The 56,310-nt window shown below is 32.9% G+C and overlaps 8 protein-coding genes across 11 annotated transcripts; 2 read left to right on the forward strand and 6 right to left on the reverse strand.

The window, feature by feature from the left end:
- Nucleotides 1–6,658: 6,658 nt before the first annotated feature.
- Nucleotides 6,659–12,744, forward strand: LOC114737049 (F-box protein At2g26850-like). 4 transcript variants are annotated; one of them, XM_028924947.1, is made up of 6 exons: nucleotides 6,659–8,091; nucleotides 8,254–8,333; nucleotides 8,478–8,656; nucleotides 9,057–9,131; nucleotides 11,862–11,908; nucleotides 12,140–12,227. In XM_028924947.1, exons 1-6 carry the CDS (start codon nucleotides 7,417–7,419, stop codon nucleotides 12,146–12,148), a joined length of 1,065 nt encoding a protein of 354 aa, XP_028780780.1. In that variant the 5' UTR covers nucleotides 6,659–7,416; the 3' UTR covers nucleotides 12,149–12,227. The 4 variants fall into 4 exon arrangements, with proteins under 4 accessions (XP_028780780.1, XP_028780781.1, XP_028780779.1 ...); XM_028924948.1 differs by lacking the exon at nucleotides 11,862–11,908 and having other exon boundaries at nucleotides 6,660–7,243; nucleotides 7,563–8,091; nucleotides 12,140–12,744; XM_028924946.1 differs by lacking the exon at nucleotides 11,862–11,908 and having other exon boundaries at nucleotides 6,660–6,830; nucleotides 7,077–8,091; nucleotides 12,140–12,744.
- A 1,946-nt stretch (nucleotides 12,745–14,690) lies between these two features.
- On the forward strand, nucleotides 14,691–20,825 carry LOC114737050 (Holliday junction resolvase MOC1, chloroplastic-like). The gene is made up of 6 exons (XM_028924950.1): nucleotides 14,691–15,254; nucleotides 16,195–16,300; nucleotides 17,131–17,183; nucleotides 18,913–19,044; nucleotides 19,284–19,356; nucleotides 20,317–20,825. The coding sequence occupies exons 1-6, from the start codon at nucleotides 14,832–14,834 to the stop codon at nucleotides 20,412–20,414; spliced, it is 885 nt and encodes a 294-aa protein (XP_028780783.1). The 5' UTR covers nucleotides 14,691–14,831; the 3' UTR covers nucleotides 20,415–20,825.
- A 2,391-nt stretch (nucleotides 20,826–23,216) lies between these two features.
- LOC114737045 (protein N-lysine methyltransferase METTL21A-like) lies at nucleotides 23,217–27,773 on the reverse strand. Its single transcript, XM_028924941.1, has 8 exons — nucleotides 27,676–27,773; nucleotides 27,522–27,589; nucleotides 26,410–26,529; nucleotides 25,628–25,701; nucleotides 25,479–25,539; nucleotides 25,302–25,403; nucleotides 24,391–24,502; nucleotides 23,217–23,346 (listed from the first exon to the last, which is right to left on the reverse strand). Exons 1-8 carry the CDS (start codon nucleotides 27,771–27,773, stop codon nucleotides 23,226–23,228), a joined length of 756 nt encoding a protein of 251 aa, XP_028780774.1. The 3' UTR covers nucleotides 23,217–23,225.
- Nucleotides 27,774–29,110: 1,337 nt separating this feature from the next.
- Nucleotides 29,111–32,480, reverse strand: LOC114737051 (uncharacterized). Its single transcript, XM_028924951.1, has 5 exons — nucleotides 32,376–32,480; nucleotides 31,830–31,952; nucleotides 30,133–30,203; nucleotides 29,952–30,038; nucleotides 29,111–29,604 (listed from the first exon to the last, which is right to left on the reverse strand). The coding sequence occupies exons 2-5, from the start codon at nucleotides 31,939–31,941 to the stop codon at nucleotides 29,365–29,367; spliced, it is 510 nt and encodes a 169-aa protein (XP_028780784.1). The 5' UTR covers nucleotides 31,942–31,952; nucleotides 32,376–32,480; the 3' UTR covers nucleotides 29,111–29,364.
- Nucleotides 32,481–35,195: 2,715 nt separating this feature from the next.
- On the reverse strand, nucleotides 35,196–36,555 carry LOC114737047 (blue copper protein-like). The gene is made up of 2 exons (XM_028924944.1): nucleotides 36,333–36,555; nucleotides 35,196–35,794 (listed from the first exon to the last, which is right to left on the reverse strand). Exons 1-2 carry the CDS (start codon nucleotides 36,553–36,555, stop codon nucleotides 35,262–35,264), a joined length of 756 nt encoding a protein of 251 aa, XP_028780777.1. The 3' UTR covers nucleotides 35,196–35,261.
- A 5,593-nt stretch (nucleotides 36,556–42,148) lies between these two features.
- LOC114737052 (uncharacterized) lies at nucleotides 42,149–44,784 on the reverse strand. Its single transcript, XM_028924953.1, has 3 exons — nucleotides 44,530–44,784; nucleotides 43,273–44,225; nucleotides 42,149–42,420 (listed from the first exon to the last, which is right to left on the reverse strand). The coding sequence occupies exons 2-3, from the start codon at nucleotides 44,221–44,223 to the stop codon at nucleotides 42,415–42,417; spliced, it is 957 nt and encodes a 318-aa protein (XP_028780786.1). The 5' UTR covers nucleotides 44,224–44,225; nucleotides 44,530–44,784; the 3' UTR covers nucleotides 42,149–42,414.
- A 1,397-nt stretch (nucleotides 44,785–46,181) lies between these two features.
- LOC114737046 (cytochrome b5-like) lies at nucleotides 46,182–48,265 on the reverse strand. Its single transcript, XM_028924942.1, has 3 exons — nucleotides 48,124–48,265; nucleotides 46,778–46,844; nucleotides 46,182–46,670 (listed from the first exon to the last, which is right to left on the reverse strand). The coding sequence occupies exons 1-3, from the start codon at nucleotides 48,208–48,210 to the stop codon at nucleotides 46,411–46,413; spliced, it is 414 nt and encodes a 137-aa protein (XP_028780775.1). The 5' UTR covers nucleotides 48,211–48,265; the 3' UTR covers nucleotides 46,182–46,410.
- Nucleotides 48,266–53,541: 5,276 nt separating this feature from the next.
- LOC114737048 (stomatal closure-related actin-binding protein 1-like) lies at nucleotides 53,542–56,257 on the reverse strand (the record flags this gene model as incomplete). Its single annotated transcript, XM_028924945.1, has 5 exons — nucleotides 53,542–53,910; nucleotides 54,567–54,716; nucleotides 55,493–55,627; nucleotides 55,859–55,917; nucleotides 56,104–56,257. Coding segments are annotated over 5 exons (543 nt in total), but the record flags the coding sequence as incomplete, so codon positions are not given.
- Between the last annotated feature and the right edge of the window lie 53 nt (nucleotides 56,258–56,310).

Consider the following 56,310-nt stretch of genomic DNA (forward strand, 5'->3'; position numbering starts at 1 on the left):
AACTTCAGTATAGCAATTAACAACAGCTTTTCTGGGAAATTCAACAAACTCCGGCGACCGGAACAATTTTTTTGAAAATTTTTACAATATCAATATAACCGTTAACAACTTTGTGTAACGCCATTAACAACTTCAATGTAGCAATTAACAACAGGTTTTCCGAAAAATTCAACAAACTCCGGCGACCGGAAATAATTTTTTTGAAAATTTTTACAACTTCAATATAACGGTTAACAACTTTTGTAATGCTATTAACAACTTCAGTATAGCAATTAACAACAGCTTTTCTGGGAAATTCAACAAACTCCGACGACCGAAAATAATTTTTTTGAAAATTTTTACAACTTCAATATAGCGGTTAACAACTTTTGTAACTCTATTACCAACTTCAGTATAGCAGTTAACAACAGGTTTTTGAGTTTGTTAAAGGCATTACTGAAGTTATAAAAAGCCACTTTTTGAATTTTTGAAAAACTTTTGTTAACTGCTATATCAAAGTTGTTAACCGTTATATTGGAGTTGTAAAAATTTTCAAAAAAGCGTAATTGTTAACGTTATACTGAAGTTGAAAATTTTTAACTTCAATATAACGGTTAATAACTTTATAATGCTATTAACAACTTCAATATAGTAATTAACAACAGTTTTTCTTTCTGGGAAATTCAACAAACTCCGGCGACCGGAAATAATTTTTTTGAAAATTTTTACAACTTCAATATAGCGGTTAACAACTTTTATAACTCTATTAACAACTTCAGTATAGCGGTTAACAATAGGTTTTTGAGTTTGTTAAAGGCATTACTGAAGTTATAAAAATGTCACTTTTTGAATTTTTCGAAAAACTTGTTGTTAACTGCTATATTAAAGTTATTAACCTTTATATTGGAGTTGTAAAAATTTTCAAAAAAAACGTAATTGTTAACGTTATACTGAAGCTGAAAATTTTTACAACTTCAATATAACAGTTAACAACTTTCATAATGCTATTAACAACTTCAATATAGCAATTAACAACAAGTTTTCTGGGAAATTCAACAAACTCCGCGCGAACGGAAATAATTTTTTTGAAAATTTTTACAACTTCAATATAGCGGTTAACAACTTTTGTAACCCTATTAACAACTTCAGTATAGCTGTTAACAACAGATTATTTTGAAAAATTATATAACTCAAAACTTGTTGTTAATCGCTATACTGAAGTTGTTAATAGGGTTACAAAAGTTGTTAACCGGTATACTGAAGTTGTAAAAATTTTCAAAAAATTGTTTCCGGTCGCCGATTCCCAGAAAAGCTATTGTTAATTGCTATACTGAAGTTGTTAATAGCATTACAAAAGTTGTTAACCGTTATATTGAGTTGTAAAAATTTTCAAAAAAATTGTTTCCGATCGCCGGAGTTTGTTGAATTTCTCAGAAAACCTGTTGTTAATTGCTATATTGAAGTTGTTAATAGCGTTACAAAGTTGTTAACGGTTATATTGATGTTGTAAAAATTTTCAAAAAAATTGTTTTCCTTCCGGTCGCCAGAGTTGTTGAATTTCCCAGAAAAGCTGTTGTTAATTGTTATACTGAAGTTGTTAATCGCATTACAAAAGTTGTTAACCGTTATATTGAAGTTGTAAAAATTTTCAAAAAAAAAAAATTCCGACTGACGGAGCTCTGGTGACCAATTGTCGGCTGGTCACCGAGGTTCGGTGACCGCCGCCGTCGGAGGTCGGTGATCGGCCGACCAGTAGGGGCTGTGTTATTTTAAAAATAATATTTAAAATGAAGGGCAATTTGGGTCTTTTCCTTTCACATAATAATCCCAATTTGGTCTCATGGTACCAAAATGGATTTCTTGAATTCAACGGACGTTTTTGGGCTTCTGAAGTTAAATGTGCATTTTTTCCTGTTTTTTTCCCATTAATATAATAAATATTAGTTAACGACTCGATTTTTTATATTTATGATTAAAATATATCATTTTACGTTAATTTTACAGGGTTATTAACTCTTGTTCTGAAATAAAATCATTGGTGGCAATGCCCATATATTTCTTCGGAACAGGGGTCTCTTCACTCTCTCCTTCTCCGCTTTCCACCTCAATTATAAGATACTCCCTCCGTTCCTTATTATAAGAGACAAATAACCGAAGTACGTTGATAAAAAAAACAGTTAAAATTAGTTGAGAACAATTAATGTGTAAAAAGTATAATTTTTTTTCCAAAAATGCCTCATTAATAAGGAGAGAGAGCATGAGAGATAACAATTAATTTATTAAAAGAAAGAGAAGTGGGGGGGAGAGTGTGTGAGTTGGAGATATAAATATGGGTAAAATAGTAAATCAACACAAAAAATTAAAGATAACTTGTAAGTGTCTCTTATATTAGAACATGCCATAAGCATCAAATGTCTCTTATAATAAAGAACAGGGAGTAGTAATTTGAATGGTGCGGATTTTTTATTTTATAAAATTATGAACAAATATTAAATTTATTAAAAATGAATAAAATTGAAATACTAAATTTTAGTGATGATCATTTAAAGCAATAATAAAAATATTTTATAGAAGTATTTTATATAATCTGAAATTTGGATAGTTCAGATTGTAATTTTAATGGTTATAAAAAGAAAGGAAAGTGGAAAGGCTCTTTTCCTATTTTTCTTATGTCGGAGTGGCTTGGCTCAACTAATGCCATATATTTTACTCTTCCGGTCCTTATTATAAGACTCTATTTGACTTTTTATTTGGTCCTAATTATAAGACCCCAATCCATTTTGTCTCTTATATTTATGCATTTTTTTTCCAAGATAATCCTTCTAATAATGATAGTTTTAGCCAATATACTTAATTAGCAAGGATATTTTAGGAATGACAACACTTATTTATTATAAATAACCAACTTAACTTACTTCCTTAATCTCCTCAAATAAGTCAATTGGGTCTTATAATTAGGACCGGAGGAGTATTAAGTTTGAGCTTAAGTAAGAAATACAAATTTGATTCTCCGTGAGTATGATGGGTGAATTAGTTCTTTCGACAAGTGAAGAATAGGGGGGAAAAAAAAGAGAGAAGAAATGGGTTCGTTGCCAATTATTTTATTAGAATTTATAATTTTGTTATAACAATTTATTTTTATATTTCATTACGGCTTTATAACTCAATGATCTCAAACACTTCTTAAGGTGTTTTGAAGGGTGAGGTTATGAATTTGAACCTTCTGTTAAAAAAAAAAAAGGATACGTGAGTCACGTCAAAACAAATACTTTTTAAAAAAATAAATTTGTTAGTAATTTATGTTAGAATAATGATAAGAAGAAAAAAATGTGCTGAATGTGATGATATTTAATTAATAAATTAAACTGTGATGCAAACACATACCAATATAAGAGGTGAAGTCGACTTGGAATTAATTATTTTCATTGATTGATAAATAATACGAAATTGAGTTAATACCAACTTTGAAGCGAGCCTTTAACTTGTTTCTAACACTTTTCGAAACAAGAAAAAAAAATGTAATAGTGAATTTTCTTAAAAAGAAGAGTTATATTTGCTTCATTTTTATTCGTAAGTCCTGATTTAAATTGTTATTTTGTCCTTAAATATAAATGTTGATCCAAAATTTAAGATATAATTTTAGTTACTTTTAATAACACACCTGTTAAAAATAAAATTTAAATTCTGAATGTAGTTAAAGGTTTAAAATAGTGCGGCGTTGATTAGAGGACAAAAATAAAAATAAAAAGTAATTTTTAAACAATTTATATAACTTTTTCCTTTTTTTTCCTTGGATACAATATATAACTTTTTCCTTAATCTTGCATGTTTTTTCTTATAAATAGAAACATCGGGAGTATATTGCTGGGTGGATGAAAACGAAACCATAGTTTTAAACATGATTTTACGATTTATGAGGTAAGTACGTGAAGGAGTTTGTCTTGATTTATAAAAAAATATTTTTTAAAAGCACTTTTATGATTTCTTAAATATGAGTTCTAATATAAATTTTCAGGTATAATCAATGCATGTTTTTCAAAAACACATCATTCAGAAATTTTAAATTACCTATCTAACCTTTATATTAAAAAATAACCGATTTTTTAGTGACATTTAATTGAGGATAAAAAATAATAAAACTAATATGTACATATCATGTAGATTTTTTATACAATAATATATCATATAGATTTTAATATTTCCACGTTCTGTCCGTTTTAAATTGAGACTGATATTAAAGGATGAAGGAAGTACTTCCGATTGAACTTTTCGTACCAGTACATATCTAATTGGAGTCGGAGAAATATGATTTTGAATGTGTTTGATTTTTAAAATTAATTTTGATTATGAGTGAGTTCAATTATCGTATTTTTTGTTTGGTAATATTTAAATATGCGAATGGGCAATTACCCAAAAAAAGTTGTGATATGTTGTGGTAGATTTCAATTATAGTTACAGGGATATGGTTATTATTGAGAGCCAACACGAATAAGTTGGCTAAAAAAAAGGTCAACGTCAGTATTAGAATGAGATAGACATGCTAAATCTTTTTTTTTAATACTACCTCCAATACTTAATATAATAGTTTATTTGATTTTTAATTTGATTTTAAATATAAGATTTCAATCCATTTTATTTTTAATATTTTTTTATTTTTTTTATAAAGTAGTCCTTATAGTAGTTGTACATATTAAATATTTTATCAAATATCATTTAATTAGTAAGGATATTTTAAAAAAGACAACACCTATTTATTAAAACAACTAACTAAACTAATTTTCTGAATTTACTTAAATTAGTTAATTAGTTTTTATATTAAAGATCAATATTACAAATTTTGGATTGAATTAGGTATAATGGTTTAGATTTTGGGTTATTTGCGATGGCTGTCTAAACATGAAGTCACAGGTTCGGCTTTTCATAAGAGCAATGTGTACGAAGATGGTGAAAAATGAAAAAAATTTTATATTATGTGTAAATAATTTTTAAAATTTTTAAATTGTGCAACTTAAAAAAAAAATACTCCTTTGGTTCTTAATATAAGAATTAATTATTAAATTAATTTTAGTCCTAAATATAAGACTCATTTATCATATTTATCAATTTTTTTAAATTACTTCTATGGATACTTCCCCAACCATAATTAAGTAAATAAAGGAGGAAGAATATTAAGAAAGATGATTATGATGTTTTAGAAAAAATATGTCATATTTCTTATAATTAACTAACTTATCTAATTTCTTAATCTAATCAAATTAATTAAAAGAAAATCTTGTATTAAGAAATGGAAGAGTATTTTAGAATGCTGAATTTTATTTAACACTCTAAATATGTATGTACACGTATAAATTTTAATAAACCGCATTGTTTGTTGTCAAAAAAATCCACACTATTAATGAGATATGAGCATTTGTTTCTAATAACTTGATGAAAAAGTTTCCGTTTAAAAATTTTATTTGACAAAAAGACCTAAATTTGTGTTCATGCGTTTAAAATATTGGTATTTTGAAAAATTTTATACCTTTCCTTAGGTTTCAAGTTTTTCAAACCAATCAAATTTCAAAACAAAGAATTTTCACTGGTTTTCCCAATGGGTCAATTGAAAAACTAAACATAAAAAGCTTGAAACCCCACCCCACCAAAAAAAAAAATTGCATGAGAATTAAACAAGCTCCAATTATAATAGTATTACTACCATTTGTATTTTGTCAGAGCCAGTTGCATTTTTGGCATCAACTTGCCCTGTAACAGACGTTAGGGTATGGGAAGAAAATGAAGAACAAAACTGAGCTCATGACTTCAATTATGAATTATGTCAGGTTCTTTAAATCTTTATACCTTATCTTTCTGTTCTCTTCTCTCAGATTCCTTGCCTTTTCTGCTATCCCAGTTAATTCCCTTCCAACTTGTAATTGTAATATTGTTCATAAATATTAAGTCATTTATTAGCTAATTAATATGCTTTTTTTAATTTTATTTTTGTTGACTTAATTTTATTTATTAGCTAATTATTGTTCGTAAACTTATTGTTTTACCATATTCAAATTTAATAACTCATTTGATCAAGTGGGGCTAACTGAAATCCTCTTAATGTAATTAGAAGAATTAATAACTCATCATTTAGATTAAATACTTTAATTCATACCAACAAGCTGTTGGTTGAGGTGATAGCAATTTAACCTCTGTAAAAAAAAAAAAAAGAACACAAGTTTAAATTTCGAGAAACATACTTGTTGAGATACCTATTATTTAACTGTTTTAGGTCCGAAAGGGATTAATTTTAAGTCTAATGTGATTTGGAGATAAATTTATTTCACCTAAAAAACCTTAACTCATTTAATGGAAGTAAATTGCACATTTATTTATTAAATTTAAAAAAATTTAATTTGTAAAAATTTTAATTACTACTCAATGCATAAATTAAATAAATGATTTTTTTGACAACGGAAAAATTAAATAACTGATTTACAGATATTATGAAAATTAATTTCATGATTGGGAATTGAATGTTTGAGTCAAAAGTCAAAACTCACATAGCTTAGTTTTTCTTTTACGGTGTTTGTCTTTTTTAACTTCAATTAAGCACATGGTTCTGTTTTACTTTAACCTTAACCGCCCATTTCTTTTCCATGTACACATATGACGTATATATAACTGGGTACTCCGTTCATGGTTCTTCATCACCTGAAGATCGATCCAAGAAAGGTTCGGAAACGAACGAAAGGCTGGTGAAGAATTTTGTTGGTGCGAAGGGAGGATCCCACACGTTCCTTCCTTCGCATTCATCAGAGTCATCATCCTCATCTTCACAATCACCAATCTTTTCTGTATGCACAATCACTCAACCCAAGGTTCGTCTTCGTTCATCCTTTCCCTCATTTGTTCCCATTTGTTTCTGCAACAAATCTCGGGGTGTTTTTGTTGGGTGTGCCGGAATCTGGAATTGCAATAATTTCAACTTCCCAGATCGTTTGAAGATCCAAATGTTTCTCACTCACTCCCACAGATTTAGATTTTCGAGATTGTGTATGTGTATGGGACTTTCTATCTAGACACTTGCCCGCTTTCATCTTTTGATTCCCTGTTCCATCTTCCAGGTGTCACATATCATCGGAATAAGCTTTATTTGATGCCATAACTGTTGAAGCAGGCTTATTTCATCCCTAGTTCGTTGCTAATCAAGCGTTGGCAAGGAGGCCCACCATTGGGTTATGGTGGGCTTTTGCTGAAGCCAATGAAATTTATTACTCTCCATCCTTAGAAGGTGTTTTGAACTCCATAAATTGCTCAGACCTTTTTTCATTAGTTTGGGTCCCTCTCTCCCTCCTCTATTTGCTGCTATACTGACCATTTCTCTCCATTATAAATTCATAATATACAAAACTCAAGTGTGACCCAACTTAAAGATTTAAGATTTTCGCCCTTTTCCTAATAATAATGCTTCTCTACTTCATTACTTGTCTCTCTTTCTTCCTTTTTTTAAAGTCTCTTCATCCTCTCAAGTCTCTTCCACCATGGGCGAGTGAGATCAGGCTGATTTCCCTTTTGTTTTACAAAGACCTGTCTTTAATCTCATTCTATAGGTTGATCAGCCAAATTCCTTCAAGGATGTGCCTAGTTAACAAGACCCTTGCTACAACGAAAGCAGAGATTAGCGTTTTTGAGGAGGACACACATGACTTGTCAGTGTTGGACTTGCCAGACCTGGTCTTGGAATGCATTCTTGAAAGGCTGTCTCCGCCGGCGCTTTGTAAAATGGCTGGTGTTTGCCGTTCCTTGAGGGAGAGATGTGTGAGTGATTATTTCTGGGAAAGGCACATGAAACAGAAATGGAGTAGAGTTATTGGTCCAGCTGCTTACAGGCAGTGGCAATGTCATATTGCTTCAAAACACGATGATGTTGTGGCTCTTAGAAAAGCCAAAGAAAGGGGGTTATTGAGGTTTCTTCCCTTTAGTCTGTGGCCTTTTTCATGGATTAGATTATTGAAGGTTGCTTCAAACAATAGCAGCAACAAACAGCAGAGTCCTGTGCCAACTCATTCAGTCATGACATGGTATCTTGCTCTTGAATCTGGCAGTTTTTGGTTCCCTGCTCAGGTCTATAACCGGGAGGTATTACTTATGAATCCCTTTTGTTCTTTTCTGTTGAAAGAATCTTTTTAATTTCCTCTAAAATCAGAGAATTTGGTTTGGTTTCGATGGAATTCAGCCTTCAAAGAATTATGTGGTCCCACAAGTTAGATTTATCCTCTTTTTTTGTTTTTTTGGTTGTAGAATGGTCATGTTGGATTCATGTTATCCTGCTATGATGCTGAGCTTAGTTATGATCCACGCACTGACACCTTCCAAGCCAGGTAAATAGGCATGATTCACAGTGATTATACATGGGTATCAATCTTATGTAGTCTGCACCATAGTTTGCTTAACTAAATTTTGAAGGAGGGAAAAAATTAACATAGATCTGGTGGCCTAAGTATCGATTTGTTGTCTATTGACAGGTATCCACCTCATGGAAGTAAGCCAGTTGCAATAGAGAATGGCATTCCATGGGAAAGATTGCGAGCCTCACCTGTTGATACTCCTCCACGTGATCTTCATATCTCTAATTGTTTGAATGATTTGTGTCCGGGTGATCACATAGAGATTCAGTGGAGAAGAAACAAAGAATTTCCTTATGGTTTGTTCCTTTCTTTAAATTGATTGTCTTCTATTTGACCTCTCACTAGCACTTGTAAATAGGAGAAGGATCTAATTGAGACTAGCAAGACAGATTTCATCAATATTTGATAGATTTGATATTCGTTGTTGGAGGAGAAAAGAGAGACAAATTTCTAATAAATCATCAGCAACGTGATTAGAAGGAAGTTTCCTCTGACATGTACTCTTATTGTACAGCAGAAAATTGGTTTCTAATGTAATCTTCTTATGTGTAGTCGAATAAGACATCTTGAAGAGTTTTAGTTAGTCGCATATGAATAGTACCATATTAACCTAACAAGAATTACTGCATGTAGCTGACCTCACTTATTGGGATTTGTCATTGAACTACTGTGTGATGAGATGCATTATTATGGCAGGTTGGTGGTATGGTGTTGTTGGTCACCTGGAGTCATGTGATGGGAATCAAACTTACTGCCGATGTCATAACAGTGGTGAGTCAATCTCATTTTCTTTTCAGATGATTGCCATGACTATTCATTTAAACCATGTTCTTTTTCTCCATCTAAGCAAATTATATTTTGGCTATATTAATTGCCTAGAGGATAAGCAAAAGGCTAATTCATGGATTTTGAAGGTGGTTGGAACTTGGAGAAATGGTCATTGGACTCATTTAAATTATGGGCTTTTAATTTAACTGGATAATTTTCCTAAGATGCAATGTGGTTCTTTTCACTGAGCTTACTTAGTGGGATAAGATTTGCTGCTGCTGCAATCTAGTTCTTTTTCTATCTATGGTGATTAGAAAAAAAGAACATGTCGTGAATTTTATGGACAAGAGAATGCAGTGGCTCTTAAAGTTTAGACTTTGCTGTATTACGGCTTTATATTTTTTAATCAACCATTATGATATTATATATTTCAGAGAACCATAAAATAAATAAAAAGAGACTTAAAAGTTTAAGGATGACATACCACTCTATTAATTGGGTTAGGTCTCTTTCCTGAATATAATTTATCTATAAGTGGACCACCTTACGCTTTTTGATTGGTCCCCAAGACATATCATGGTCAGTGTGTCGTCATTTCCACCAACAGATTAATAATTTGTGCCTCAGTGGATTCATTTATGGCCAAGCTGGCTACTATGTTAAACGAACCCAATTTCTTTGTATAGTCTGTTATTCCAGTGGGAACCTTTGCATGTTGTTTTCTATGAGTTTTGGTCATTATAAGCTTTCAAATTCTACTTTTATTTTCCTGATCCCTTCGGAATCATGCTTGGAGTGAACCATGAGTCCTGCTACAGAAAAACAATAAAACGACTAAAAAGAAAAACATCATTCCTTAGTAAACGGAATCAACAGCTACATCTTGTTGGCTATGAATAAAGATTGTTTTGCCTGTGCGGTGACCCTTGCCTTTTCGTGTTTGGCTGGCTTTAATTGTGAAAGTTGTTATGCTGTTTGGTTGGTCCCCAAGACTATTATGGTCAGTGTGTCATCTTTTCCATGAGCATATTAATAATCTACATCTTAGTGGATCGTTTATGGCCAACTAGACAACCATATTGAAAGAATCCAACTTGTTTTATAGTTTATGTTTCAATTCTAGGAAGAATCTTCTATGCACGTAGGGCTTCCATGGGTTGGGCATTATAAGCTTCCAAATTCTGTCCTTACTTTTCCGATCACTTGGTAACAATGTCTGGAGTGACCCAAGACTTTTGCCTGAGAAAAATACCACGCCACAGCTAACTGAACTGTCGCAGCTTCTTGGCTGTGAACGAAGTATGTTTTGCCTGTGCAATGACCTTCCCTTTTATGGTGTTCGATGGGTCCCCACTCCCCCAGACATATCATGTTCAGTATGTCATTAATTCCATCAACACAATAATAATCTTGTCTTAATGGATTCTTTTATGACTAACTATGTAACTATGTCAAAGGAACCCAATTTCTTTTATAGCTGTGTTTTGATCCTAACAGGAATCTTCTTTGCTTTTGTGGCTTCCATGAGTTTTGGTTATTATAAACTTCCAAATTCTGTTTTATCCCCTCATGCCTTGATTATCGTACCCAGAATGACTTAGACCTTCAGGATAAGTGAAATAACTGAACGACTTAAGAGTAAAATTATTATGCTGCAGTTAATGAAATGAACTGCTGCAACTTCTTGGCTGTGAATACAGATTGTTTGTCTGAGTAGTGACCCCTTCTCTGTTCCTTTTTGGCTGGCTTTAGTTATGAATAAAGATTGTTGTACTGTTTGATTGGCCGCTAAGATATATTGCGGTCGGTATGTCATCACTTGCGCTTGCACATCAATAATCTGCGTCTTAATGGAATCATTTATGGGGCAACTAGGCAACTATGAACCCGATTTCTTTTATAGAGTGTGTTTCAATATGAATCTTCTTATTGGGGCTTCAATGAGTTTTGGTCATTATAAGCTTCCAAACTCTGTTCCTTTTTTTCCTCCCTCCCTCTTCTTTTACATGATCTCTTGGTAAGCTTGTCTGGATTGACCCAAAATTTGGCTGAGAAAAATAATAAAACGACTTAAGAGATAAATATCACGTGTCAACTGAATGAATCAACTGTCAGGATCTTGACTATGAATTAAGATTGTTTTTGCTGTGGATGACCCTTGTCACTTTTTGGTTGGCTCTAATTGTGAATCATGTTTATGTTTGTAATATCAATGTTGATACCTTTATACCCTTGAAATTATGTTGTAGCTGACGAACTTGTTTTTCATCTTATCATCATGCCAAGCTTTTGTGTTGGGTGTTTGGGCTTTGGATAGGCATAATGCTTGAAATATTGTACATATGTTCACGGCCCAAAGAAAAAAAATTGTACATATGTTGCCTGTGTACTGTCAATATATGCATGTTCCTGCAAGCTCTTTGTAAGCGTTCCAAATATATCTGTTTGTACATATATCTTGGCCGAAGTTTTCAGAAATGATATTATTTTTACGTCCTTCTCGAATCTGTATGAGCTTAAGTTCAGTTCCAAAATTTTTTTATGCGACTATTGGGATGGCCTCGTGATATATTCTAAAATATTAGATCAAATACCCGTGTTGAGAAGAGCAATTGGTAATGAGTTTGGTTAGAAATGAAATTGTTGCCAAAACTTCTCTTCATATGAGTTTGATCTTTGTGTCTGTATTGGCAATATTACTTTCTCATTAGGTAAGATTTTGTATAGTTATAAATGCAAATGATTGCAACACGGAAACCCGTAGCACAACTAAAATGATGGTAAGGGCAGCCTCAATTTGTTGAATTGTTTTAAGATTTTGTGGAACAAGTTGTTCCACTGTAGGAAGTTGATAAGTTGTTGGTCTATTTGAAGAAGTTCTTTTACCAAGCCAAAAACAATTCTTACAATAAGCAATCATGACATAGGCTTTGTTTTCTTTTAAGCCGAACCCCAAAGAGAGGTTCTTGGGACTCAAACCGACTATCTGACACTGATTGTATTGGCTGCAGACACAATAGTCTTGGAGTTCAACCAGTATTGTGCTGGCTCACGATGGAGACGGGCAACTGTCAGTAGGAAGGATCATAGGGAAGAGGGAAATGAGGCTGATGGTTTCTATGGCGGAATCCGGAAGATTGACAATGAGCATGAGATTTCCATGTGGAAACAACTTTGGCCGTCTGAAATCTTGGACTGATAGGAGGAATCACATCATATCAGAACTAGGCATGATGATTTCAAGAAAGATGCTTATTTATTTTTTGGGAGACTGAAGCTCTGACAAAAGGAGGTATATAGAGTTTGAAGTTGGCTTTCTGTGAGGCCAAAAGTGTTGGTTGTCAAGTTGTCTGGGAGAACAGTTACACGTAGATCATTTCTGTGAATCAGCAACTTGAGAGCAAACATTTGAAAGTTGGATTTGAGTTTCTCCCTTTTCTCCTCCTCCTCCTTCACTCCTTTTTCATCATGAGAATATTTAGGCATATTCGTGTGGTCTCCACAATGTAAATTAGTAAACTACTTCTCATTTATGGACCCATGTTGTAGAACATTCATTCCACGATAAATAGAATGGTTCTATAGTTCTGGCATTGATAAAATATTTGGTATTCGATGCTAATGTATTTAGCTCTTGCAGTTACTCATTCTAGCATTCTCTGTTTTGGTTTTGTCTCACAATTCATTTCCCAGGAATGCAAGTTGCTTTATTTTCTTGTTCAAGTTTGTCAGAATAAATGTCAAGTTTATAGTAAAAAATGTCATATTTCTTTCGTTTCATAATCTTGTTCATTCAGTTTACGGTTAACATATTTGTTATTAACATTGTGGTTGTCGGCTGTACTTATTTAAACAATATTTTTTTTTTCATTTTTAATTACATTGTTTATATTGTGAAAAGAAATAGTTTTATATAATTTCTAAAATCTAGCCAGCACCCAGCAATTTCCCAAAAGTAGAACATAAAGGTTTAATATTTAAAAAGTTAAGGTTGATGTAACCAAAAAAAAAAAAGGTTCAATGATTTTTGAATTTTTTTTGAAAAATTTGTTACTGAGTTTTATGTTATTTATTATATATTACTTAAAATTTAAGAATAATATTTATTTAAAGGTAGGGAAAATGAAAGGTGAGTTTCTTACGAACAAGATGATGAGAAGAAACTCGTAAATAAGATAGATCATTAAATTTGCAGAATACTCCCACTGCCAATATATATAAGTTATGTTCTATAAAATTTTAATAATCAGAATGCAAGTTGTTTTACAAAAATTAAAAAAGTATTATATATTTTTCTCACATTTATCACTAATTAAACCCCTTATCTTTGAAAGCAATTTACCCCTAAGATTACACTAGAAAAAGATTATATGTAAAATTCTACCACTAAAAAGAGCATTAGTAAAATTTCACCTGAAAAATAATATTAGGGATAAAATTGCAAAGTAAAGACATTTTCATTGGCAAATAAAAAGCTAAAGACTTTTCAACCATTAGTTTTTTTCCGGTATTTTTTTAGGTTATGAACCATGGAGCTTGTGATTCAGGGGGTTATATAGCATTTTCTTTTCTTGGGACTTATAGGGTGTTTGGATAGAAACCAAAACATGGTTTTAGAAATGTTTTTACGGTTTACGAAGTAAATATGTGGAGGAATTCGCTTCGTTTTGCGGAAAAGTGCTTATGAAACCATGGTTTGGAGGTTGCCAAACACTCCCTTAATCTTCTTATAGAGGACCTATGTGTCATTTTCCCTCAAAAAATGTTATTAAATTTATTGAATTTTTCAAAAACATGAGAACAAATTTAATTTTAATATATTACCATTGTTTAGAGCTAACTAAGGGATTGAACTTGGTTCTAAATATAAAATCTAAATTTACTTTTTTTTAAATATCCCTATTAACTGCAAAAGTCTCTCACTAAGAGATAATTCTAATAATTTAATGTATGTGATTGAAAATGATAGTTTAGGAAGATCATTTTTGACAAATAACTAATTTAACTAGTTTTCTTAATATCTTCAAATTAGTTATTTGGCATTCAAATTAAGGATCGAAGATAATATAATATATTAATTGTTTTTTTATAGAAATTATTTTCTTAATCTTAATGCCATTTTGCAGACAACTCCCCTAAGCCAAATCAAACAATCAGCCGAAAAGGAAAGTATAATTTTGAACGTAAATTTGAGAGGTATTTGGAATAGTTGTTCCGAAGTGATTTTATGAAATATGATCATATAGAATGATTTATAAGTAGCTTTTTAATTATACTTTATGGAATATGAAATAATTACGTGAGAGGCCTCGGCTAAGTCGGCTTATGTAATATATAGTTATAAGTGATTTTAAATGCTAATTCAAGCAGGGTATGAATATGTGAGAGGAATTTTATCATATAAAAATATTATATATATATATATATATATATTTTCAAATAACTATGATAGTCCCCGAAGCCCGAACACCCCAGATTCGTTGGATAGGCAGATTTCAAGTACTTTATCGAGATTGAGTCTCTTCCCCGCCCTTTCCCGCTGGCGCCTGGCTCGGACATTGTTCAAACTTCAAACTATGCAATCCACGAAAGGGGGTCTTCTGACTGAAGTGATAACGTAGAGCTTTACAACTTCTTTCTTGAAATAACAACTCAGTGACTCACTCCACCATCTTCCTCCTTCTACTTCAGGGATTAATTTTCATGCATTACACACTGTTAGGTTGCCGCCAAATCCGAGTCCCTTCTATGTACTCAGTTTCTCATCTGTTCAAAACTTCAATTTCTTTCACCTCCGTCAATGACAGAGGCAAATCTTTCTCTAACTCTTCTCTTACTTTCGATAAAACCCACCTTCGTATTCGAAATCACTCTCTCACCGTAATTCCTGATGAACCCGTTCGGAGGAACGGTGTGAGACGTAAGGTAAAGGAGTCTGATGCGGAGCTTAAGAAGAACTGGTTGGCTTCACTATCTTGCCCTTTGCATGAAAAGACTCGCCTGATGGATGGAGGAATGGACCTGAACCATGGCAATGAGGGTTCGGAGTGGGTCATTGGAGTTGACCCAGATGTCTCTGGTGCGGTGGCGCTCCTGAAATACGAAGAATCCGGTTGTTCTGCTCAGGTAACAGGGTTTTTTCTGTTTCTGTTGGATGCAGTACTACATGTTGTGGTTAGCGAAATGTTTGGAAAGAGTACTTCTTCGTCGATGAACAACTTAAACAAACGAGGGAATTATCGCTTTCGTCCTTTAGAGATAAATTTTTCTTTTTCAATTTGGCCCCCATTTGTTCTTCATGTGTGCCTGTTCAACATATTGGTTGCAGGCACGAATGGATTTTGTCAATATACGGGCTTTCTAGCGAAGCTGCCTTATGGAGTGTAGTATTTATGCTGGAATTGGACATTTATTTATGAATGAGATTATTGGTAAATAAAGAATATCACTTTCTGTTGAGATGATGAGTTGGATTCTGGCTTCCAGTGCAAGGACTGAGAACTATTAATATCCCTACTGCCCATCATTATGGATGGACGATAGTTTGATTTTGACTACCTGTCGAGAAAAGGGGGAATGCCGTGTACATATTGCATTGTACAACAAAATTATATGCTAATCTGAAGTAAGCTTGATGCTGGAAACTGTTCTGTTACTTAGTTGTCGAGAAGCTTTGTATATAGAGGATAATTGATGATGGTTTATTTTCTTTTATTACTCTATCAAGGTCTTTGTCCTTTTCCCTTGGAAAATACCCCATCTTCTTTAGCATCTTCCATTCTTCTTAATATATTTTCTTCTTATTTTTAAAAAATTACGTTCACTTCCGTCTGGGGTGTTACGACATCCTATCAATCAAGGAAGAGTCAGTGAAAGCATACAAGATGTATGAGAATGGCTTCTGACTGCCAAATTTTATTTCCTTTTACCATTCCTGATTTGTCTTTAGGATCTCTGTCTCGATTTTCATGTTTTAGTCAATTATAGTGTAGATTATGTTCTGTTTTTTTGATCCATTCATATCTTGAGAAGTTTTTTATGTGTGCAATCATTGTATCTTTTACAGGTATTTGACTCTCCACATGTGCAAATGCTTGTTGGCAAAAGAACTCGAAAGCGCTTAGATGCCAAATCTATTGTTCAGTTGGTTCGTAGTTTTGATGCACCTATTGGTATGCTAAATTTCCTCTCTATCTTTAAACAGATGCATGCCATATCTTCCAGATTATTTCTGCTGTGCTAACCCAGTTTTCATTTAACCTCGGCTACTGTTGTCTTGCTGCTGTAGATTTTACTCATCATGTTTAAGTTCCTTTTCTTTTATTCTTTTTCTTCGGGGCGTGATTCTCTTCAGTCGTTGCATTACAGCTGACATAATCTCCCCTTGATTGATTTCTTATAAGAATCTTGGTCCTCTTATTCTTATGTATTTCTGTTTTTGTCAACAAATATTTTGCTTCCATCCTTTATAAACTTTTTAGAATATTCAATTTAGCGTTAAAGAAAGTCATGGATGTACTGGAAATGATTTAGTTAAATAGACATATGCCTGAAATTACATTGTGGGATTTTACTACTTGAAACTGTTTTATTGTTTTTCTCCCCACTTCACAAACCTTAAGCTTTATAAAATCTGATAAGTGGAAGTTATATTGACTTATTCTTAATTGCGTGAAAAGCTAAATTGATAGTTCTTATTTTTTATGTATCTGAAAATACTAATAAATGATTTTAGTGGTCTCAACTGGTTGCACTTCAAATTTTACTTTGCTTGTCCTGTTGCATATTTCAATCTACTGATTTCTTTGGTTCATGTCTTTGGCTGAATGGTTCTGTATCCATTCTCTTATTTCTTTGATTAAGTGAATAACATGCACTCTGTAACGTACCCTCGGTTTGTGGCAGTAATTTGTCAGCATTATTTCCCTTTCTAATATATTTATTTTGACACTTGACACTGTTTATTCTTGGACTTTTGGAAATTGACTCTTGCTTTCATTAGGTACCACCGCTTATATAGAACAATCAATTCCATTTCCAAATGATGGGAAGCAGGTGGGTGTATTCCCTTATCCTCTAAACATGATTTTTTTTTTTTGGGAACTGTTCAATTGACAGTTCTGTTTGTCTACAACTTTCTGCTTCATTGAGTTAATCATTCATGCAGATGAGGTGGCCACCTGGCCCTGGCATGGCTCACATGAATTTGCACTAACTTTCCTCTGTTGGGAAGAAATCTCCCTTAAAGAGTCCTTGAGTGTAATCATTTTTCCCCCCTCTTTTGATTCGGCCAGAACACCTTTCATGGCCCCTCATGCCTTCAAATTCACTTATGCTTGTAATCCTTAATTCATAATGTTAAATTCATTCTCATCCAGCTGTTTTAGCATGAGTTAACATCCTTAATCCAAACAATATATTGATAAAGAATGTTACTTGAGTCTCAAGGAAATGAACCCTTGTTTACCTTAAAGGAGTGCTATTTACAATACCAGTTTACTTGAAGGCCAAAAGATTCTCCTGAAGTTCTTAGCATTTCAGGTTTCCGCTCAAAATTACTTTTGGATTTTGATGTCTTGGATTTAAGTACTCTATCTTGATTTGATCACTGCCTCTATACATTATTTCTTGTATAACTGGTCTCCAAAACTGATCAAAACTTGCAATTTTTCTCTCCCTAGAGTATTTTATCTGTGCAAGCTATTAAGAATCAGATACTTGTCTGGTATTACTATTGAATCAATGATAGTTCCAAATAAATACCAGAACGGACTGGCCAGGAATCAGCTCATGGTCGGGTCTACCCAAAAACTGACCTCTGAGAGAACCAGTCAGAGAGAATTTGGATTAAGAAAATTACAAATAAGTGTTAGGCAAAGAAAGTAATTACTAATAGCTCTCCTAAATTTAACTTTTTTTTTTTTTGACACTAAAGAGGGCAGACCTCAAAAAACAGAAAAAATTTAACTTATTATTGATAAATCCTTTGGAGAACTTGTGCATAAACACACATCTTCAGCTGTAAATTTCCAGGTTTGACTCGTAAATATTGCAGATGTGAAATTTGTTTCCCAATTTTGTGGTATAGGGGGTTTAATTGAGAATTATTTGCGAATCCTCTTGCAATATTTACAGGTCAAACTTAGAAATCTACAACTTGTTCGGTGTGCTCTTGCCCAAGGTTTCCAAAGGACCTATTAGTAATAAATCAAATTCAGGATACCTGTTAGTAATTAATTTCCTTGCATGGCACTTATCTGTAATTTTCCCATTTGGATTCTGGAAATGGTCTATGATAAAGTTTGACTGTTTGAGCCAAGTATTGTTTGCTAACTTACTGTTAGTGTTATCCAGAAATTGATAATGGCGAATCTTTAAAACTGAATGAGTATTAGATGTGTGCAGAATGCTTTTATAATGCTCATCCGGTCCTTAATAGAGGATCTAATTGTTGAATTGATTTTGGTCCTAAATATAAGACTTATTTTTCATATTTATCAATTTTTCTTAATTATCCCTATAAACACTCTCTCAACCATAATCAAGTAGAAAAGGGAGATGGGATATTAAAGAAGATGATTATGGTGTTTTAGGAAAACATGTCATATTTCTTATAATTAACTAATTTACCTAACTTTCTTGATCTAATCAAATTAATTAAATAGGTCTTATATTAAGGACCGGAGGAGTATCATATGTAGGTGGAGTTATTGCTATATCAATCAGAAATATTTGTTATCTTTGTTTTTTTCTTCTGAATTTTTTCCTTGTCTTTGTAATCAAGGGTTGGTGGAGCGGAGGATTTGGGTATGGGCTATGGATTGGGATCTTAGTCTCCTCTGGATTTTCTGTTGTTCCAGTGCCATCTAATACTTGGAAAGCCAAATTTGAACTCAATGGAAGTAGGGCTGCAAAGGTTTGTTCGGTCCTAACAATAATTGGCTTTGGCTAATTCCTAAATGCAACTTTATCTTAAGTTTATTCATATTTTCATGAACTCCATGATAAGGAGCAAATATATATATTTAGTTTGTTGATAGTTGAAACTTGTAAATTTTGCACATTTTGATATGTTTAGATATGTATATGTATATTAATTTTTGCCTCCACTGTTGCCTCTTTTGAATTATAGCAATTGAAACTCTGACATTACAGGATGATAGTAGGAGAGTGGCATCTACCTTTTTTCCATCACTGAGTTCGCTATTGGGAAGGAAAAAGGATCATGGTATTTTGTCTTACTTATAGTCTGTCTTTCAACTGCTATCGTCGTCACACAAGATTATTTTGGAAATGTGTAATAGCAGGATTTTGAACAGGACATTCCAAAACCCTAGAATCCTGCATCGTTTAAAAGTTTAAACATTACTTCCGCTGTTAATTAATGCAATGTTTATCTTCAAAGTTCTGCCTATTCTTTCATTAAAAACGACATTGAGCTCCTTAGTTTGTAGAGCGGCAGTGCTAAATTTTTTATTGGTCTGAATAAAGATATCACTATTTGGCCTCCCATGGTACCGAGTTTTTCAGTATCTTTTTCTTTATTATTTCTAGGAGTTATCCAATGGCCACTAAATGAGGAAGTTAATCGAGGAATATAGAGTCCTTTTTAATAAATCCTCCATGCAAAGGGCCTCTTCAACTGGCAGTGGCTGGACAGTGAACAGAGATATACATTACAGTCTTATGTTGATTTTGATTACAAGAATGAGCTGAGGATCAAACATTATGCCTGTCTAAAAGGTTCTCTGGCATAAGTATAAAATACAGACCGTCTAAAATCTAATAGCTATTGGAAGGTAGTTAAGACTAACAGATAACAAATAAAATTCTGAATGATGTGAACAGTGTTAAAACTTCAACTGAAGATATAGTATAGCTGATTCACTAATAGTATAGGAGGCATGGTAGGCTAAATATTATCTGTTGATTAAATTGCGGATTTCTCTTTTGCATCCCTCAGTGCTGTTATGATTCTTGTTGAAAGCTTGTTCTGGAGACCTGCAGTGCCCTGAATTATAAATTTCATATGGATCGTATCTCATCTCTTATGAGCTCTAATTTAAGCTATTAACTTTTCAACACTCCCTACAATATGTCGTATTTGTGCCTATTGATTCTGTTGGTTGCCGCTTACTAAGTATTTTATCATGTGCGATTGTATGTGACTAATCTGTGTTTGTTGCAGGAAGGGCTGAGGCTCTACTAATTGCTGCATATGGCATGGGCCAGATGCGTGAGTTGGATTTATCATGCCATTCCATTTTGGAGAAAACGGAAACTTGACAATGACAGTAAAGTGTTTTGCTGGACTTGTTTCTTGTTGCACGGCAATTACCTGAAAGGGCACGACGAATGAATTTATGTGACTGACGCTGTCTATTTTTTCGAAGTTGGAGCTTCGGCATCTGTTGAATATTTATAAAGACGTGTAAATGGCAGGTATTCAGTATATACTCTTCTGAAATTTGTATCTCTCTCAAGCATATTAACATGATATAATGATGTTGAAGGACATCTGACCATTGGCGGAAATATGATACATTTGGAAGGACCAAGTCTCTCTGGTCCTTAATCTCTCCTCATTCATTCCGTTACATTCCAGTTGGATAGAGATTTCAGTGAAATGTCGAGGATTAGCCAACATGGACGAGATTAGAATTTTGTTCTTTCCTTTGCAATTGCCAATATACTCTTCATTCTCTGAAGCGTTGGTCAGTGAACCCAAGATTCTTAGAATGTACATGTAATTTTTTTCTTTGTAAGGATCAAAATGAACATTAATTTGTCTTCCTTAAGGGTTCCTTTTCCCCTCCTTCTGAATTCAACTATGTCGATGGTGGCTTTTCATCATGACCTGAAATTAATTCGAGGAATAAAACTGATTATGGCTAATATTAGCAGCCTTCAATAACTATTTGCGCTGGTTCATTACCAAAAAAGATACTCCCTCCGTTTCTCATTATAAGAGACGAATAACTGAATTACGTTGATAAAAAAAACAGTTAAAATTAGTTAAGAATAATTAATGTGTGAAAAGTATAATTTTTTTTTAAAAATGCCCTCATTAATAGGGAGAGAGCACGAGAGAAAACAATTAAATTATTAAAAGAGAGAGAAGTGGGAGGAAGAGAGAATGTGAGTTGGAGACAATAAATATGGGTAAAATAGAAAATCAACACAAAAAAGTAGAGATAACTTTTAAGTGTCTCTTATATATAGGAACATGTCATAAGCATCAAATGTCTCTTATAATAAGGAACAAAGAGAGTACCGTAGTATTCTGCTACATCAATTAGTTGGCTTAACTTGTTTTACTTCAATCCTCAGACTGTAAAAATCTAACTATACGGGGTGGTAGTGAAATTGATAGGGGCTGGCTGCCACAGAATCACAACCAGGTCTTCTTGCACTCTAGTTCAGCTCAAGATCTCACATTTTAATTCAAGATATGTAAATAATCATAGATCATGTGTGTGTATATATATAGCAAGCTGCGTTATTGATAAGCCATGAATTTGATAGATCATAAATTAGATTCTGCGGTACATGAAATTCACATATTAGTTCAAGAAGCATGTTGGTGGAATCCATGGCTCCATGGGGGGTTTATAATTTATGTCAGAATCTCAGTCTAGGAAGGACAGAAAAATTGAAGCCACAAACTTCCGATTCTGACGATTTATTTCCGAATAGAAAATTGAATTTTATCTTCTCATTATCCTTTCTCTTTTTAGGTATGCAGAGCTAAGCCATAGCCACCAAAGGAAATTTGGGAAAATTAGAGAGAAGAACCTAGAGGAATTAATATTTATTAAAGAGGATCTTAAAAAGCATAATTACCTACGAGACTGAATACCAAAATATAAATTTAAAAATATTAAAGTATTCCCAACCAAATCTCCTATCTTTTCTCTAACCACTAATAATATCTTAATTTAATTCAATTTAATTACTAAATATTCAATAATATCTCACACCAGGGCATCATTCTTTCCCATCTCTCCCATTCCTCATCGTCAACATAGATCCACACTATACTAGCACTCTCCACCTTCCTCTACCAACCATTGTTAACGTATGGTTTGAATCCTTATAAGATCATTAATGATGCTAATAATATCGTACAGACTTCACCAATTAATGGAGGGGTCCAATCCCATTTGAATAATATTTGGATACAGCACCTCAAATATACCATTGGATGATCTATGTGGATTAGTAATACTCTTTGTTTCTGCTATGTTGCTACTTTCTTTTTGTTAATTCAATCTTCAAACTTCGTGCAGACAATTATTTGGTTTACTCAGCTTGAATGTACTACCTCCGATTCTTAATATAAAATCTTGTTTGACTTTTATTTTGATCCTAAATATAAGATTTCAATCCACTTTGTCTCTCATATTTATGTATTTTTTTCCAAGATAATTCTTCTAACAATAATAGTCCTAGCCAATATACTTGATTAGTAAGGATATTTTAGAAAGGATAACACTTATTTATTACAAATAACTAACTTAACTTCTTTCTTTAATCTCCTCAAATTAGTCAACCAGCTCTTATAAATAGGACTAGAAGTAGTATGTACTTGATTTACAATCAATTAGGTATAAATGGAATGAGACTATAGCATCAAAATTTGAATAAAATATAAGGCTAAATATATTTTATTTGGAAAATATTTATTATTTCCATGGATACAAAAGTAACATAACAGCGTAAAATAAAAACTTTATGAAAAAAGGATCCTTGATGGATCGTAAAGACAGTGGTTAGAGAAAATGGAAGAGATTTAATTAGGGCATTTTAGTATTTTAAATTTATATTTTAATATCTGGTCTTCCTAAATAATTACACTTTTTAACGTCTTTCTTGATAAATATAATTTTTTTCTAGGTCCTATCAAATTTTCCCAAGAAATTTTGGCATGCGCCTCGGGTCTCGAAAGAACATGTTATGAAATTGCAACATGTAAACACTTCGTCACAATTTAATATACTATTAGCTACTTAAATAAGTTCATCAACATCAAAATCTGTTAAGGAATTTCACAGAACAGAAAAAACCATATTTGTCTGATGAGATATTTTGACAGTACTAGTTTAGAGTAATCTCAAAGATGACTCCCTCGAGATTCCCAACAATACGCCTAGTCCCAGGCAACTCTTTCATCTGCAATCCGTGCTTAGAAGCTTCATTAGTGACCATTAAGTCGATGCTGCAAAGTGAGGCAATTTAATTAAATGAGAAGTGCTAAGAATTTAGACAAAACCATAAACATGGTTATTGCTAGTACCCAACGAAATCAAGTATTAAATACAGAACTAGCTAAGGCTTTCTACAGTTAAATAATTTTATGGTTATGGCATATATTTGTACTGTTTCTTAGACATGCAAAAGAATCATAAGCTCAGCAGAACAATAAAAGACGTTTTCCTGGCACAAGTTAAACTACAGGGGGTAATGGGATATGAATATTCATTGAAGCTCCAGGACACCATGGAAGGTGCACAAGTTCAGTTCCAAGAAAAATCATGGATGTTCTTTGGAAAAATAAATCTTGAACTCTGTTAATACTCCAACAGGAACTTAAAAAGTAGCAAAGACTCCAGGGTAAAATTCTAATTCCTCACCACTTGCTTTGTTAAAAAAGGTAAGGAAGTTAATACCACTCAACTCTCAACCTTGCAAAGTGACGGAAAGATTTTGATACTGAGTCATGAGGATGAGTTGAAAGATTTTGGCCCTAAGCAACGAGGATTAGATAAGATTTTGATACCAAGCAATGATGAGGTAGAAAATGGTTTTAAAGTTTCAGATTAGCAATGATTGCTCTACCTTATTTCCACTTCGTTGAGGAATTAAAATTTAACTCAAAATTCCTGAATAACAGTTTTTCACCAATTCAGCGCCCTTACACCTGTTATTATCAGAAGATGCGGACCAAACTAAAAATTTCACCACACTCTTGTCCAACAAACTGGGCCAATATCAGCTAAATATTTCCACGTGGGAAGGTCCTAAAAGCAATAGAGTATATGCACTGAATATGGATATTTTGCAAATTTTAATATGTCATGATAAGATAATTATATCTAAAATGGTAAACCTTGAACTCAACAAATGAAAAATAACAAATATGAAAGAAAATACATGATACAAGCATCATGCTGTGAACACAGATGAGCAACAGAGAGACGCTTGTCAAAGTAAACAATTAAACAAAGAGGCCAGGATTAACAAAGCCAGGTAGGTTACTTACGTTTTTGCTCGTGATACATATGCTAGTATGAATTTGCATTTTCTGTCCTCTTTTATCAGCAGCAGCACCTTAACGGTATCAAAAAGCAGAGGAATGCTTGACTGTTGAAAGCTTATGCATTGTCAAGATTTCTCAAATAAATTTTTCTTCAATGAAAGGGGGGTATTATAGCACATAATCTTTGGCCAAAAAATAAAAATAAAGAATAGCACATAATCTGAACAGATGCAGTTATGTTCCTTTCCTAGCATCAATCAATTTACATAATTCCACTCAGCAAAGATCTAACACGTTAAGGAGGAAATTGAAAACTTTGACCATGTCTATGTGTATTTGTTTTAAAACTCCAACACAGGCAAGCCATGAGGGTTTCAACAAGAAAAAGCAATATCTTTCTAAAAGTTTTCACAATCATGATGGGATTGATGGGGAACAGAAAGGGGCATCCCATATTTCATTTCTAAAACACTAAACTCAAATGTGATGAAACTAAGAGTTCAGGTGATGACAAGACTCTAAAATATCTTGAAACCAATGGCAGTTTCAGTAAAAAAACAGCAGATCTAATGACAAAGATTATATCCTCAGTCTTGAGTGTTTATTCAAGTCTCAATGGTAAAATTTTTTCTTGCTGAGCAACCATTGATCTAATTCCTAATTCCCAACCGGAAAAGGATAGCTTGGTGGAATGCCTGAGATAATTGTATAGCCAATATTTATTTCTCATGGGGGGCATACAAAACAATCATCTGATCTTTAAATAGCAACTGTATAGAAAACTGAATCGTTGGCTTGGGCAGATGATATGCATGATTGTTTCAATCAACTTCTATACTTCTACCCTAAGCTGAAAAACGCATTCTTGCATTTATGTCTTTCTAATAAAGTAAGATACGATATACTATGGATATATATGTCAGCTCCAAGAATGAAGTCGAATCCTCCAGGATGATTTTGTAAAATTCGGTTGACATGGTCGGAGTTGCCCCATTCTAGTTTCTCAGCACTTAATCCTGCAAATATATACAATTGAATGTAAAATTAATACATCCAATCACCTATTTTCTTATAGAAGTTTTTGTTCTAACCATGAGAAGTAGGACAATTATTCTCAGGAATTGAATGCAGCTCTATATTTTTCTTCAGGATCTGAGGGTAGATATCAGATTAGTCTACATAGACTACAAGCTAGAGATATACTCCTATTGGCGCCACAAACATGATTTCCTGTCCTTACCTTGAGCACTTCTTCATTATGATCCGTTAACACAACTTTCTGGCAGAATCTACTGCAAAGTATGCCAGTAACACCTGTAATTATGAAGTAGCAACCACCAAGGAGATAAAGCACGAAATAAGAAAAGACAGTTTCTAAGTAAAAGAAATTCAAGAAGCAAAGCAAATAAAATAAAACATCAAAAAGCGAAGTAGTTCAATTTACTAAAACAAAGGAAAAGGGGAGAACGAGTAATTTCACAGTTTCAATGTCATGAAATTGGGAATATTACAAGAAATCATCATTTCTCCTAACAAACATCAAAGAATCTGCTCCCCCTTCGCTGACCTTGTGCTTCTAAGAAAAGAAACACGTGCACACATGCAACACACTTAAACCCTTGTTTTACCATTATCATTGTTATTAAAATACTTTACATTAGTTCAACCAAAAAATGCTCCACATTAGGCGGAGGAAGATAAAGTGACTGTCAATAGGCTTCCCACCAGTTTGGCACTCGAAGTGTTAGTAAGTTCTATCGTTATGATATTATCAGTAGAGGCAACGCATAAGAAAATCAGTAAAAGAAATACTGTTATACGCATTGCACAACGTGATTCTCCACCAACAACTTCCACGCATAGGGGAAATTTTCTGATATCTAACTGCTGTACGCACAATCAATTATGTAGTTCTAAGTCAGAATACCAATATTATATGATCACAACTTTCATATTCTCTATTAAACCGTTTTCATCTTTCTACCACAGGAAATATTTTCTCTTTAGGTGTAAAATACATACCAACACCAGAACCTAATTCAATGGCAGTGCAACCCTGAAGGATCTCAGTATTTTTTGAAAGATAATCATTTAGCAGAATGGCTCCGGGCCACACCACCTGCCCTGTCAAATCAAAATCGGCTGATAAAAAGGACAATTAGTATCATGACTCAAATTAAGGAAAAGAAAAGGAAAGCAAGGATATCCAACAAAAGAACACAAACAATCACACAGCTAATTTAAACCAAATAGAGAGGTCAAACACTAGTATGACAAGGCTCGTACCTTAATATATTAAATCTCAATAAGCCAAAACCTTCAACATCCAATCCCTCCCAACCCTCTCACAATCATCTTTCCATTTAAGGTCAAATAGGGAACGGACTTTATTTTTATCATTATAATTATTATTAAAAAACATTACACATAAAATGGATAATAATTCTAGACAATGACTCCACAGATTTTACACTCTAGACAATGACTGTGTGGGGCAGTATTTGATCAATATAATGAATTCAAACTTGGTTATTGGTTAAATAGTCTCAGAATTATTTACCAAGGAAAGGGAATAGCACAGCACATGGCTAGCGGCGCTAATAAATCATTATAATAAATTGAGTTACAAAGGGAGGTGCACTTCAAAATAACAACACGCTGTTTCCTTAATGCAATACTCCATTCAAGTGAAAAGATTGACCATGATAAGGGAGTTTAAAGAAATGGCCAATGGGCCATCAAATTGTTTACTTCGTGATTATTCTGGTTTCTTCTCTCTAGTCTTACATGGATATTGAAAATGAGATGTATCAAATAGTATCGGAACTCACCTCAGGTTCAAGCAAACATATTCACAAGAGTACAGGAAAAAAAACTTTCATTAACGAGTTATAAGTGTTGAATTGCAGAGTCAAATGCATCTCTATACCGTGATTATGAATAGAGTGATTTATCTTATATGTGTAGGCAGAAATGAGGCTGAGAACATAACCCCAAAAAAAGATAGGAAATGTAGTTTTATCGCAATCAAACTTGATAGATAGTTCAAACACGGAAGCATCTCATATTTTTAAAAAAAGAAATCTAAAAAAGGTAAAAGCTTCAAAGTGGGTCGGAAGTAACTAGTAACTCACTCGAAGCGGCATGAAGAGAGAAGAGTTGAAGTTCTTGAGACCCAAATGTAAAATTCGTCAGCTGGTAGCTTCGAAAATCCAATATAGCTCCATTACAAACAAAGAAGTAATTATGATATATACAAAGCAGATAGAGAAAGTACAAAGAAGCTACTTGTCATTGATGAAAAAGGCTTCATCCAAGCTAATGGTGTCATCATCATCTATTTCTTCTTCATGGCGATGTGGTCCCTGATTTCGTATTTCCTCCATATTCGACATTACCACAGTTTGGAATGGGCAGGGTTTTGCTTTGCTGAAGACTGCGTCTTGAGAGGGAAAGCGGGGAACGTGGGTTTTTACCCTTTTTTTTTTTTTTAAATGCTTTTAATCATTAATCATACTTTTCAAAGTTATAATTTAAATGAATAAGACTATATGTGATTTAAATTATTTGAAATACACACACATTTATAACATAAAATAGGTAATTAATGGTATAGCTTTTTTTTTCCCTCTGAACTAATGGTATACTTTATTAGTTACAACCAATAAAAACTCATCTTATTTTACCACTGGCCGTTTGGCCGAGTGGTGTGTGCGTCGCGAGTTCGATCCTGCCCCTTTGTAATTCAAAAAAAAACTAATCTTATTTTTCAAGCGTATCCAGCGTCTTGATTTTTTGTTGGTGCAATTTTATGTCTAATCCTTTTATTTTGGCACAATCATGTGTTAATGTATATGCTTAATAATAGGTGGGTAAAATTACGCCGCTTAAAAAAAAAATCAAAATGTTGAGTGTACCTAAGAAATAGGAGAGTGATAAAATTGTACCTTTATCCTTATAAGTCCTAAATTAAATTGACTAAAATTCATATTATTAAACTTCAAATCAATTACTACCTCCGGTCTTAATTATAAGAGTTAGTTGACTAATTTGAAGAAATTAAGAAAAAAAGTTAAGTTAGTTATTTGTAATAAATATGTGTTGTCTTTTCTAAAATATCGTTACTAATTAAGTGTATTGGCTATAACTATTATTGTTAGGAGGACTATGTTGAAAAAAAAATACATAAATATGAGCGACAAAGTAGATTGGAGTTTTATATTTAAAACCAAAATAAAAACCAAACAAATTCTTATATTAAAGATCGGAGGTAGTATATATATTTTAAGTGGACAAGAATTTGACTAGATGCATATTAAATTATGTAATTCCTATCATAATTAAAAAAAAGATCGGATCGGACAAAGTCTAAGTTTGATTTTGTACATTTAAAAAAATATTGTTAATATAAGAGTAGAAATGTTGCTCCTTGGGCTGCAATCCACACACAATGAAGTCGCACTGTAACGTGAAGCGGTAAAGGCGCTTAGTTCATCAAGTGGCACTCTCATCCCCTCCATGTATCCGCGTATCTCTTTCTTTTAGTTACTCTCCCTAATACTAATACTAAATATAAAAACTAAATAATTAATTTATATAAATTAAAAAAATTAGTTCAATTAATTATTCGTAAAAAATATGTTAATTTTTTAAAATAGCCTGTTTAATTATTCGCTTTCCTATTAATGAAACACCTTAAGGTGTACAATCTACATCGAGAATTAAAAAAAAAAAAAAAATAAATAAATTTAGATCTTACACTTAAAACTAAATTTCTGTGAAAACTGTTGGGTTGACTACAAAATTCTTAGACTATAGGCTAATATGAAAAATTTATGTGAACTATAAGGATTATGTTAATATATCCTTAACAATTGCTATCAAAGATCCAAACTCAATATACTGACATAGACGCGTTAACAAATTAAATGCCGCTTGATTTCCTACAAAACTTCTCTCCACGCTGGATTTCATTACTCAACGGCTCTTCTTATCTCTCTTCTGATTTCCCATTTTCCTTTTCCCTCCACTGGGCGCATGGGTTTCAGTAGCTTGACTTTTAGATTGCGCTGGATTTAACAAATGCTTCACATTAAGGACGCCATTTTTAAAACGACCTTCACTTGACTTCAGACCCCTCTCCTCTGGTTTGCGCTTCCCTGCTGATCTTTTACTGCTTCCACCAAGCTTTCCCCCAAATTGTCCAAGAATCAAACGCTACAAAGTCACAGAGTGGGGCAAATTGGTAAAATACAACCAGCAAGAGTCACACACACACACACACTAGCAAGATCGTTTTTACTATCAGTTCTTCAGCATTGGTGACTAGAAAAAAAAATATTCATCACTATGCTACCGCAATTTGTTGCCACCATAATTCAAGCTCCAAGGAGATCCAAACATGTGTTATAGACTAATTAAAACCATTCATCAGAGCAGTTTCCTTGAAAGCTTGTGTTATTGGACAGAGACCATTCTTGACAATGATGGTCAAATCTTGTCCATTGAATTGATTATGTGACCAGTTATTCTTGAGAAATGCAACACCAGCTTTTAAGAAGTACCTCTTGGAGCATTTTCTGCTCTCTCTCCTTCTGTTTCTTCATCCTTGGTCGTGCCACGCTTAGAGGCAATTTCTGCTGCTTAGGGGCCTGCAAAAGGAACAAAGAACAGTATGAAACTTTTTTGCCACGTATCCTAGTTTATGCTGTTTTGTAGCACATGATGCAGCAAACATATACTCACCTTTCCGCCAAGAGAAACAACCTTCCTATCTTCAATCTTTTTACGTTCTTTCCATGACATATGCGAGTAGCCTGAAAATATAGCATAAGTTGGAATCATCAAGAGCAACATGAACATGAAATTCGATGGACAAGGCTCAACAGGAGTCATATACTACAGAAAGAACTGCTTTGAACCCATAAATTTCTAGCCCCAGACACACCTTCACTTACTATCATGCAAACGACCCCACAACCCAAATCATGATGAAATTTGCGGTACATACATACAAAATACCATCGTGCAATTTCATAAACCCACATATTCTTCCATAACGTCTAATACCCTTATTTTACTCAAAAATGCTAATGAAACCCACACTGATGATGTTATTAAAATGATATAATTCTGGCGGAGTGCAAATCTAACCAGAAAACTACAGAGACATTAAGCTTAAGTGACAGAAAACTCACACATCCCGACTGATTCCCTAGCACTCGAGAGGCTAAAGTCTCTCCCTCACAATACTAACTAATTTCCTACCTTCTCACTAAACCGTTCTTCCCAATTATATACAGCACACAGCCTTCTCTCTTTCACCTCTTCTGTCACAAACTGCACACATTCTGCATGACTTAGCGTTGGCCCATTAGCAACGGGTCCATCAAATGCTAAATCAGCTCCTCAAAAATGCACAACATCATTTGTTCTTCCTTAAAAAGCTCAGAACATCATCTCTCTTCAATAGGAGTTTGAGTTTAGATGCAGTGATTTGTTCAGTGGAACTTTGCCATCAATGTCATCTAGTAGCCCAAACCGATTTCCTTCGCTATTGGTAATTGTGCCACCAAAGTATTCAAAGAGGACATTATAGCAGCACATGTTACTATCAACAAGCACCATGGACAGTAATTTGTCTTGCACTTGACTTTATTATAGCAGGCAAACAGAGCTAACAAATTGAACAAAATAATTTTGAAGACAGACTCTTAGATTGAGTATCCTCAAAAGATATCCATTGTGATTTTCACCTTCACACAAGAGATCCATTATGATTTTCACCTTTAACATTGTTTAAACGACCAACAGTGATCAAGAAGGAAGAAGATGAAATCTGGAAACCAGGGAAAGGAAAAAAAAAAAAAAGGGTTTTTCTTGACTTTCTAAAGGAGGAGAAGCAAACTGAGCTTTTTGACTGGGGAGAGAAATTATCAAATGACCCAGGATGTCAAGTGCCATGTGGCTCCATTAAATCTAGTGTGGCAGCTCCCATTAATGATCTAACAGTTTGACTAACAGTTGGGGATTCTATAAGTATAAATAAAAGTTAAGGAAAGTTTCCTGCCAAGCTAAAAGGATCGTTCTTCACACATCATTCAAAGTTTAGGAAGGTTATTTTAGCCAAATAAAAGAAAAGGGAAAAAATATTGACAATGGTTAAATTGGAATCTTAAAAGAGTACCATGTTTAGTTTGAGCTGCAACAGAGCGGACCAAAGAAATCAAGACCCAAGTATTCAAATTACATGACAAAAAATACAAGCATCCACAATTTTGTGCAGTCTGAACTCTAATTTGACTTCTCAAAAATAGAACCAAAGCACAACAAAATAAAGCAAATGTAGATATCATAATAAAATATAAATACTAATAACATAGGGGATAAAAATTAACAAAAGGTAAAAGAGGGTGATCCAAATGAGAACCGAAGAAATGTACCAAGATTTTCGACATCTTTCATAATCTTCCTTATGTCCAGTTCTTGATCTTGTGTATCCATATGACCACGTAAAGGTCCATGCTTACCAACTTGCTTATTCTTCTTGTACATGTTTCCTGGCACTAACTCAAAGTCAAAAGAAAGGATGTCAAGAAACAAACTATAGTAAATGTTGAAATTCTATGAAGTAATTCATATTTGATAGGGACAAAAATTGACGCCTTCATCGACCGAAACTTTCTGCCCGTGCATGAAAGTTCTATGTTCCATAACAAAATAATAAAATCATGACAATATTAATGAGCAGGCTAGAAAAGATAGAAAGCTAATATTGCATAGATAATAGGAGCTTACAGACATGGAATTATAAAATCAAGCGTTATACATTGTAAGATGCTTCCCCCCCCCGGGGGGAACAGTATTTCAGAACAATTTCATCCTCAAAACTCTCAAAAATTCATTTTCCGTTTCAGAAGAACTTGTTTATGCACAAAAGCAAACCAGAGTTGGCTGAATCCGGAAACGAGGTTGGTTCCGGTATATACCTAACAGAAATATCTGATGGCAGCAGCAAGGACTGGCGAGGCCGGCGATCGACAAAAGCTAGGCTGGCGGCTGCAGAACGATGTGGCTTGCGAGGCGCGGAAGCAGAAGAGCAGGGAGCGAGCCGGATTGGAAATTTGGTATGTACGTGCCCAAAAGGAAAAGCATGCGGGATTGGGAATTTGGGATACAATTTAACCGGGGTATTTTTCTGTGAAAAAAATACGTAGAATACAAATCTTATTTTCATCCAATTTTTTTAAAATATGTCCTCATCTAAATAAGGATACTTTTAAAAATATTTTTATTTTGATGAAAAAAAAAACCTTACTTAAATTAGAGTGTTTTTAAAATTTTAAATTATATATTATAAAAAGAAAATTTAAGGATTAAATTTTATCTTAAATATATGCTTTTCTTTTTATCATTTTTATAAGCTAATTTGTTTGATATATAATTTAATATTGTATATGCGTATTTTAGAAACACAAAGTCACATTTGTTATAATTATCTAATTTATATAACGTTCTCAATCTATTAAAATTACTTAAGTAGCCTTTTATAATAAGAATTTTAAAAAGTATTATATTTAGAAATAAATAATGCTATTTTGATGAAACGCATATTATTTTGCATTTTAGGGTGGATTTCTTTAAATAAAGGATTGGTATAACCAGATGTCATTCCCAGTGTCCGTTGGGAGAGAGATATTTACATTTATACCAATAATCTCTTAAACATAATTACTTCTAATAGATACACTTATAAAAAATTAGAGTTAATATAATATCTTGTTTCTCAAATTTGCTTTCATTTTAATTTTAGTTTTTTAAGTTTTAAACTACAGGTTTCAATTCTTTAAGGAGCAAAATAGTTTAAATTTTAATTGAATTGTAGTAGGGGTGGTAATACAAGTCAATCTATGGGTTGCAGATTGGTAGTATGGGTTAAAAAGGTTAACTTGCCAACTTTTTTTTTTTTTACAAAATAATTTCTATTTTTTAAATATTTTTCCTCATATATTATAAATAAAATATAATGGAATTTTTTGTTTTTCCTTCAAATATTTGATTGAAAGCACAAAAAAAATGGCATAGGTGTTTTTTAAAAATTATTTAGATAGGATATAAAATATAATAATATAAACATAACAATTAATGAATTTGGAAAAAAATTATAAAAAAAAAGTGGGTTAGTCCGTGGATTGATAGGCTAACCCGCAGTAGATTGTGGGTTGGACAATGCGGGCTGGGAGGTTTTGCTTGTTAGTTGGTTGGTTTTTAACCAATCCTAACCCGTGATTTTTGGTGGGTTGAACCCGATGGTTCCAATCCATATTATCAACTCTAAATTATAAGGATCAATGTTTTAAATTTTAAAAAAAATTTAAAAGACTAAAACTTATGATTTAAGATTTAAAGAACCAAGACCAAAATTAAAACAAACATGAGGGATAAAAAATTATATTAGCTCAAAAAATTATTATAGCTTTCAGGACAAAAAAGGGAACTTTTCCTTTCGCATGAGTTTTTATTTTGTTTAACAAGCGATGATTTGATTATTAGAGAGAGCGCTCGAGAGTTTTAAGTTTAGATTAAGAAAGTTGTTATTTTAAAAAGCTTTTGTATAAAGTTATTAATTTTCTTAAAAATTTATCTCTGTAAATCTTTTACATTGGTTACTCATAAGAGAGAGAATTTTTTTTAAAAAAAAATTGGTCAATTTTTAGACTAGGTTAAAAGTTAGCAGCATAAAATGATTTTTCTACATTAGTTAATGTGTGTAGTAATTCTTATACCAAAAATATGTCTGTAAAAAGCCAACCAATTCTTCAAATATTTATCCCGGTCCTCTTTTAACCGCTATAGATCGTAGGGATAAAAGAATATTTTTGTAGTAATTTTAGCCGAACAAGATGACTATGTCCTTTGACAAAGATGATTACTAGTCTTCCAAAAAGTAGATACAGGTCTGATTTTATTAGAAATCATAGAAAGAATTTTTTTATTCAATCATTAAAACCAAATGATGTAAGCTTTATGTTTTATTTTTATTTTTTATATTTTTTATCTTTCAGAAAACATGATAAAAAATTGTTGATTTTTTTAATTTGAAATATATAGTATTATTTTCTTTCTTAATAATTGATTGTAAATGCCCATCACCAACTACTATTGAATGAAATAGAAATGCTTACTACTACTTCCGGTCCTTAATATAAGACCCCGTTTGACTTTTTGTTTGGTCCTAATTATAAGACCCCAATCCATTTTCTCTCTCATATTTATGCATTTTTTTTCCAAGATAGTCCTTCTAATAATGATAGTTTTAGCCAATATACTTAATTAGTAAGGATATTTTAGGAATGACAACACTTATTTATTACAAATAACTAACTTAACATACTTCCTTAATCTCCTCAAATAAGTCAACTGGGTCTTATAATTAGAACCGGAGGTAGTATTAATAAATAAGAGTTGATCTGATTAGTAAAGAATCAGTTCATAATTTATACTCTCTAATTCTGAAAGTATACTTTGGCCTTAATAAGTCTTGAGACCCAACTCATTTAAATATTTTTTAAATTAAAAAAAAAAGACAAAATGCTTGCAACTAAGCATGAACAAATAAATAAATATGGAGCATAAAGTTAGTCAATAATTAATAGGATCGCTAAATCCCCATAAACACAAAGAATATAATATCTGTATTATATATTCTAGTGTACAACAATGCAACCTTGCCTAATATATCAAATTAACCCATGATTAATTTGATGGCTCAGTCACTATCCCAATAAATACAACAATAATAACAAATCTCTAAAATAAACAAAGCACAATATAAACTGTAAATTTTAAAAAAATAAATAAATTTCACTGACAAACTAAAACCAAGAAAGCAATCCCAGGCAAAACAATAGTCCCACAAAACATGTCATGAAGTTCTGCAGAATCAACACTGAAACAGAACCAGAAGTGGCCTTCACATTATCATCATCATCATCATCCTTATCACTTGTTGCTGATCCTTTAGGGTTTGTGAAATTAGTATTAATAATTGAGTCTGGTGAAGCATCATCAGATCCAGAAACTGGGCTTGATGCAGGAGAAGGAGAAGAATCAACATAACTAGGGTTATCTCTCAAGCTTTTTGGCAACCCTTGTCCATATGTCACATTTATTTGAAAACTTTGCCCATTCTTGCATTGCTCACCATCATAGTCACTTGAGAAGAAATAGGTCATCCCTTCCTTCACCAATGGCACGGCCACCGTCACCTGCTGGACCTCCGTGTTCGACGGATCTGAAGCCGACCATTCTGTTGTGTCTTTGTCTTGTGCATCGTCATAGTCACAGAGTTTATATGTAGTTTGGTTATATGTTTGTATAACTGAGTGATTGGTGTCTGTGTTGAAAACTGCAATAAACAATATTAACAGTAACAAGGTTAAGCGAAGCTTTTTCAAGTTGTGAAATAATAATATGCATGCAAGAAAACTCAATATCCCACTTTCAGTCTTACTTAATTATGTGATGAAGGATGAGGAAGGAGAAAGAGAGAAGAGAAAGAGAGATAGAGAGACTATAAAAGAGGGAGAGAAAGTAAAGAAAGAAGGGAAAGCAGATGAACGTAGTAAAAAGAGAAGATAGTTAAGAAAACTCAGTATTCTCAATTTTATTCAATTGATAAGACGTCTATAGAATGATATCCTGTTTGCATAGCTTCAAACCAAAAATAAGTGTCCAACATTTACATCTAAGACAAAAATATATAGATCAGGGCAAACTGGGGAAGCAGATGAAACAACTGAAATCTTGCAACTGAGAATCTAAACTGTATAAGTAAAACGAAACAGAGGATTGAGGAGATATGGAAGATTAAAAGTTACAAGCAGATCAAGAACACGGAGAAGCCCAGAAGAAGAAGAAGAAGAAAGAAAGAAAGATGAACTTACTGAGGAAATCTCCGAGGGAGAAGTGTTTGTCAGAAGCCCATTTCTGGTAATCAACATCAGCTTTCTCAAGATTGCCAAACCAACCCAGAGAATCTCCCACTGTATAGTTCTTGTAAGCTCTGGCAGATCCTGAGAAACAGAGCACAGCTACAAGAAGAAGGAGAAGCCTACACATATTTGTTAAAGCATATCCAGAGCAGGATCTTCTTCTTATGGCTTCCATTTCTTCCCTTGGGATTTGTGATTCAATGTACACACAGGTTCAGAAATGAGAATGTGAGATTGCTGGCTTGCCATATATATATATATATATATATATATATATATTTATATATGACAGAGAGAGTTATAGAATATGCATATGGCCTTTCTATTTGCTACGCCCTCGAGTTGCTAAATTACTCTGTTTCATGTTACTCTCAATAATTGATGTTCTTTTTTTTGAATGAGATAATTGATGTTCCAGTTGTTCTATTTTTTTCTTTGTTTTTTTCTTAAAAGAATGGCCACAGCATTTGTTTCTTTACTTGTAATTTATCCATTTGACTAATGGTAAAATTATTATAAAAATAATGTGGAAATATTGTATGAACTGTACAAATTAAAATGAAAACATGTCAAGTTTAAATTTTATAGATGGAAGAAAATACATGTTGAAAACATTTCTTTCTATTTAGAGCCCAGCTAAGCTCAAATTTGTTTTAGTTAATATTTTAAAACTAATTAACAAGTATCATTTTACAATACATGTTTTTTTATAATCAGTAGACTAAAGAAGGTATGGTAGATTCATATTAAGTAGCAAATGGATGGACTTATTTACAAAATTGTGAATAATTCTTCTCATGATTTATAAAAAATTAGCTAATACTCCCTCCGTTCCTTATTATAAGAGACGAATAACCGAATTACGTTGATAAAAAAAACAGTTAAAATTAGTTAAGAACAATTAATATGTAAAAAGTATAATTTTTTTTCAAAAATACCCTCATTAATAAGGAGAGAGAACAATGGTAATTTATTAAAAGAAAGAGAAGTGGGAAGGAGAGAGAGTGTGAGTTGGAGACAATAAATATGGGTAAAATAGAAAATCAACACAAAAAAGTAGAGACAACTTTTAAGTGTCTCTTATATATAGGAACATGCCATAAGCACCAAATGTCTCTTATAATAAGGAACGGAGGGAGTAACTCATAAGATCGTAAGTTTATATCTTGCTATTAATGTGAGGGATTGTTAGCGGGCTATTTGTAAATACATTTATAAGTATTTTTTGACCCTATAAGTATGTCCTGACCTTAGTATACTCTCAAGATTCAACTTACTTAAACTTTTATCCATAAAAAAATAGAAATGATTTATTTACTTTCAATCAATTTTCCTAACAAATGCATTGACACATTTTATTATTATACCTATTTCATTCAATGACTTGTATCAATGAAAAACATAAAATTAGACAAAAGGTTTAGTGTGTATGAGTGTGTGTGTTGGTTATATTGAAAAAGGCATTCATAAATGTGTGTGTGTGTGAGGAATAAAAGTTCATATCTGTTGACAGTTATTTTCATAACCTAAACAAATCAATGCAACCACTTAATTTTTGGCTATCAATTATTTGTGAGTACTGAGTATAGAGTATGGTTGTTACAGAAAGTGATACCTAAACTACTATATATATGATTGGTATATACACTTATTTTTCTATATCATTTTTTAATATGTGACACATATCAGTCATCAAATTATGTTTAGCCACAAAGTCCACTTTGAATTTGTCTGTTTACATTAAAGTATTTAATCACATCTCATGATTAAGTGAGCGAATTATTATTGTGGCTGCTTAAATAATTAAATAAATCTGTCTATTAATTAATGCTATTAGCCTACAACAATAACTTAGGTTGGTCATAGTAAATAAATCTCTCGTTCTTTTTATAATACCGTGTTAACTCTTTTTTCAGATTAAGTAAATTGGTTATAGTTAAATGTAACCGAAGTACTGGTATTTTATGGGTAAAACTTGTGGAATAAATATTTATTAGATCTTTATGAAGAATAAAATTTTTAGTGATGGATTTCCCAATCCCCTCCCCCCCAAAAAAAATATATTTTTAGAAATGACTCACAAATATTTCATTAAAATTTGTATCAGGGACTAGTAAGTAAGGTTTTATAGACAGGATTAAAGAGAGTATTGAAAAGATTAATTTGACATATGACATTTTTTTTTTTTTTTGCATAAGGTGAATGATAAGAAGATTATAAATTAAGCTTTGCCATAATGATAAATTAATCACATATATAATATAATATTCAGAAGTAAAGGACTAATTGTTATCGGAAAATCCACCAAATTATTTTATGGGAGTGAGTGAACAGTGAGATAAGTCATGTGTTTGGATGAATGTGGAAGAAGGAAGAGACCATGTGAGAGCAGTTGGATGACAACCTTTTACAATGCTTTATTATTATTCATGTGAGTGATGTATATGTCCTCTGATATTCTTAAGCCACGAGCCTCCCATTGTCGGGTTCGCTTCTCTTCTCTCCTTCAACTTTTTTTTTTTTTTTAAACTGTCCTTTTGCGTAATTTAGGCCACTTTAATTTGTTATTTTCATCTATTTACATAATTACCTTTTTCAACGCTTGGATGGAAAACGTATCCTAAGGTAGTGTTTGGATAAAAACCAAACCATGGTTTCAGAAGTGCTTTTACGAATTACGAAGTAAATATGTGGAGGAGGTTATTTCGTTTTGCGAAAAAGTGCTTCTGAAACCATGGTTTTGGAGCACCCAAACAGAGCCTAAATTAGAACTTTGAAAACAAGCTTAAACTAGAGGGCTCGCCAATACTACCTCCGGTCCTTAATATAAGATCCTGTTTGATTTTTATTTTGGTTCTAAATATAAGACCCCAATCCATTTTGTCTCTCATATTTACTCAATTTTTTCCACGATAGTCCTTCTAATAATTATAGTTCTAGTTACTAAACTTGATTAGCAAAGATATTTTAGGAAAGACAACACCTATTTAGGACAAATAACTAACTCAACTTATTTCTTTAATTTCTTTAAATTAGTCAACTGACTCTTATAATTAGAACCGGAAGTATTATAAAGCTGTTCTTATTTTCCTATAGCATGATATTTAAAGTACTCGCAAACATGTCAGCACTAGATTCAGATTCCAAACCTTATTCAAACAAAGCAAGAGACAAGGCAAGAGACGGTGTTATTGGGACAATTTGCGGTTGACAATTTTTTTTTTTTTTTTTAGTTCCAACCCAATTGGCAATTCACAATTGAATGATTTAACAGTCTCCAATTAGGCATCCTTTGAACGTTCAAGTTAGTTGGACTTATTTATAAATCGTATCAACGTGCGTATCAAATAACTTAATCCCTTTTTTAAAGACCAGCATAAAAATATGCTAAACTAGTAAAAGGTTGAATTTGATCCTATATATAAAATTTAAATTTATTTTCTCCCCTTTATTTATCTGAATTAACTTTATTGAAGACATATATTAAGGGAGTTTGTATCAAAAATTAATTTCAATTCAAATGATTTAAATTAGCTAAGTACTACTCCGATCCTAAATATAAGATCTATTTTGTAGTACAAATTATCCCACAAAATAGTTCTTATATTTAGGACTAGAGGAGTATATTTTTAGCAGATAAGTAATATAATTACCTTTCTTAATTTATTTAAATTAGTTAAATAGATTGGAAATAGTAATAAATAAAAATATAGGGAGAGGATGCTTTGAAGTTGGGCAATGGTGAATTTTCATGAACTTCGTTAATAATTTAATCTTTCTCTTCCTCTCTCCCACGTTTCTACTCACATTCTACAACTTCATAGGATCCCTTCTGAATACATCTACCTCTTCTGATTGCTCTTTAATGTTCCGATTCTAAAATACTTCTGACATTGACTTCGCAGGGTGTGCAATTTTTTTTATCCAATGCCTTTAAGAAAAAGTTACTTGCGTAGAGTCATAGGTTTTAGAGATGGACACGTGAAATGAATTATTGGGTGATTATAGCGAGGGAGTGTTTGGCAATCCTCAAAAGTACTTTTCAAAAGTATTTTTCTGTAAAACGAGATAAATTTTTTCACATATTTACTTTATAAACCGTAAATACACTTCTAAAATTATAGTTTAGTTTCCATCCAAATACCTCATAAGCAAATTTTTCAATGAAAGTATGGATCACGAATTTTAATAATTATGTTGCTCTCTAGTACAATTGTATTGTTATTTTGTTAGAATAAAGAGAAAATTAATCAAATATGGACGAAACAACACTATTTCAGTCGTTATATATGTTTTATTTTTCTTTTGTTATAATAATTTTATCTTTTCTTATCTTCACTATTTACATAAATAATAAAATTGACTAATTTTAAACTATCTCTTTATATACGACGCATATCTAGTTAATTTAATTTCTGTTATTCCTTCCCCGCACCTTTACTTCTCTTTCACAATTAGCCTCAAAATAGAGGGTCCCTCTCGTTTTTTAAAATTTTTTTTAATTCCATATACTACTTCGCTTTGCAAAGATATATGGCCTTCCTTTTAGGCTAGTGCATATTAACGTTCTTAAAAATGACTTTATCCTGGCTAATTTTTACAAAATTTCTTAAAATATAAATCAATATTTTAATATGATTTATATTGGAATATATTTTTAGTAAAAAAAATTGTTTGACAAAAATTTGTTTAGATTGCATATTAAAAAGTCAGCTTCCGAAAATTTAAATCTAAAAAGAAAACAAAATAAAAGAATCAAAAGTCAGAAAAAATTATTTCAATTTTAGTGTTCATTTTATAAACAGTATCTTGAAAGGTGGTCATGGGTTTTTCCGCTTCCAAAGATCAATTTTTAACCCTCCAAAAGGCAAAAGCTATGCCAAACGCCCTCTAATATTCTGGGTTCTTTATTTCTTTTCCTTCTATTTGATTTTTTTGTGATTAAACCAAGAAACAAAAAACCACACTGGACATTAAATCAGTTGAGATAGTGATTCAAGATCAATTGGTCGGACTGGGTTAACTCAAGATCCAATTGGTCATATTAAAATAATATAATTTAATTAAAAATAACAAAATATAACAACATCAATAATCACTAATAACAAAATATAAGAAAATATAACAATAGTTCAATTGTACTAATAACAAAATACACCAATATTAAGAATTTTGATCTTCATAGTTCATCATTAACTATAATTAATAATTATTGATACCAAAATCATCATTAAAATTCATTTAAATCTATAGGAACTAAGATATTAGAAGCTGAATAAGAAAAAATATGACTAATAATAACATAATCATCCAAACCGATTTATTATCAGTTTCACACCGATTTTTACCGGTTTACTCCGATTTGACCGGTTTGCTACCGATTCAACTCCTCTCAATTTAACATCCAAACAAAACTGGATTACTGGCCGGTTCACCGGTTTGTCGGTTGAACCGGCCAGTTTCGGTTTGGTTTTTTATTCTCTGGGTTAAACTATCCAAAAATTATTATGTTTAATAAGAGATATTTAATTATCTCCATTTGTTTGTAAGATAACAATATTCCTTAATCCCCCACAACAAAATGTACTTAGATCACCAAGTTTAGGTGAGTCTCCCGAATGGAAGTATAGCATGACAGCACAATACGAACCTTAGGACACACAGAACATGACACATTTAGGCGAAACCTTTTTCATTTTTCATGTTCCCCCCCGTCTTTTAACAAACTGAACTTTGACACATAATTAATTGGTATAGCTTGTCCACTATTCAGACTAAACTCATTTCGATTATAAATTTTGGCAAACAATAATAATAATAGCAAGTTTTCTTCATCAAATAATAACTCACACATGAACATGGGAATATAAGTAGAACATCCCATCGGACTATGAATAAAACACACCCATGGAAATACAAAGCTCACCATCAAGTAATGCCCAGAAGTTCAATTCCATCTTATAATTAAAATTCTAACAGATCTTCACCGCCAATAAAACAACAGCTAGTTGATAATTTTACTGCCATTTCTTCTTCATTCCTACAAAAGATAGCACAAACAAATACATAAGAGGAACAGGGAAATTATTGATTATTTCAAATGTTTACATTCTCAAGAGTGTCTTCATGAAACAAATAGAATTCAGAAAATGGTTTAAGCTATTTCAGGAGAAAAAAAAGTTCAGAAATTTTCAAGGGTGAGATTTTACTGGCAAGCATGATTTAAGACATTCGTGGCAAGATGTTGACTAAACTAATCTTCAGCTTCGTTGCTTAATTTCAAGGAGAAAGATTAAGGTCAGACTTGTTTTTGAAACAATGCTAGCATCTACAAAAACTTTGCTTGACATGCCCTATATTTGTGAAAATAAGGTTGGTTCCCCAAAGAATTGATCCAGCAATACTCAAAAGTTTTACAACCCCACGGGGGCCCTGTATACAAGTTCCACCGTGATAGCATGTGCATGTGATTGATATCTATAATCCAAACATCAAGCATGTGACTCAATCATCACATTTCGTCCAGAATTTAAAACCTATGTGCTCCGTGAGCAAGTGAAAGACACGATTTAGTATATTAAATTGTGCAATAATGTTGAAGGCCTGTCATAATCTTTGTTGCCAGGATTAGGGCACGAAATATGAGATGAATTTACCGTTGCCATGCCACAATAATTCAGCTACAGAAATCTGTATAGACGAAAAAATTATAATGCAAGCAATGGGGTTGCATGCTAGCAGCACATAGGCCCTTAAGATATGTGTCATTCACACTAATATGGAAAGTTCCACTGGTTACACATACGACACTTGAATAAGCATGAACTTGCACATATGAAAAATAAAACTTGCAGGCACACAAGAAAAACAGAGGCAAATATAAATAACAAACCTCATCATCATCGTCGTCACCACCATCTTCTTTATTCTTCTTCAGACGGGTGGTGCCTCCTTCCTTGCTGATGGGCAGTTTCATTGCTCCAAAGGGGGTGTCAACATTAATATTTCCTTTGATGGTATAACCTGTACCCTTTCCTCTAATCATGTCCCATAGTGCAGAACCAAAGTCCTTGGGCTTGAAGGTGAAAGGAATATCAATGTAACTAATTCCACTCTTCTCAATTTTGGCAGATTTGGTGAGTTCAGCACCTCCAATGCTAACATCAGCAAGCCAGATCTGGTAATCTAGTGCATTGAGGCACAGATCAAAATCATTCTTATTTTCCAATTTCAAATGAAGAACTGCAACAGTCTCCTCAAAGGAGAAGCTCTCAAAATGAATTTTCTCAAGATCAACATCAGGCTTATATGGTATGGGTATCTCTCCAGTTTTTTCCAGAGGAATGGTAATCCTTCCGATGACAGGAACATCCACAATGAGATCAACCTTGACCTTGTATGGTACGATGCTTCCAGGTTTAATATCATGATAAGTATTCTTTATGTCGTCATAAATCAAAGTAACAGGTATTTTGACAGTCTCTTCTCCACGTGCATGGATTGTACCTGCATCTGGTATCAATCCCGAAACTAGCTTTCTCCCATCGCTCTCAATCAAGTAATTAATGTCAATTAGAGGGATCGGTACTGGATTTGGGTTCTTTATAAGCACATCAACAATAAGTTCAGCCTTCTCAAGATTAATTGATGGAATGTGTATCCCAGTAACATCCGCCGTTGGCTTCCCAAACCCAATTGTTTCCTCGATCTTCTCACCGATATCATGAATGAAATCCTTCACCTTCTCAAGGAACCCACCCTTCCCTTCTTCTTGATCCTTGTCCTTGTGTTCGTCATCCTTAACACCCCTTTCAACTACTTCCGGTTTATCAGACGAAGACATATCTAAACAGCAGATGACAGAGCAAAGCAATCAGCTTGGGGAAGAGCCACACCACCAAAAATTCAAAGTGAACTTTCAACTAATAGTAACAAAAAGTTAATCAAATTACTGCAACTCTTCGGATCACATTAGCTAACAAGCTCTAAAGACAGATCATTCGTAGTTCAATGTTAGATCAATAGATTATGCAAAATTAAAATCCACATCGGAAATGGCCAGAAGAGGGATGATTGATCGTGATCGTGATCGCGATCGCGATCAGGGAAGTGAAAGAAGAGAGGGAGTACATAGAGAATAGAGACGCACCTGATCAACTGTGATCGGAAAGTCAAGCAGGAGAGATGATCAGCTCTTTGTCACTCAAACTTTACACTACACAGTTCAGACAATGCCTGAAGTGACGGATCCAGATTTATGCAGGGGTCGTGATGAGGGGATCGACGGTCAAAAGTGGGGAACGAGAATTGAACGATTTGAGGCCGTCGATGTAGATTGAATTTGGGAATTGGGAAGGCTCTTTGTATGAACAAATTCAATTAATATAATAAGCAAAAAAGGATAAGAAGAAATTAATATATTGAAGATGACGATGGAGCAATGTACGGGCGTCACCACCATTCACGTTGTTCAGCCGGCCCCACGGGGCCCTGTCTATCATTGAACACGGTCACCGACCACGCCTTCTATTTGGACACCTAAGCTTGTGATCAACTGATAATGAAGTGTTTAACCTTTTATTAGATTAAATCTAAAATAAATTTTGAATTTATCTCAATATTTTTTAAACTTTGCTTACATTTCTTTTTTTTTTCCCCTTTTTTTTTTAATAAACATGTCCATATTTGTCTGATTGAGTCTAGAATCTTCTTTCTTTTCTGGTGAGAAGAGTTTAGAATCTTCCACACACATAATAATTAGATGGTTGTGAAGACCCATGTAAAATGAGATAAATATATAAATGGAGTTTTATTTTAACTTACATAAAATGTGCTCATAAATAATTTCAAACGTAATATCAAACAGACCTAACAATGACTTGTCATTAACATTTCTTATTTCTTATCTTTATTTATTGTTACCATTTGGGACTCAAGGTCTAGAGTTGCCATAAATATTTGCAAACTTTGTTTACATTAGAATTGGGTTTACTATAATGTGAGTTTTATTTTATTACGTCAGAAGTGATTCATCCCACTTTTTGGCTGGTTAAAAAAGTGATTTTGACATATTGAAATTATGTTTGATGATTAAAAACCAAAAAAAAAAAACTTTTGCATATGTAATTACCTTGGAAAGGTGTATTTTTTTTATAATCTAATATTGATTAATTGAGCTGTATATGATATACTAACTCCGATCCTAAATATAAAATTCAATTTGTAGCATCAACTTATATTATAAACTAAATCTTATATTTAGGATAAGATATAGTATAATAATCCCAAATCCATCAACAAGTAAACCTTATGCGTTTGGTAAAGAAAAAACAAAAATATATACTAAAAATTTCAAAAAATTTTGTATAAAATATTATCTTTTACCTAATATTTGACTAAAAATATAAAAGATAAATGAATAGATGATTTCACTAAATTTTTATTTATAACACCTTTTTCTTTTAAAATAAATTTTTATTCTAATTTTCATCTCTTGTAATGAATATATAATTAAAAATATAATAATTTAATCATAACTAGTTCAACTTTATTTAGTAAGATAAGATTTGTGGTTATAACTGTAACCAGATCAACTGTCTAACTAAAAGCTAGTGGCTTTTAATACCTTGCAGTCCTTGCCTTCTTCCACATAAATTGATAATATGTTGACCTTTTCTTTTCTCTAGAGATGGGCCAATTAATTTATTCACACATCCAAAATCCGCCCCAGAAGAGAGATTTTTTCCCTCAGCCTCTAACCAGAGTCACAAGTTTAACGCAGAACATGAAAACCTCATCACCTTTTAAAAGAAGAAATTTCCAGCATTAGGGATGAGAAAGATGGTGAGATATATAAATGCAAAAAGTACAGTGACAGTGCAAACATGAACATGTTATTGGAAACAGAGAAAGGCGCACATCCTAGCATCCCTAAAAATTGCAGTTCAATTTCCAAAGCACAAAACAAGCAGAATTCTTTCAACACTAATAACATGATTTTTCACAATGCCTGCCAAATAATTTTGCAGTTTCAGTGGTTATGTTGAATTGGTGTGTAGAAACGAACACCGACCGCCACGCCCAAGATCATCAGGGGAACTAGAAACTGAAGCATCCTGATAATGAATTCTGCTGTCTTGTCCTGATTATAGTGAGGCTGTTTTGGAGGTGTGTACTTAAACCCGGCCGGGATGCTGGCTGAATCGATGTCTCCTACATAGAACTCATCCAACATTGCTTCAGCTGTGGTACTGTGACCAACATCCTCAAAATCTTCAGTTGCATCTTTTCCTGCAGATAAGCAGCGTTTGAGTTACATTAATCTGGTGAAACCAGGGACAACAGAATAATTATATGCATTCAGACATAATGCTTGGTAGTTGATATCTATGATGTACCTGTGGCTGACAACAAGACCTCATCCCCACCTGGATGGTCCTCCAAGAATTTTGTGACATCATAAACCTGTTCCAAGGAATTATGTCAAGGTACTGAAAGATATCCGACGAAAAGCTGTCGTTAATCACAACTTGACGCAGGGGTTTGGTTTAGTTTATTTTTAATGATTTTACATTGTATGAGATAAATATGTAAGAGGAGTTTTATCTCGTAAAGTACAAAAGTAATTTTTTGAGGGGATGCCATGGGCCTATTAGTTACAACGTTTAAAGGTCGTCTTGACTTGGTTTCTAGTTTAATCAAAAGCTTATCAAGCCTTCTAAATGACATAATGGCAATTTTTTAGACCCCACAAGCACATCATTGCTCCCCAGCAAAAGCTTAGTAGGTGTAATTATGATGCAACACAAATGAGAATGAGGCATACTGAACCTCAGGAATTGTACATATTATGACCGAGACGTCAACATTGGATATCTAAATTGACGCATAAAGTATAGCTCACAGCATGTGTGAGAGAGGTCAAGTAGGAAGACTCTGAGTAACTTAGGTTTTTCTTATTTCCAAAGCTGCCATGCAAAAAGAAGCTCTAGTGGACTAAAATTACCATAATGCATCAACGCAAAAGTGACCAAGAGAACCACCCCAAAGCCACATCATCTTAGCCATATGTACCAAACAAGACTTTTGGGCAGGACCTTAGGGGTATGTTATGCAGAACGAAGGAAAGAGTAGTTGGAGAATAAATGACAAGTAGTCTATCTATCAAAGCATGCACCTTTAGATACAAAGTCAAATTCTTGGCCGTTACTTCCACTCCATACACTCACTCCTACCAAATAAATCAATCATGCCTTATTTCCAGCCTGACCTTCTAACCATGCTCTCCTTTTCAGTACAACTAACTCCAACTATACCAAGCAGCAGAAGCAATCACCCAAAAGCCAAATCGTGTAAATTAGGGGGTAAGTAAGGAGTTTAACACCATGAACAAGCCAAGAAGCACTGATATCAGCACACATAACAACATAATCTTAACATATAGTGCTTCAATGCAGTTCTCTGTCGTCTCATGGACACAATAAAATGAGTTATTGTTGAAAGCATCAAAGAGGAGCAAGTCAACCAAAAATCCATATGATCAAAAACAAAAAAAGAAATACTGCATTCAAGTGCAGATTCAGCCGATTCGACATGATGCTCACTGGATCCAACTGAGTCATTGCATGAGTTGATTCCCAGTGAATCTCATTCCAGATTTCCAAAGAGCATCGAAGTAAAATCAAATTACACACACTAAAACCGCAAACCCAATTATACATTGGACAGATAGATAGATAGATACCTTGCCGCCAATGATGATCCAGCAATCGTGGCGGTGGTTGTGCTGAGAGACCTCAGCTAACGTGTAGGACTTACGCCCGGTGCCCATCTTCAAGAAGAGACCTTTTAGAAGGAAGAAACTGAAAAAAATTTTCAGAAATGGGAAGACCCCTGAATCGGAATTTAAAATGAGTTGGAGATGAAGGTTGGTGGAGTGCGCTAACGGGGTTGGTGAGGGTGAAGTGGTTTTGTCGTCACCAACTACCCTCCCCGCTCCCACCCTTCGGACTTTTGGGTGTGTATGAAATATGAAATTGAAATTACATAATACTGTGTAATTCTGGATTACATGGCTCTACTCAACTTTCCAACTTCCAATTATATTTATCGCTATGTTTGGATTCTCTCAAACCTCAATCCAAACCATGTTATAATAGTCTCAGTACAGTTTATGAAGAAGCTAGCTAGGTTTATCCAAACCAGGCGTCATCGTTGGCAAGTAGATTCATTCTATTTCTACCCTTTTTCTCCATCGTTGAACTTTAGTTTGAAGAAAGGCCACGTCACCTTCTGAAGGATAGAGAATTTATATTACATAATTCATGAGCATCTTTCATTTGATTATATTAAAGGATTAAAATTTAAAAATGTTTTTGTCGTGAAAATGAAATTTAAACGTCTCAAACTCTCCCTTCAACACGGATTCGCAGGTGTGGACTAATCATGCGTCTAGAGAAGGCATTACCATAGCTGAGTATTTAGAGAAGCTTTTTCGCTGGGGGGGAAAAAAAGCTTTCTTATAGTATTAACCAATCTCCATCCATCTGCCAAGAAAGTGGTCGTTGAGTAGAGGCTATATCTATGAACGGGTATTCTTTTAATTTTCTTGAGACAATAAATTTCAAATTTTCATTCAAAAAATTATTCCTCACATCCTAAATATAAGACCTTTATAGTATTTATAAGAGTTTTATATTTAGGACCAGAGGAGTATATATATAATAAGAAGAAGCTAGTATACATAAATATTATGTATAAATAAAGTATAGTACTCCTCCGGTCCTAATTATAAGACCCAATTGACTTATTTGAGGAGATTAAGGAAGTAAGTTAAGTTGGTTATTTATAATAAATAAGTGTTGTTATTCCTAAAATATCCTTACTAATTAAATATATTGGCTAAAACTATCATTATTAGAAGGATTATCTTGAAAAAAAATGCATAAATATAAGAGAGAAAATGGATTGGGTCTTATAATTAGGACCAAATAAAAAGTCAAATTGGGTCTTATAATAAGGACCGGAGGAGTATGTTTTAATTTCTAAAAATTAATAAGCTAATAATACACACAAAAAAAGGATCAGAATAATACAGTTGTGTACAAATTTAATCCTTCCTCTATTTTCCTCATTATATTCCAATATACTTCCTTCGGTTTTAAAATATGAGATAAGCTTTATTCATTTACATTTATTAATAAATTAGTTAAAATTAGTTTAAAACAATAAATGTATAAGCTATGTATTTTTTTTTCCTAAAATATATCCTCATAGATAAACGTGAATGTTATTTTATAAAAAACCAAACCCCTCCAAAAAAAATTTAGGAAAATAACAAAAAATACCTTTTGAAATTTAAAAAGACAAATGGGTCATGTAAATAAGTAAAAGGACGAAATAGACATGAGGTAGGAATCTGGGATTTGCAAAGTTTGACGAAAAGACTAAACTACTACTAAAATAAAATGAAAAGCATCAACAGGTTTTGCAGAGTAATTGACAACTTTCAAATTGAATTTAACTATTTTTATAATATGTTTTGCAATTTGTTATTGGCCATTGACAAACTAAGTGAAATTCAAGAAATTGAGTTGAACAAAATTACTAAACATGTAACGTGACTAACTACTTATGAAATGAAAGTACCCATTTCCATAATATATTTTGTAACCTGTTATTAGCCATTTTCAAACAATTTTACTAAATATATAGTGTGATAAACAACTTGTAAAATGAATTTCATGATGCATTTTGCAACCTGTTATTAGTCATTTTCAGACAATTTTACTAAACATGTAACGTGAGTGACAACTTACAAAATGAATATGACTATTCCATAATGCGCTTTGCAACCTGTTATTAGCAATTTCTAGACGATTTTACTAAACTTGTAATGTGATTGACAATTTGCAAAATGAAATTAACTATCTCCATAATGCATTTTGCAACTTATTATTAGTCATTTTCAAACAATTTTACTAAATGTGTAATGTGATTAACAACTTACGAAATGCATATGATTATTTTCATAACACGTTTTGCAACATGTTATTAGTCATTTTCAAATTTGGTGCAATTTTTTTGGGAGGCTAAGTGATAAAGCCCAATTTTTATATATTTTATCCCTCATTAATTCAGGATTTAAATGATAATTTTGAGCTTAATTAGACTTTTTATGCATTATTGAATTAATTGGTTGATTTTTGGATTTTGCATAAAAATTGAGATTTTGGATTAAAAATATAAATATTTTGTGCTTTCCTATTTTTGACTTGGAATTAATTTTTCCTATTTCTTTTGAAAACAAGTCTCATATTTTTAGAAAGATTATTTTTAGAAAGTTTTGCACTTTCTTGCCTAATTCTTGTGCAGATTTAATATTTAATTTTTAATTATATTTGGATATAATCTACATTAATGGATGCACTCAAATTCTTGTAGGTCAAGAAAGGGGCACATAGGAAATCCAATGGTGCAAGATTGTTTCTTGGAATCTAAGCACAATCTAATGGCTAATATCAAGTGGGTCAATTAATTACTAATGGGCTTGAGTTTTGGATTCAGAAAAATTTCCTTTTCTCCCATTAGAATAATTTCCTTATTTGAGAGGACAATTCAACGCCTAGGACCCCTCAATCATCCACCGTCATATTATTTTTATCCTTCTCCATTGAACGCAGGAAAAAGGAGACTTGAACGTCAAATCCTCCTCCTTCACCACTACTTCTCTAGTCTCACGGCCTCTCATAATTCCTTGATTCCATTCCATACCGCAACATCCACCTCATTCAATTGCTCCACGCGTGCTTCACCAACTTGAATCATCCACCGTGCGTCACATGCCGTGAATTGCACCAAAGAGCTTGGAGGAGGAGACAATTTGATGGAAGCTTAAGCTTACAGGGAGGCAACTTGGAAGGAGCATGAAGGAGACTTGAGCCTTGGGCTAGCACTTGAAGACCACAAGGGAGTGATGTTCCATTTATCTTTTTAATTCAAGGACTTGAATTTATTTAGTTTTAAATAATTTTAAGTTGTAATTTTGTGAGACAATTTAGTTCTAGATTGTCATCTTTATGCTTGGATTGGATTGATATTTGGATTTTATTTGTGTTGAGACACTTGTTGGAATTTATGTTTAGAACCCTTGCATTGTTAATTGAATTTATAATTGAGTTTTCATTATGAGTTTAATTATCAATGTGGTTTGAATTGCAAAATTTGGGTTCTTTGCCTCTTAATTGTTTAATTAAGTTGGTTAATTGTATAATTGTTTAATTGGATAATTTCAAACATAATTTCCAAAATTAATTGAGTTAATTTTCATTGGTTTTAATAAGCTTAATCAACCAACCTTATACTGTTATGAGTTCTCTAATAGTTTAAGGGCTTTTGAAATTGAGGGTTCCCTTTGTTTCAAGTAGGTAATTAAGTTTATTAATTCCACACTCTTATCACTTCCCTTTGGTCTAATTAACTGATTAAGGTTATGAAAGTTAAATCCATGCGAATCCTGAGTTGTTCCCTCTACCGTACCTGAAGAGAAATCTCTGAATTTTTACTTCTTAATTTTCTTTGCTTTCTGATTAATTTTTTCTTTATTCATTATTTTTATTTTCCTCCAAAAACCCCCCAAAAATTGCATTGCATTCATTTAGTTTAATTTAATTTTCATACATATTTTAGGGCATTTGCATCTTGCATTTAGAATTAGAATTTGCATTTTAGTTTAGGTCCAATTTATTACATTTTTTTATCACCTGAATTTTTACCTAAAGAAACCCATAACTTGCTCCTTGGAAGTAATGACCTAGGTCGACCCTAAACTACAAATTAGTTGGGACCTAGTTTAATTGAGTGCTTTAACGACAGAGGCATCATCACTAAGTTAGACAAATTGACTAGAAATGTAAGTGATTGATAACCTGAAAAATGTATTTTTAACCATTTTCATACTCTTGACTTGGTCAATTTCACCAAGTATAACCTCTTAGGGGAATTAAACAATGGGGTAAATGTTTTGAGGAATCAATATATGGGAGACAAATTGATCAGAAATACATCATAATAACTTTTATGATTTTAACACTTGCAATGAAATTCACCACTAAAACAATGGTATTTACCAAAAAACCGACAACCTCATGACAACAATTGTATTACATATATTCAAATGATAAGTTCACAATACGATTAAACCAACACTTAATATTTTATTGTCATTAAAGTCACAAAACATATTACGTTCACTATACATTATCTACAAAATGAATAGCTTGTTTACCAACAAACCCATCATCACCTAATGACTTTAGATGATAGGAGTAGTCAAAAGGACCAAGAAAACAATGAGAATCACTTCTGTCGATATACGTGTAACTAAAAATAGAAGACTTTGATATGGAAAAATAGAGACTTTCTATGGCCAGAATGGAAGAAAACTTTGATTGGAAAGATATGTTTGTCTATGCGATGCCGATGAAAAAATCATTTCAAGTTGTTTAAGGACTTTGCAAGCAGTAAGTCCGAAAAATAGAATGCCTATAACAGCATCTACTTTGCTGCTATCATGGTTGAGGAAGGAGAAGATTTAGTAATGTCTTCCCTCCCTCTCTCTCTAAAGAAGATGACCTACAGTTGCTGGTCTAATTTCCATGACTTCCTTCAAGGAAATCAGAAATAGAAGCAACAAAGTTGAGCTCTCTCTATTTAGCTTAAAGGGAAAAATTTTTACAATGACTGTTCCTTGACGAAGAAGAGGATTTGAAAGGAGAGAGAAGAACTCTCTCTCTGTTTCTGCAACATGAAGAGAGAAAGAAGCCAAAAAAAGAATGAGAGAAAATGTATAGAAATAATTTGTTAAAATTTATAAATTCCAATTTAATATCTGGAGTTTTATTTGTTTTTTGTAAAATTATAATGACTAATTCGAATTTTTGAATTCAAGTGGTATTTATATGAGATTTTTTCAAAAATTTATCTCATCTTTTAAATCAGAAGGAGTATTATATTAAATTAATGTCACGAACACCAAACACTCATTACTTTTGTATTTATTTTTAATTTTTAATTATCAACGGTGGACGTTCCTATGTTTGCTTTTATCTTTTCTTTTTCTTTTTTTGCCGTCTAATGGGGAATAGTTATGAGAAATAATCAGTAAACCAAGACGCAATCAATAAATTAGCATTGCAAACACCAATTCTCCGATATAAGAAGCTCTGCAATTTTCTCAACCATCACTCACAAAGGCAAACCAAAAAAAATGCCTTGGTGTTGTTGAAGTAAACTTAACCAAAAAGGAAAAAAAAAAAATAATATGAAGGGATTCAAAACCACAGAAGGCATGAATCCCCACCACAAAACAATAACAAGCCATGTTCTGCTCTCACAGTCTTACATCTTCACACTTATAATACAACAACTCAAAATAATTACATCTTCACAACTCTAGAGACTGATGATTTTAAGGAGAACCTTCATCTCATGTCCCTAATGGAGCTCTGTCATCTGGTCCGGCAAGCATGATCTGCATTTTTATGCATTCAAAATTCAGCAATGGCAATCAAAAGAATTAATACTGTAAAAAGTGTGCACTTTATCATGTTCAATCATCATATCACATTCCCATTCAACCAATCATGGCAAGTTCAAAATAAATATGCACTTTATCCTTATTGTCATTTTGCAAAAATCAGTTTAGACCTTTCTGGGACATTAGATTCCATACAGTTCAAGGAGTTTCAGTCTTGTTTGGTTCAAGATTTCACGAGGGAGTGAGAGTGAACGACACTTACACGAAATGGAAAGCTTAAGACAGGATGAGACTGAAATCTGTTGAGTCCCACATTGGGGAGCCTCACAAATGAAGGGTGCGTAAAAATACATGGGGATCTTCCACCCACCATGCTAGTCTTTTGATCGTAACAAAATCTCGACATATATAGAATCCAGACCTCTATTAGTCCTTACTTATTCATGAAAGCTAGGTTTCATTCATTGCTGACCTTAAAAATTTCAGTCTCCTCAAGTCATTGCCATCTTAATCCTCAGAATACTATAAAATTGTTCAATATATACGTGTAACAGACTTTAAATGGCAATTACCCATTGATGAATGGTCAAGTTCCAACAATTTTTTACTTTTAATTTAAGGAACAGTTTAGAAAGGTCAGAACCACGTACATTACAGTCAAATGCAAACCTCCTTGCAAGCATGATAACTGCATTCCTTTCTCGCTCTGATTCGAATGCTAACACAAATGTTTGGCCCGGCTTTGCTTGCCAAAATAGTGCTTGTGCTGCGGCATTTCCACCTCCTCGAACTCCACAGAGCTATGAAAAAACAATAACAACAATGAACAAAGCTTGTTGGCCGGCCATATTAAGTTTATAAGGGACACAATAGAATTGATTAACAAAAAAAGTCAACTCTAATGCAAGGTCAGGTTCCTACAAAACCATGAGACTTGTTTGATCATTGACACAAAGGTCCCGTTTGGTAAGAAGCATTGAAAATAAGGGATTAGGATTGGGATTGCAATTGAAAAAAATCATTAGAATAGTATTTAGCATGGGTAATTACTTATTATATGGGATTAGGCAAACTCATAGAGGTGGGATCAAAAAATACCACTTCCCCCATAGTATTCTCTAATCCCACATACATAGGTTTGACTAATCCCATATAACAAGCAATCTTTCATACTAAACATTCTTTTAATAGATTTTCTCAATTGTAATCATAATCTCAGTCCCTCATTTTCAATGCTTTCTACCAAACGCAACCAAAAGGCTTGCCCACCTGGTCTCTCTAGGCTAGGTTGGGCGACACAAGGATCATCTCAATCTTGAGAGGAAAAATGACAGTCATTTTAATAGATTCTAACCATTAAATCAATTTAAACAGTATAACTTCATTAAAACAATTCTTTATCTTCAGCAAAAGAAGAAACTTAGACAATCATCACCAACTAAATGGCAAAAATCTGCTCAAAATAAGTCACTTTCTAGCCTTAAATGAAGAAAGTCTGAATTGAATTTTGGTTGGGCCAGCCCTAACTGACAGGGTTTTTGTCTATAACTAGGATGCCATGCAAAACTTGAAATACCTGCATTGAAGATGAATAGTATTCTTTGGCAATTGTTGACTTTCCTTTACAAAGTTTCATCCTCATCTTTCCAACATGAAGTACATGAATAGACTCGGTTGAATGATGTAAACCATTCATTTGACTTACAACCACCTGTAACGTACAAAGTGTTGAGTACAATTATGATATTATTGTCATAAATCCAATCATCCATAACTTACAGCTTAAACTATTATATCCAATTGCACAATATGCATAACAATAACAATAACAAATGATATGTACATATAATTTAGGACCAATAGCTCAGCAACATCTTATATTGAAAGCTCATATAGACTAAGCCAATTACAAGAACGAAAGTTAAGAGTCAAGGTGACATACATTGAATTCAGTGTCATGCTTTCGCACAAGTGCCTCTACATAGTTTCCCAAACCGGCAGCTGCGCAAAAGAATATTATACTAATGTTTTAGCTTCAACTTAATTGCATAAAGAAATATGTACATTCTTAAAATTGCGCAAAACATGAGGAGGTAGAAATTTTTAAATTGAAAACATATAGAAACCATGCCTATTGATGAGTACTAGATCAAAGTGCTTGGTGGAGATTCGGAGTTAGCACCAAACCTGGATCTATCAGACCAGTTGTTGACAAGATGATGTGCTGGTCTTCTGAGATAATATCAACTTCCAATTTACGTCGAACATCGAAAGGTTCAGGGGCATACACTGGTTTCGTGGCTCCTGGAAGAGAGAAAGTTGTATTACATGTACTAACACCCTGCAATCTCAAAATTGGAACAATACAAAGCTAACAAAATAAACCCCGCCCTT

This window comes from Neltuma alba, unplaced genomic scaffold, assembly GCF_004799145.2.
Source record: "Neltuma alba isolate B1F8T4 unplaced genomic scaffold, ASM479914v2 tig00013399_pilon, whole genome shotgun sequence".
NCBI classification, from domain to species: Eukaryota; Viridiplantae; Streptophyta; class Magnoliopsida; order Fabales; family Fabaceae; genus Neltuma; species Neltuma alba.

What these genes read in the sequence shown, in the direction of transcription:
- LOC114737052 (XM_028924953.1), bottom strand. Translation starts at nt 44,223, where the DNA reads ATGTCTTCGTCTGATAAACCGGAAGTAGTTGAAAGGGGTGTTAAGGAT.
- LOC114737051 (XM_028924951.1), bottom strand. Translation starts at nt 31,941, where the DNA reads ATGTACAAGAAGAATAAGCAAGTTGGTAAGCATGGACCTTTACGTGGT. An exon ending in GAAAGATGTCGAAAATCTTG is followed by an intron (nt 30,204 to 31,829) that starts GTACATTTCTTC and finishes CTATATTTTCAG; the next exon opens with GCTACTCGCATATGTCATGG. An exon ending in TTGTTTCTCTTGGCGGAAAG is followed by an intron (nt 30,039 to 30,132) that starts GTGAGTATATGT and finishes TTCCTTTTGCAG; the next exon opens with GCCCCTAAGCAGCAGAAATT.
- LOC114737050 (XM_028924950.1), top strand. Translation starts at nt 14,832, where the DNA reads ATGCATTACACACTGTTAGGTTGCCGCCAAATCCGAGTCCCTTCTATG. An exon ending in TTCCAAATGATGGGAAGCAG is followed by an intron (nt 17,184 to 18,912) that starts GTGGGTGTATTC and finishes TTTGTAATCAAG; the next exon opens with GGTTGGTGGAGCGGAGGATT. An exon ending in ATGGAAGTAGGGCTGCAAAG is followed by an intron (nt 19,045 to 19,283) that starts GTTTGTTCGGTC and finishes CTGACATTACAG; the next exon opens with GATGATAGTAGGAGAGTGGC.
- LOC114737047 (XM_028924944.1), bottom strand. Translation starts at nt 36,555, where the DNA reads ATGGAAGCCATAAGAAGAAGATCCTGCTCTGGATATGCTTTAACAAAT. An exon ending in CTCCCTCGGAGATTTCCTCA is followed by an intron (nt 35,795 to 36,332) that starts GTAAGTTCATCT and finishes TGTTTATTGCAG; the next exon opens with TTTTCAACACAGACACCAAT.
- LOC114737045 (XM_028924941.1), bottom strand. Translation starts at nt 27,773, where the DNA reads ATGGAGGAAATACGAAATCAGGGACCACATCGCCATGAAGAAGAAATA. An exon ending in GCCTTTTTCATCAATGACAA is followed by an intron (nt 27,590 to 27,675) that starts GTAGCTTCTTTG and finishes GGATTTTCGAAG; the next exon opens with CTACCAGCTGACGAATTTTA. An exon ending in ATAATGAAGAAGTGCTCAAG is followed by an intron (nt 25,540 to 25,627) that starts GTAAGGACAGGA and finishes ATCTACCCTCAG; the next exon opens with ATCCTGAAGAAAAATATAGA.
- LOC114737046 (XM_028924942.1), bottom strand. Translation starts at nt 48,210, where the DNA reads ATGGGCACCGGGCGTAAGTCCTACACGTTAGCTGAGGTCTCTCAGCAC. An exon ending in GGATCATCATTGGCGGCAAG is followed by an intron (nt 46,845 to 48,123) that starts GTATCTATCTAT and finishes TCCTTGGAACAG; the next exon opens with GTTTATGATGTCACAAAATT. An exon ending in GGTCTTGTTGTCAGCCACAG is followed by an intron (nt 46,671 to 46,777) that starts GTACATCATAGA and finishes GCTTATCTGCAG; the next exon opens with GAAAAGATGCAACTGAAGAT.
- LOC114737049 (XM_028924946.1), top strand. Translation starts at nt 7,417, where the DNA reads ATGCTTCTCTACTTCATTACTTGTCTCTCTTTCTTCCTTTTTTTAAAG. An exon ending in AAACAAAGAATTTCCTTATG is followed by an intron (nt 8,657 to 9,056) that starts GTTTGTTCCTTT and finishes TTATTATGGCAG; the next exon opens with GTTGGTGGTATGGTGTTGTT. An exon ending in CTGCCGATGTCATAACAGTG is followed by an intron (nt 9,132 to 12,139) that starts GTGAGTCAATCT and finishes TATTGGCTGCAG; the next exon opens with ACACAATAGTCTTGGAGTTC.